Source organism: Somniosus microcephalus, chromosome 7 (genome assembly GCF_052327205.1).
Source record: "Somniosus microcephalus isolate GS21.2 chromosome 7, FLI_Smic_1.0, whole genome shotgun sequence".
Classification (NCBI taxonomy): Eukaryota; Metazoa; Chordata; class Chondrichthyes; order Squaliformes; family Somniosidae; genus Somniosus; species Somniosus microcephalus.
In genome coordinates this window covers 258,072,167-258,144,255 of record NC_140993.1, presented here as the reverse complement: position 1 = coordinate 258,144,255, position 72,089 = coordinate 258,072,167, and the positions used below count along the sequence as shown (strand labels likewise).

General features: G+C 45.5%; 1 protein-coding gene across 1 annotated transcript; it reads left to right on the top strand.

Moving 5' to 3' along the window:
* The first annotated feature begins 22,510 nt into the window (after positions 1–22,510).
* Positions 22,511–46,272, top strand: galr1a (galanin receptor 1a). The gene is made up of 3 exons (XM_085992139.1): positions 22,511–23,209; positions 27,107–27,172; positions 45,948–46,272. Exons 1-3 carry the CDS (start codon positions 22,556–22,558, stop codon positions 46,263–46,265), a joined length of 1,038 nt encoding a protein of 345 aa, XP_085848265.1. The 5' UTR covers positions 22,511–22,555; the 3' UTR covers positions 46,266–46,272.
* The last annotated feature ends 25,817 nt before the right edge of the window (positions 46,273–72,089 follow it).

The window sequence follows — 72,089 nt, the reverse complement described above, 5'->3', positions numbered from 1 at the left end:
AATTTGCTGTTTGTGGAACCTTGCTGTGTGCAAATTGGCTGCTGCTTTATCTATATATAAATAACAATAGTGACCGGACTTCGAAAGCAATTCATCACCTCTGGAGCATTTTATGATAATCACTATTTCATCTGCTAGCACCTTAAATTCTTGGATCTGAACTTCCATCTTTATGGAACATACCCGATCGTTGAGGCGAATTCCAGAGTTTCCCGATAAGCGAGTCCATATCGCCGCTTGTCTCAGGCCGGTCCCGGTCCGCCGCCGCTCTCTGTCCCGCCCATCATGAGGACGTGATAAGGTATTATATGAATGTACATTGTTTTATTCTTTTTCCATTGGGTGGGTGGGAGGAAGGGAAAGAAAATCAGAAGGCAACAGACTTTGGATTGTCCACATTGATCTGCTAGCAGCCAGCTCAGGATTGGTATTGTTCGGTTACCTGCTGGCAATCGTCCTGCAAATCCATTGGCAGGATAGGCGCACCAACGTCAGGGTTCTCGCTCAGGCCAACATCCTCTGCATCGAAGCTTTGACCACGCTCGATCAGCTCCGATGGACGGGTCACATCGTCCGCATGCCCGGTACGAGACTCCCAAAACAAGCGCTCTACTCGGAGCTCCGACACGGCAAGAGAGACCCAGGTGGGCAGAGGAAATGCTTCAAGGACACCCTCAAAATCTCCTTGAAAAAGTGCAACATCCCCATCGACACCTGGGAATCCCTGGCCCAAGACCGCACAAAGTGGAGGAGAAGCATCCAGGAAGGCGCCGAACACCTTGAGTCTCTTTGCCGGGAGCAAGCGGAAGCTAAGCGCAAGCAGTGCAAGGAGCGCACGTCAACCCAAGCACCTCACCCACCCACCCCCTTCAACCACCGTCTGCCCCATCTGTGACAGAGACTGTAGGTCCTGCATCGAACTCATCAGTCACCTGAGAACTAATTTTTAATGTGGAAGCAAGTCATCCTCGGTTCCGAGGGACTGCCTAAGAAGAAGCTGGCAATCCACCCTGCCAGGCACTGTATTACAAATCTCAATCTCAATCCTCTGTAGTACCTGATGAAAAAAAATCCGTATTAATAAGAACAGGTAAATGGAGCTCCTTGATTGATTTGTAACTACAAAAATGGGCCAAAGCCCTGGTACAAAATAATATCTCACTCAGTCAAATCCCTGCCTAACTAATGAACCTCTTAAACAGCTTATACAATAAGCCAAAGGTTCTGACCAAGGGTCTACGCCTGAAATGTTAGCTTGTCTGTTCTCTCTACAGATGCTGACTGACTGTTTGCTGCGAGAGGAATCAGATTGTATTATACGAGCAATGGTCCATTGTTCTATATTTCAGTGTTCAGGATAACTCATTATCCTGGGCAGACTGACATTACAGTGCCGAGTGACGAAAGCAGCAGAAGTTTAAAAAGATCAATCTTTATCTTATGTAATGCTTGACGTAAGAAAACTACGAGGCACTTGGCCTGAGTATTAAACAAGGCTTTAATCAATTGTTTTTCAACATGGAGGTCTAGTTGTGTCCTTCACTAGTTCCTGTTAAAGAATGTCCTGAGCAAGCTGGGCCCATGCCCGAGTATTTAAACTCTCCCTGGACAGCGCCACCAGCAGGCCGCTCAGTATTATTCCATAAGTCATTTCTACATGAATGGCAAGATTCATGTCCATGCTGAAAATACCGACTCGCTGGCATTGAATTACTAGCAATAAAACTATGTAAGAGAAGGAATAGACTGGATGTTGGGCAGTACTTCTTTTCCCAGATAGCAGTGAGCCTCTGGATTAAATTGCCGGCTGGTGTGGTGGATGCTGATTGCCTTCAAGAGGGAGCTGGACTGGGGCAGAGGTGGCACCATATAGAAGGTAAGTGTCTTTATAGCGAATATGTGGTCTGTGCGATCTGCTGGACTGGTTCCCATCGCCTGAGGAGGGTCGACGAGGAATCTCCCAGAGTATTTTTCCCTTTTGGCTCTGGGCTTTTTCTCTTTTTTTTAACTCTCCCAGGAGATTCCATGGCTGCGGAGTGGGGGTGGGGGGGGGGGGGGGGCTGGTGGGGGATGGAGAGGTGGGTGGAAAGAAGTATTTAATCACGATGGTCCGGCCGCATGAGGCGTGGGGCAGGCTTGATGGACCGACTGGTCTTTGCCTGCCCGGCAATTTTGTGATGTTCGTATAAATCTTGGAATTCGGCTTGCGTGATTTATGATGTAATCGGAATATCTTGATTGGATTATTGCCATGTATCTGCCAGATTCATATATGGAGCTGTCGGAAAACCCACAGCCCTGTCAAGCTCCTAGCTATGTTACCCAATAATAATTGTAAATGGGTTTTTAACACATGCTTGCTTGTTCTGGAAAAAAAGCGAAACATCAGTCACTCACTGATACTACCATCAATCAAGTCATGTTTTATTTATATTTAATTTAAGAGTTCCGGTGACACATGCAGAAAATGTTTGTGATCCTTTGTGCATGGCTAAATCAATACCAGTTTTGGAAAAAATAAAGACAGGGAACGTGATTGATACAAGATGCAGGATGGAAGCTATCATTTTCAAATGTTTATTTTAAACAATAACAAAAAATCAGAAGAATATCTGGCCAGATCCAACCTTTATGAAGGCCCAAAGGCCTATGAAGGTAAAACAAACACAAAGTATGCTGCGTTTCATTTTGTTTTGTATGTGTACATGTTGTGCGTGGAAACCCAGACGTAAAACGGTACCAGTTATACAGGAAACTCTTTATTATCCGGCACCAACGGGACCGGCGGGGTGCCGGTTTATCAAAAAGTCCGGATTACAGAGAGGTATACTTTAAAAGGTACGAGAGCTCCGTACACAGCAACAAATCCAGGCTTCCCTGTTGCTTAGCAACATGTGCAGGAACTCCGGCCACAGACCAAGCATCCCTGTTGCTTAGCAACAAGTGCACGAACCCCAGTTACACAGCCACAGATCCAGGAACTGCCACTAATATGAAGTAAAACTTACCTGAACCTACTCCTGAATTTTGCCGGTTAACAGAGATTTCCGGTTATTTAGGTGCCGGTTAATCAACCGTGCCAGCTTAGCTCCGTTGGTAGAACTCTTACCCGAGTTGGAAGGTTGTGAATTCAAGCCCCATTCCGGACTGGAGTACACGATCTCGGCTGATGGGCGTGCTGCATTGTCACAGTTGCTGGCTTTCTGATGACATGTTACAAAATATTTACAGGACGGTGGCATAGTGGTTAGCACTGTTGCCTCACAGCGCCAGGGACCCGGGTTCGAATCCGGCCTCGGGTGACTGTCTGTGTGGAGTTTGCACATTCTCCCCGTGTTTGCGTGGGTTTCCTCCGGGTGCTCCGGTTTCCTCCCACAGTCCAAAAATGTGCGGGTTAGGTTGATTGGCTATGATAAATTGACCCTTAGTGTTAGGGGGATTAAATACGTGGGGTTACGGGGATAGGGTGGGATATGTGTCGGTGCAGGCTCGATGGGCCGAAATGGCCTCTATCTGCAGTGTGGGGTTTCTGTGACATTCAGCCCAATTGGTCTATGCCGTGTTTATGCTCCACACAAGCCTCCTTCCACCCTTCTTCATCTAACCCCATCGATTGTTAAGCTAAGTTCTTACCTGCTAGCTCAGGTGCACACAAAAGATCTGACGATATTATTTGAGGAAGAGCAGCAAGTGCTCCCAGTGTGTTGGCCAACATTCTCTCCCTCAACCAACCGTAAAAATTCATTGACTTCAACGGAAAAGAAATCGCGCTCGATGTAAAATGTGCAGCCGATTCAATATCGCCTGTTTCGCACTTTCACCGAAAACCAACGTCACCCCTTCTATCTCTCCACCACCACCACTACTGTTCTGACATCAAGCCCTGGATGAGCCAAAGCTTCATACAGCTCATTGTCAGCAGACCCGAAGCCCTTGTGTTCAGCTCTCTTCAGCATCGACATGCTTCTGCTGTCGACTCCGTCAACCTCCCAGGCTGCTTACTCTGATTGAGCCTGATGGTGTGTCACCTCTTTGACTCTGAATAGAGTTTTCTGTTTCACATCCCAACTAAGACCACCTTCTGTAATACTAGACTCGGCCTCAAACCTCTTTCACTGCTGAAACTCTCAGCCACGTTGTTGTCACCTCTAGGATCAATTTCTCAAATACTCTCCTCACTGGCGTCCCTAACTCGATCCTTCGCAAACCAGGATTCTGCAGCCTGAACACTCTCCTTTATAAACTCTTGCACACCCATCAAACCCTGTCCTTGGTCTGCCCCACTCACTCCCTGGGCCCGATTTTCTGGATCATGTGGGAAATGGTCGGGTTCCCCGAATGAGGGGTTCCAACCCGAAAAAAAATGAGTCAGCCAGCTGCACGCAATTTTCCCTCAAGTGGCCAATTAAGTTCCAGCGTGTGGGCAGCCTTGCTAATTGTCCATTTCCAGTCAGAAAGTCCCACAGTATGATGTCATCATTCGTGGTGCTTTCAAGGTCCACAGCAAGCATTGCTTCCTCTGTTGGCTTCCAAACTAACCATACAGGATGGCAGAGGAGCCTGCAGCAGCTGTGGCCAGTGCCAGACCCCGAGCTGCCTCCAAATTCGATGAAGCTTCACTGCAGGCATTATTGGGTGGGGTTAGGGCCCACAGGAAGGTCCTCATCCCTAGGTCAGGCAGGAAGAGGCCTCCCACTGAGACCAAGGCTGCATGGATGCAGGTGTCAGCAGATGTCAACTCGCTGGGAGTCACCAGAAGAACCTGGATACAGTGTCGGAAACGATTCCATGACCTTCACCGTACAGGAAAAGCAAGAATGAAGTTTCCAACACCCTCAGCCTGATCCCCATTGCCTTTCCCCACCAGCACTCAGCTTTAGCACTCTCTTCCTCCACATCCCACTTCACAGTCACATCCATGCACCCGTACCCATTTCATCTCTCTCTATGCTCACATTCACATGACTATTCCACCGTGCAGCCCTCACACTCCCTCTCACTCTGATGCTTTGAACACAGCTGACAACACACAGGGAGGGCCCTTGGTCTTGCAGCCTCACACCATCTTTGTCTCCCTCTAAGTATCTATGCTATGCAATCTCTACACTCACTCCTTCCTTCTCACGCAAACTCCACTTGTCTCCCTCATTGCAGGAAAAGAGAACTCACAACAGGAGAGAGCGAGCCAGGACTGGAGGAGGCCCACCCTCAGTAGCCCACCTGACCCCCTGGGAGGAAGGAGTGCTGGAAATTGGTTGGGGCTGATGTGGCTGTGGAAGTTGGAGAAGGAGAGACGGGGGCAGTCCCGCAAGCTGGTGACAGAATAGTTTGCCATCTCTCTCATTGACATAGCATGAGTCGCTGTTATGATTCTGAAGCTACATCATTTGGACTTATGAACATCTGCCAACTCCAATGTGCATGTAACCTTGGCATCACATCTCTAACTCCTTCCTCTACTCCCCCACATTACCATCCAGAACCCCCAACCCCACTGTGGAGGAGGAAGAGGCTGTGCAGCCACACTCCTCAGAGGAAGCTCCAACCTCTGAGGGCGCAGCGTCAGCACCAGCGCAGACACTCGCACCTCGGGGGGACCTTCGGGACATAGAGTAGTGTTGTCACCTGGTGTTTCACAGCTCACAAGTGAGCCTCAGCAGATTTTGGAGACAGGGACAGCAGTGGAGAGTCCTCGTCGGAGGGCGCAGGACTCTGCCAGTTCAGCTCAGCTGCGCTGCATGTCAACCCTCTGCCTCTGGGTCCATCCGCAAGAGAAGAGGTGATGGATCTCCATGCACAGATGCAGGAGTCTCTGGCAGGTTTTGTCTCCAGGGTCACTGCGAGTGTGGAGCGAATGGAGGAGTCCATAGCGACCATGAGCAGAGCCTTTGTGGAGTCATTGGCGCATGAACGCATCACCATGGAAAGGTTGGCAACCTCCATGGAGGAGATAAGTCGCGAGGGTATGGAAAACATGGTGAGTGCTCATAAGAGAATGACATCTCTTGAGGAGCGATGGCCATCTATTGAACAGAGAAACCAGACCTTCATGGAAGTCCTTCTGAGTAGGACTGCCAGTGCAGAAATGGGTCCCCATGGCCCCCTAAAGCGCAGCAGGGTGCTCTCAAGCCACTTCCAAGCGCTGGCCCCTTCTGGCCTGTGCAGCTTTAGGTGAGTGAGCAGCAGCCCGGTGCTCCTGTTGCTGATCTTGCTGTTCCTGGTTCTGCTGCTGCCGCCTCTGCTGCTGGAGATCCTCTAATGGCAAGAAGGGAAGGAAAAAAAGGTGTCCCATGCTTCTGGTAGATGCCTCCACTGAGGAAGTGCTGAGTGACGGTGGCGAGAGGGGCTTCCCAGGAGATCACATTGGAGAAGTGTGGGAGGCTCCAACCTTCCACAGCTGTGCCTAAGCCTTGAACAAGCAGCCCCAAGCCTGCAACAACATGGTCCTTCAACATACAAATGCTCTCCGATTAAATCTCAGCTTTCCCAAATGACCTGCAGCTGAGAGCAAGCAAGCCGGGATGCTTCATGCCAGGTTTCATCAGCGGGGTTCCCCGCAGGCGTGTTTATCATGGGGAACCCTTGAAAATAGCAAGGGCCCCTTAAAATGGCATTAAACATGCCAATAATTGCTGATTAGGGTCCCGACGGCCAGTCCCGCCAGCGGCGGGAGGGATTGATTCGGGTTGGGGAGAAACGGCGGTCCGAAAGTCGGACGGGGCGGGGATCAGGCGGTGGGGGGGGAGGTCGCGACCCCCTATTTATGCAATTTTTGGCCCCCGCCCACCTGAAAACCCGCCCGATGGCTGGGAGAAAATCGGGGCCAGGTGTGTCCGAGTGAAACAACTTGGGGATCATTTTTGTCATTGTGCATGTGGCCTCACAATTTTCCATTCATTCATTTTAATGGGAGTGCTGAAGATGAAATGTCACCCTGTCCAAAATGATCACCTTCACTTCTAATGCCTTGCCCAACCCTATTTTGGGGACACTTGTCCAGCCATACATCCCAACCTGTACATTCTGCTTAACCACCAGGCCCTGATCGTTCTGTCATTTTTTTTGTAGTGGTTTGGTACAACTGAGTGGCAGTTAAAGAGTTAACATTTCAGTGGGTGTGGAGTTGTACACAGGCCAGACCAGGTAAGGACAGCAAATTTCATTCTTTCAAGGACATAGAAACATAGAAGATAGGAGCAGGAGTAGGCCATTCGGCCCCTCGAGCCTGCTCCGCCATTCAATCAGATCATGGCTGATCATCCAAATTCAATACCCTGTCCCTGCCTTCTCCCCATATCCCTTGATCCCTTTAGCCTTAAGAAATATATCCAACTCTTTCTTGAATATATTTAATGAACTGGCCTCCACCGCCCTCTGTGGCAGAGAATTCCACAGGTTCACCACTCTCTGGGTGAAGAAATTCCTCCTCATTTCAGTCCTAAATGGCTTACCCCTTATTCTTAGACTATGACCCCTGGTTCTGGACTCCCCGGCCATCAGAAACATCCTTCCTGCATCTAGTCTGTCCAGGCCTGACAGAATTTTATAGGTTTCGATGAGATCCCCTCTCAATCTTCTAAACTCCAGTGGGTATAAGCCCAATCGACACAATCTCTCCTCATATGTCATTCCTGCCATCCCAGGTATCAGCCTGGTGAATCTTCGCTGCACTCCCTCCATGGCAAGAACGTCCTTCCTCAGGTAAGGCGACCAAAACTGCACACAATACTCAAGGTGCGGTCTCACCAAGGCCCTGTACAACTGTAGCAAGATATCCTTGTTCCTGTACTCAAACCCTCTTGCTACGAAGGCCAACATACCATTTGCCTTTTTAACCGCCTGATGCACCTGCATGCTTACCTTCAGCGACTGGCGCACAAAAACACCCAGGTCTCTTTGCACTTCCCCTTCTCCCAATCTATTGCCATTCAAATAATAATCTGCCTTCCTGTTTTTGCCACCAAAGTGGATAACCTCACATTTATCCACATTATAGTGCATTTGCCATGTTTCTGCCCAATCACCCAACCTGTCCAAATCGTACTGGAGTTTCACGACATCCTCCTCACAGCATACCCTCCCACCCAGCTTTGTGTCATCTGCAAATTTGGAGATATTAAATCCAATTCCCTTGACCAGATCATTATATATTGTGAACAGCTGGGGTCCTAGGACCGATCCTTGTGGTACCCCACTAGTCACTGCCTACCACTCGGAAAATGACCCGTTTATTCCAACTCTTTGCTTTCTGTCCGCCAACCAGTTCTCTATCCAAGTCAATGCCTTGCCCCCAATCCCATGTGCCTTAATTTTGCACACTAATCTCTAATGCGAGACCTTATCGAAAGCCTTCTGAAAGTCCAAATACACCACATCCACTGGTTCTCCCTTATCTATTTTACCAGTTACATCCTCAAAAAATTCCAGTAGATTAGTCAAGCATGATTTACCTTTTGTAAATCCATGTTGGCTTCGTCCGATCCTGTCACTGCTTTCCAAGTGCTCTGCTATTACATCTTTTATAATGGACTCTAGCATTTTCCCCACAACCGATGTCAGGCTTACCGGTCTATAATTCCCCGCTTTTTCTCTACCACCTTTTTTGAATAGTGGGGTAACATTAGCTACCCTCCAATCCATGGGTACTGTTCCAGAGTCTATCGAGTTCTGGAAGATGACCAGCAATGCATCTACTATTTCTAGGGCCACTTCCTTCAGTACCCTGGGATGTAGATTATCAGGCCCTGGGGATTTATCGGCCTTCAGTCCCATCAATTTCCCTAACACCATTTCCCTACAAATACTGATTTCTTTCAGTTCCACCCTTTCATCAGACCCTATGTTCCCCGGCATCTCTGGGAGGTTATTTGTGTCCTCCTTTGTGAAGACAGAACCAAAATATGTATTTAGTTGGTCTGCCATTTCTTTGTTCCCCATTATAAATTCCCCTGATTCTGACTGCAAGGGACCTACACTTGACTTCATCAATCTTTTTCTCTTCACATATCTATAAAAGCTTTTACAGTCAGTTTTTATGTTCCCTGGAAGCTTATTCTCATATTCTATTTTCCCTTTCATAATTAATCCCTTTGTTGAATCCTAAACTGCTCCCAATCCTCAGGATTATTGCTTTTTCTGGCCAATTTATATGTCCTCTCCTTGGATCTTATGCTATCCCTAATTTCCCTTGTTAGCCACGGTAGAGTCACCTTTTTTGTTTTATTTTTATGCCAAACTGGGATGAACAAATTCTGTAGCTCATCCATTCGGTCTTTGGATGTTTGCCATTGCCTATCCACCATCAACCCTTTGAGTGCCATTCCCCAATCAATCCTACCCAACTCGCGCCTCAAACCATCGTAGTTTCCTTTATTTAAATTGAGGACCCTAGTCTCTGAGTCAACTACTTCATTCTCCATCTTAATGAAGAATTCGATCATATTATGATCGCTCCGACCCAAGGGGCCTCGTACAACAAGATTGCTAATTAATCCTTTCTCATTACATAATACCCAGTCTAAGATGGCCTGATCTCTGGTTGGTTCCTCGACATATTGGTCCAGGAAACCAGACATTAGTGAACCAGATGGGCTTTTACAACAATCCAGTCATTTCATGGTCACCATTACTAATACTAGCTTTTTCATTCCTGATTTATTCTAATTGAAATTAAATTCCCTAGCTGCTGTGGTCAGGATTTGAAGTCATGTTTCGCCAGATTGTTTACTCTCAGCCTCTGGATCACCAATCTAGTAACGTAACCATTATGCTACCATACCTCCATTACATCCCTTCCTTCTTGAACTGTTGAACTACAATTACTTTGCCTATCTACCTTTCTTCCTTCCTTCCTTCCTTCAAAAGGCCTAGCTCTTGTGATATTCAATTTAGCAGAGGGAGCCTAAAGTAGGCATTAGGTAAGCAGGACTTGCAGCCAGTTATTTGGGACTGTCAGCTGACTTGTGCACAAAACCCAGGCCGACACTCCCAGTGCAGTACTGAGGGAGTGCTGCACTGTCGGAGGTGCCGACTTTCGGATGAGACGCTAAACCCAGGTCCCCATCTGCTCTCACAGGTGGACATGAACGATCTCATGGCACTATTCGAAGAAGAGCGGCTGAGTTCTGACTGTACTCCTGGCTCATAGGAACATAGGAACAGGAGTAGGCCGCTTAACCTCTCGAGCCTGTTCCGCCATTCAATGAGATCATGGATGATCTGTGACCTAACTCCAAATATAATGTATAAGGAGCTGGCAGCACAAATTTCCCGTGGTCCCTGCGACCACATGAGCAGCACGCACCCCACCACTGGACACCTATTCATGGGCGCGATCCAATTTCTAGGCCTGAAAGTTTCCAGTCAGGCCAGTGAAAAAGCAGATTGTTCAGTCCAAAATTGGGTGGTTGACGAGCTTGCTTTAGAATTTATTTTGTGTTAGTAACTTAATAAGAAACTGTCGTCATTTTGTTCATGCCACAGAGGGATTTCTCTTGATGGATAGGTTACTTTTGGCAATTCAGTTATCTGAATAACTCTCCTTGTTTAGAAGGAACTTCAGAACAAATGAATGACACAACATTAATGTTGCATTTAATATTTAAACAGATTATCATAACAACTCACATTTATATAGAGCCTTCAACACAGCCAAATGTCCCAAGGCACTTCACAGAGACAAGAACGGAATCTGAACAGTGGCCGCGAGTGCTACCAACTGATCCACGGCTGACAGCAGTAAGAGGTTTGGTGGAGATGACCAAGGGTAAGGTTGAAGCAGTAGGTTTTGATGGGGGTGTTTTGAGGGTGGTGGACAGCTAGAGCCAAGTGTCATCAGCACAAATGGAGAAGTTGAGTCCATGCCTCAAAATCTAGGCTGACACTCCAGTACTGAGGGAGTGCTGCACTGTCGGAGGTGCCATCTTTCGGATGAGAAGTAGAACTGAGGCCCTTCTGCTCTCTCAGGTGGATGTAAAAGTCCCCATGGCACTATTTCGAAGAAGAGCAGGGGCGTTCTCCCCGGTGTCCTGGCCAATATTTATCCCTTAACCAACATCACTTAGAAACAGATTGTCTGGTCATTATCACATTGCTGTTTGTGGGAGCTTGCTGTGCGCAAATTGGCTGCCGCATTTCCTACATTATAACAGTGACGACACTTCAAAAGTACTTCATTGGCTGTAAAGCACTTGGGACGTCATCAGGTCGTGAAAGGCGCTAAACAAATGCAAGTCTTTCTTTCAGTGATTCATCGAGTGAAGACCCCTCCTCTAGCCTACCCTGTAAAGTACACGTCGTGCCAGACTGTCGGATGCTGTTTGCTATGGTCAGATCGCGTGGAGCTGCATCTTCGAGAAGGCTGCTCTCCACTTCCTCAACTGCCCCCCCGTGGCCTTTACATTCACTGCGTCTCAAGTGAAAGAGAGGGACATGGGTTAGCTTTTAGTGTGATGGGAGAGCAGAGGGTGATCAATGGCTGCAGCATGTGTAGAGTGAGATAGAAGAAGGGAAAGATAAGGTAAGGTGTGAAGAAACCCCGCAGAATGTCTCCTCCAGCAGGGCCAGTCACATAGAAACATAGAAGACAGGAGCAGGAGTAGGCCATTTGGCCCCTCAAGCCCGCTCCGCCATTCAATGCGATCATGGCTGATCATCCAAATTCAGTACCCTGTCCCTGCTTTCTCCCCATATCCCTTGATCCCCTTAGCCTTAAGAAATATATCTAACTCCTTCGTGAATATATTTAATGAATTGGCCTCAACTGCCTTGTGTGGTAGAGAATTCCACAGGTTCACCACTCTCTGGGTGAAGAAATTCCTCCTCATCTCAGTCCTAAATGGCTTACCCCTTATCCTTAGACTGTGACCCCTGGTTCTGGATTCCCCCACCATCGGGAACAGCCTTCCTGCATCTAGTCTGTCTAGTCCTGTTAGAATTTTATAAGTTTCAATGAGATCCCCTCTCATTCTTCTAAACTCTAGCGAATATAAACCTAATTGACCCAATCTCATACGTCATTCCTGCCATCCCAGGTATCAGTCTGGTGAATCTTCGCTGCACTCCTTCCATGGCAAGAACATCCTTCCTCAGATGAGGCGACCAAAACTGCACACAATACTCAAGGTGTGGTCTCACCAAGGCCCTGTACAACTGTAGCAAGGCATCCTTGCTCCTGTACTCGAATCCTCTCGCTATGAAGGCCAACATACCATTTGCCTTCTTAACCGCCTGCTGCACCTGCATGCTTACCTTCAGCGGCTGGTGCACAAGGACATCCAGGTCTCGTTGCACTTCCTCTTTTCCAATCTATTGCCGTTCAGATAATAATCTGCCTTCCTGTTTTTGCCACCGAAGTGGATAACCTCGCACTTATCCACATTATACTGCATCTGCCATGCATCTGCCCAATCGCCCAACCTGTCCAAATCCTACTGGAGTTTCTCTGCATCCTCCTCACAGCACACGCGCCCACCCAGCTTTGTGTCGTCTGCAAACTTGGAGATATTACATCTAGTTCCCTCGTCTAGATCATCATTAATATATATTGTGAATAACTGGGGTCCAAGGACCGATCCCTGCGGTACCCCACCAGTCACTGCCTTCCACTCGGAAAAAGACCCGTTTATTCCAACTCTTTGCTTCCTGTCTGCCAACCAGTTCTCTATCCAAGTCAATACCTTGCCCCCAATCCCATGTCCCTTAACTTTACATGCTAGTCTCTTATGCGGGACCTTATCGAAAGCCTTCTGAAAGTCCAAATACACCACATCCACTGGTTCTCCCTTATCTATTCTACCAGTTACAACCTCAAAAAATTCCAGTAGATTAGCCAAGCATGATTTACCTTTTGTAAATCCATGTTGACTTTATTGGATCCTGTCACTGTTTTCCAAGTGCTCTGCTATTACATCTTTTATAATGGGCTCTAGCATTTTCCCCACCACTGATGTCAGGCTTACCAGTCTATAATTCCCCGTTTTTTCTCTACCACCTTTTTTAAATAGTGGGGTTACATTAGCTACCCTCCAATCCATGGGAACTGTTCCAGAGTCTATAGAATTTTGGAAGATGACCAGCAATGCATCTACTATTTCTAGGGCCACTTCCTTAAGTACCCTAGGATGTAGATTATCAGGCCCTGGGGATTTATCGGCCTTAAATCCCGTCAATTTCCCTAACACCATTTCCCTACAAATACTGATTTCATTCAGTTCCTCCCTCTCATTAGACCCTATGTTCCCCGACATCTCTGGGAGTTTATTTGTGTCCTCCTGGGTGTTCACTCAGTCCCAGTCCCGGGGTATTACTGTACATTATATACCCGGGGGTATTCCTTGTGCTCCCCACCCCCGCTCACCATGTCCAGCATCTGCTCCTCCAATTGGCGGCAGGATGTCTAAATGGCCTCGCCCTCTTCCAGTTGCTGCCTGCCCTCTCGCGTTGTATGCCATCTTCTCCTGCAAGAAAGATTGGCAGTGTGTTAGCGGTAGCCTTGTGAGCTGCTTTGAAAATGTGTCTGTCAGGGTCGAATCATGCAGATGTTATGTGCAAGATGTTAGCTGTGGGGAAGTAAGAGTTCCAATAGTGCTGAGAGTAGGAAGCGCATGAACAGGAGCTGAAGGAGATGGAGTGAAGCATGGTACAGCGATGGGAAGCGGGAGTCGGGAGGGTTGTGGGTAGTGGGGCGGCTACAGCTGTGAGCAGAGAGTAATTAAGCCAAGAGTGAGACCTTGACAATTTTGCTGAGGTCATTAAACGTCTTTCGATATTACAGCCAGCTTATGGAAGCTAATCTTTGGAATTGACCTCCTGAGCCTCCTCTTCTTAATGTCTACATATATGTTACCTGGAGGGCTTCCTGCCCCTCCCAGGGGGAACAGGTTCTCCCTCCCTCTGATGACCTCCTAGACAAGGGCCTCCGTGGATGAATCTGGCATGTGCCCCACCCCCGCATGGCTATGATAAATTGACCCTTAGTGTTAGGGGGATTAAATACGTGGGGTTACGGGGATAGGGTGGGATATGTGTTGGTGTAGGGGTTACGGGGATCGGGTGGGATATGTGTTGGTGTAGGGGTTACGGGGATCGGGTGGGATATGTGTCGGTGCAGGCTCGATGGGCCGAAATGGCCTCTATCTGCACTGTGGGGTTCCTGTGATTTCTGTGAAAAGTGTCCGGAGAGACCAGTGAAAAAGCAGATTGTTCAGTCCATACCTGGGTGGTTGACAAGCTTGCTTTAGAATTTATTTTATGTTAGTGACTTAATAAGAAACTGTCGTCATTTTGTTCATGCCACTGAGGAATTTATTTTGATGGACAGGTTACTTTTGGAATTTCAGTTATCTGAATAATTCTCCTTGTTTAGAAGGAACTTTAGAACAAATGAATGACACAACATTAATGTTGCATTTAATATTTAAACAGATTATCATAACAACTCACATTTATATAGAGCCTTCAACACAGCCAAATATCCCAAGGAACTTCACAGAGACAAGAACGGAATCTGAACAGTGGCCGCGAGTGCTACCAACTGATCCACGGCTGACAGCAGTAAGAGAAGGTTTGGTGGAGATGACCAAGGGCAAGGTTGAAGCAGTAGGTTTTGATGGGGGTGTTTTGAGGATGGTGGACAGCTAGAGCCAAGTGTCATCAGCACAAATGGAGAAGTTGAGTCCATGCCTCAGGATCTAGGCTGACACTCCAGTGCAGTGCAGAGGGAGTGCTGCATTGTCGGAGGTGCCATCTTTCGGATGGTGTGGAGATGCCGGAGTTGGACTGGGGTGGACAAATGTAAGAAGTCACACAACACCAGGTTATAGTCCAACAGCTTTATTTGAAATCACAAGTTAAACCAAGGCCCCATTTGCCCTCTCAGGTGGATGTAAAAGAACCCTCGGCACTATTTTGAAGAAGACCAAGGAATGTTTAGTTTTGGGAATGGAACACTTTCCATTTTAGGCACCTATTTTCAATATCAAGCTATCACCCCAGGTCAGATATAGCACAGTTAGCTGCACATTAACGCCTCCCTCTCCTCTACCCCAACAGTGTGTCTCAGTTCCAACCCCAAAGTCTAATGATTTCCTCTACTGTACCAGTATGCCATTTTTTTTTCCATTTCTTACACCAACCATCCAGTTTGTGTCAGTTCTGTGCTGTAAGCTTACACCCACTAGTAAGTGATTGAGACCCAACCAAATTCATTCCACATATGAGAACAGATAGAGAGGACCTTCGTTCCATTAGTCTGGCCTGGATTTGAGCCCAGGTACCAGAAATGAAATGCTAGTATCTAACCTACTGTGCCATCTAGTTCTTCAATGATGGCAATTTGAAGGGCAGGGGAATTGTTCCCTTTTGCAGAAAGAACAATTTCATTTTGGCAATCTTAAATCAATTCTATTTATCAAGGCAAGTTCTGTTTTGACCTATTCCCACGTTGTAATGTCTATGTAATTCTATGCAGGATTTTTATCTTAACAGATTTCCCGTGGCTTTTACAGTTAGAATGAAAACGAGCTTGTAGCATATTTTCATCCTCTTGACCTGGTTAGGTCATTTATGAATGGATTTATGCTTAATGGTTCCAGTGCTGTGGATTCAGTTCCATCTATATTACATGGTGGATTCCACAACTGTTGGGAAAATGGGAACATAACAACAGTTTACATTTATATGGCGCCTTTAACATAGTAAAACATCCCAAGGCATTTCACAGGAGCGTTATCAAACCAATTTTGACACCGAGTCACATAAAGAGATATTACGACAGGTGACCAAAATCAGTGATCACAATATCATAAGGTTTAGACTAGCTATGGAAAAGGACAGGGAGCAATCTAGAGTAAAAATACTTAATTGGAGGAAGGCCAATTTCAGTGGGTTGAGAATGGATCTGGCCCGGGTAAATTGGAATCAAAGATTGGCAGGCAAAACTGTAATCGAACAATGGGTTGCCTTTAAAAAGGAGATGGTTCGGGTACAGCCGAGATACATTCCCACGAGGGGGAAAGGTGGGGCAACTAAAGCCAGAGCTCCCTGGATGACGATAGAGAGTAAGATGAAGCAGATGTCAGGTTGAGAATACAAGTGAGAACCAGGCTGAATATAGAAAGTTCAGAGGGGAAGTGAAAAAGGAAGTAAGAGGGGCAAAGAGAGAGTATGAGAATAGATTGACAGCTAATATAAAAGGTAATCCAAAAGTCTTCTATAGGCATATGAATAGTAAATGGGTAGTAAGAGGAGGCATGGGGCCGATTAGGAACCAAAATGGAGACCTACAGATGGAGGCAGAGGGCATGTCTGAGGCACTAAATGAGAACTTTTCATCTGTCTTTACCAAGGAAGAAGATGCTGCCAAAGTCATAGTGAAAGAGGAAGCAGTTGAGATACTGGATGGGATGAAAATTGATAAGGAGGAGGTACTAGAAATGCTGGCTGTACTTAAAGTAGATAAGTCACCAGGACCGGATGGGATGCATCTTAGGATGCTGAGAGAAATAAAGGTGGAAATTGCAGAGGTACTGGCCATAATCTTCCAATCCTCCTTGGATATGGGGCTGGTGCCAGAGGACTGGAGAATTGCAAATGTTACACCCTTGTTCAAAAAAGGGTGTAAGGATAAACCCAGCAACTTCAGGCCAGTCAGTTTAACCTCGGTAGTGGGGAAGCTTTTAGAAATAATAATCCAGGACAAAATTAACAGTCACTTGGACAAGTATTGATTAATTAAGAAAAGCCAGCACGGATTTGTTAAAGGCAAATCGTGTTTAACTAACTTGATTGAGTTTTTTGATGCGGTAACAGAGAGGGTTGATGAGGGCAATGCGGTTGATGTGGTGTACATGGACTTCCAAAAGGCGTTTGATAAAGTGCCACATAATAGGCTTGCCAGCAAAGTTGAAGTCCATGGAATAAAATGGACAGTGGTAGCATGGATACAAAATTGGCTAAATGACAGGAAACAGAAAGTAGTGGTGAACGGTTGTTTTTCAGACTGGAGGAAGGTATATAGTGATGTTCCCAGTGGTCGGTATTAGGACCACTGCTTTTCTTGATATACATTAATGACTTAGACTTAGGTGTACAGGGCACAATTTCAAAATTTGCAGATGACACAAAACTTGGAAATATAGTGAACAGTGAGGAGGATAGTGATAGACTTCAAGAAGACATAGACAGGCTGGTAGAATGGGCGGACACGTGGCAGATGAAATTTATCGCAGAAAAGTGCGAAGTGATACATTTTGGTAGGAAGAACGAGGCGAGGCAATATAAACTAAAGGGTACAATTCTAAAGGGGGTGCATAAACAGAGAGACCTGGGGGTATATGCGCACAAATCATTGAAGGTGGCAGGGCAGGTTGAGAAAGCAATTAAAAAAGCATACGGGATCCTGGGCTTCATAAATAGAGGCATAGAGTCCAAAAGCAAGGAAGTTATGGTGAACCTTTATAAAACACTGGTTCAGCCTCAATTTGAGTATTGTGTCCAATTCTGGGCACCGCACTTTAGGAAGGATGTGAAGGCCTTAGAGAGGGGGCAGAAAAGATTTACAAGAATGGTTCCAGGGATGAGGGACTTCAGTTTTGTGGAGAAGCTGGGGTTGTTCTCCTTAGAGCAGAGAAGGTTAAGGGGAAATTTGATAGAGGTGTTCAAAATCATGAGGGTTTTAGACAGTGTAGAGAGAAACTGTTCCTATTGGTGGAAGGGTCGAGAACCAGAGGACACAGACTTAAGGTGATTGGCAGAAGAACCAAAGGCGACATGAGGAAAAGCTTTTTTACGCAGCGAGTGTTTAGGATCGGGAATTCACTGCCTGAAAGGGTGGTGGAGGCAGATTCAATTGTGGCTTTCAAAAGGGAATTGGATAAGTACCTGAAAGAAAAAAAAATTGCAGGATTACGGGGAAAGGGCGGGGGAGTGGGACTAGCTCAAGTGCTCTTGCAGAGAGCCGGCATGGGTTTGACGGACCGAATGGCCTCCTTCTGTGCTGTAACCATTCCATGATTCTATGAGTCTATGACTATGCCTTCTGCATCAATGCTTATATTGCTGCCAGTGTGTCACTACCTCTGGAGGCATTAGCATAAAAAAACTTTGTGGTTGGGTCTCAGAACCTCCAATGCTATTTTACCTTACAGTACTGGAGGCAAAGCTGCAGCTCATACCACCAGAAGTGGTGCGAGGTACATACAGCATTAGTATTCTGTAGAGTCAGTAGATGCAACATTATTATGCCATAGAGTCATTTCAAAGCACATAGTGCTAGCTAACCATTACTGAGCAAACTCTGCTATCAAATCACTCTGCAAAAAAGCTACCCATGGTCTTTAACCTCCTTCTTGTCATAACATTAAAAAGTAATAGAATAAGCCATCAGGCATTTTCTTTTGGCAAATGTAGAAATTAATTTATAATGATGATCATATTTATGTAAAAAATTGACAATTTATTAACACACAGAAGAGTAACAAATTTAACTGAGTTTTAAATGACCATGGATTAAAATTTAATGCAAAAATATTAATCTTGAAGGATGTTTTGACATTAAAAGTTGTTTTTGTGCTAAGGAACGTGGATTTCACGTGCTGAACCGGTCCTTCATTGGTTTCTACTCATGATTAGGGAACATTCTCGGGGCAGCCTGAGAGATGGAAACGTAAAGGTTTTTTTAATATATTAAAGAATGTTTTGTTTTGTAATGCGCGGTAGCAGAGAGACAAAGTAAATGGAATCTGTAGCAATAAGTCTCACTAGGGACTGGTGCTAGCCCAGTTTGCTTTCCCTTTTAAGGCTACAGTTTAAATGTTATTCAAACCATTTTCAGTTATGTTCCCCTATCAGATCCCAACCACAATAATACTAAGGATCGTTCAGCTGTACCTCAATGCTGCTTTTTGGTTGTTGTTCATTAGCAACTACCGTTGTACAATTGGTACAGTTTTGCAATCTTTCAGTTCATTTCTTGAAAGGTATGAACACCTGTATTTCCATGTTATTTTGTTTCCCCATCTCTTGTCCTTGGGTCATGCACCTTTACCAGTCTTGAAGGTCAATGAACAATCTGATTTTATTGATGCACACCCATTAGGCGCACGACCTATAGTCACTATCCTCCTGGGGATGGGGGAAATAAACAGGGTCGCAGGGGTCAAGTATGCATGCCTGGCAATGGGAGTCTAGAATACACCATCAAATCCGATACTTGAGTCAGCTAGGTCCACAGTCAATATTCCAAGGTAGTGTTAATAATTGACCATCCAACATGTCTTATTGATAGGAACTAGAGAAGTAGACCGCCGATTGGGGGCTAGAATTCTTCTCACTGTATCCAGGTTGCTCTGCGAGCTAATGCTGTAATGGGTAGGATAGTTCTAACTAAATAGGGCTGTGGGAAGTTGACTTGTGCTCTGTTTCAGCCAGTTAAACTAAAGGTATTGCACATACACGTTGGGAGTTTACAAGCCTTGGCCGACATTCCCTGACAGCTCTACAGGGAGAGTGTGTGCCCTCTGTGACATCGCCCATCTCCGCCCTTGCCTCAGCTCATCCGCTGCTGAAACCCTCATCCATGCCTTTGTTACCTCTAGACTAGATTATTCCAACGCACTCCTGGCTGGCCTCCCATATTCCACCCTACGTAAACTTGAGCTCATCCAAAACTCGGCTGCCCGTGTCCTAACTCGCACCAAGTCCCGTTCACCCATCACCCCTGTGCTCGCTGACCTACATTGGCTCCCGGTAAAGCAACGCCTCGATTTCAAAATTCTCATCCTTGTTTTCAAATCCCTCCATGGCCTCGCCCCTTCCTATCTCTGTAATCTCCTTCAGCCCCACAACCCCCCCGAGATATCTGCACTCCTCTAATTCTGCCCTCTTGAGCATCCCTGATTATAATCGCTCAATCATTGGTGGCAGTGCCTTCTGTTGCCTAGGCCACAAGCTGTGGAATTCCCTGCCTAAACCTCTCCGCCTCGCTACCTCTCTTTCCTCCTTTAAGACGCTCCTTAAAATCTACCTCTTTGACCAATATTTTGGTCACCTGCCCTAATTTCTCCTTATGTGGCTCGGTGTCAAATTTTTCTGTCTTACAATAGTCCTGTGAAGCACCTTGGGACGTTTTACTACATTAAAGGTGCTATATAAATACAAGTTGTTGTTATATCAGGCAAACAGAAACTCTACTTGTGGATTCTGCAGTTATTTGAGACCTTTAAGCATTTGCGATGTGTCAAACATCAGGCTGACCAAAAACAAAGAAAAGTGCACAAAGCAACTCGTCAATAACTTTCCTGATACTTTGTTTTTGCACAGGAAGAGACCAGGGGCTTGGGATGGGGAGGGGGAGGGGCAGATACAGGTGAAGTTCCTTTAGTTACTTCAACTCAATCCCAGAAGAGCATTCTCTGGTCCATCAGTGTAAATTTTTCCACTTCCCATGCAGTTTATATCATTTAGTTGTGCGTTTTCTTACAATAGAAAAAGTTTACCCATAACCTTTCTTCATGAAAGACGTGCTTCATGGAACTTAGAGGTCTTTTGACTCCTGAAATAAGGTGTCAGCTGTGGCGCAGTGGGTCACACTCTTGCCTCTGAGTCAGAAGGTTGTGGGCTCGATGAACCCACCCCAGAGGCTCCAGCACACAATCTAAGCTGCCACTCCAGTGCATTACTGAAGGAGTGCGGCACTGAGGGAGGTGCCCGCTTTTTTGGATGAGACGTTAAACCGAGGACCCATCTGCCCCCCCCCGCAGGCGGATGTAAAAGATCCCCTGGCCAATATTTATCACTCAACCAACCTCACCAAAACAGATTATCTGGTCATTTGGCTGCTGTGATTCCAAACTTTGTTTCAGTGACTACACTTCAAAAGGACTTAAGTGGCTGCAAAACCTTTGGGATGTCCCGAGGTCATAAAAGGCGCTGAATAAATGCAAGTTCTTTCTTTGAAAATACCTGGATATGACATTTTCCCCTCATAGTTTCTCACACAGAACTCCTCATTAGCTATGGTGTAAACATCTTTGTCAGTTCCCTAAATAATATTTACAATGGAACCGTACTAATAAAAATCACCTCGTGATGAATTCGATTTGAAAAATGTAAAAAAAAAACATCTATTGGACCCCCCCATTCACTTAGGAACACCTGTCAAGCTTTAAACGATGATCCAAATAAGAAATGAATCCCCTCCCTATTATAACTTTAGCGTTCAATTATCTTTCACCACAAGGACAGACTTGACTCCCAATTGGCCGCTGCTGGGAGGAGCGGTTTTTGACTGGCGCGGGGGCTGAGAGCCGGAGAGAAATGCTTGGGAGCAACGAGGAGAAACTGAGGGAGGCGCTGATAAGCGCTCAGTGAGGGAGGCGCTGATCAGCGCTCAGTGAGGGAGGCGCTGATCAGCGCTCAGTGAGGGAGGCGCTGATCAGCGCTCAGTGAGGGAGGCGCTGATCAGCGCTCAGTGAGGGAGGCGCTGATCAGCGCTCAGTGAGGGAGGCGCTGATCAGCGCTCAGTGAGGGAGGCGCTGATAAGCGCTCAGTGAGGGAGGAGATGATAAGCGCTCAGTGAGGGAGGAGCTGATCAGCGCTCAGTGAGGGAGGCGCTGATAAGCGCTCAGTGAGGGAGGAGATGATCAGCGCTCAGTGAGGGAGGAGCTGATCAGCGCTCAGTGAGGGAGGTGCTGATCTGCGCTCAGTGAGGGAGGCGCTGATAAGCGCTCAGTGAGGGAGGAGATGATCAGCGCTCAGTGAGGGAGGAGATGATAAGCGCTCAGTGAGGGAGGCGCTGATCAGCGCTCAGTGAGGGAGATGATAAGCGCTCAGTGAGGGAGGCGCTGATCAGCGCTCAATGAGGGAGGCGCTGATCAGCGCTCAGTGAGGGAGGAGATGATAAGCGCTCAGTGAGGGAGGAGCTGATCAGCGCTCAGTGAGGGAGGCACTGATCAGCGCTCAGTGAGGGAGGCGCTGATCAGCGCTCAGTGAGGGAGGAGATGATAAGCGCTCAGTGAGAGAGGCGCTGATCAGCGCTCAGTGAGGGAGGAGATGATAAGCGCTCAGTGACGGACCAGCGGTTGCTCTGCCGCACGGACACAGCGTTCAAAGGGAAAGTGCAAAGCAAAACCGCTTGGCTCTGCTGCTACCAAACACAAACCCAAGACAGGAACCGCGCAAGACTGGAGAGAGGGAAAACATATATAAATCATCATTGGATGTAAAGAAGGGACAGGAACGAATCACAACAGAGTCCATGCAAATATACACACAAGGCATTGAATATCATTCCGCAGTTAGCGAGTGAGTTTGATGTGAAGAGGCAAAACAGCAAGTCAAGAGACGGGGGGAACTAAGTTTGCTTGGAAATGGGATGTGATGCACAGTTAAAGGGGTTAGAGAACAAGATTTCAAGAGAAGTTCACTTACCAACTAAGCCATTAAATTGCAGTAACTTAGAGCAGCCTTAAGCGAGAAAACAACTTTGCAAATCCGGAATTTTCATGCAGTAATATTAATGTGTTTACTTGTTGCAGTTTAATCACGATTGATCAGTATGGACCAGAACCAAAGCGGCATGGAGACCAATGACACCGCGGGAGGAACCATGGCAGCAGAGGACCGACATCCGATCAGTACCGAGAGTGTCATCATCCTCTTCATCTTCAGCCTGATCTTCTGCCTCGGGGTCTTGGGCAACTCCCTTGTCATCACGGTGCTGGCCCGAAGCAAGCCAGGCAAACCCCGCAGCACCACCAACATCTTCATCCTCAACCTGAGCATCGCCGATCTCTCCTACCTGCTCTTCTGCATCCCCTTCCAGGCCACCTACTACGTCCTGCCCAGGTGGATCTTCGGCGGCTTCATCTGCAAGTTCGTGCACTACTTCTTCACCGTGTCGGTGCTGGTCAGCATCTTCACCCTCTCCGCCATGGCCGTGGATCGTTACATCGCCATCGTCCACTCCAGGAGGTCCTCGTGCATTCGCGTCTCCAAGAACGCGGTGATCGGCGTGATCTTCATCTGGCTCTTCTCCTTGGCCGTGGCGTCGCCGGTAGCTTACTACCACATGCTGGTCCACAAGAAGGACCAGGGTCCCTTCTGCTGGGAGAACTGGAGCGTCCTCAGTCACCGGCAGATCTACAAAGTGGCCACTTTTGTGATTGGGTATCTGCTGCCTTTGCTTCTGATCTGCTACTGTTACGCGAAGGTAAGGCATGTGGTTTGTGTTTGGTGCTGGTTTGTTAACACAAAAAGTATTTATCTCCTTCCAATCGCACTAATGTAGGACTTAAAGTGGTAGCGATACTGTTGGAGATACCATGATAATTATTTCGGTTTCTTTTCCTGTTAAAACTATAATTAAACTGATGTGATCCTACTGGAGACATATTCGTAATTCAAGGATCACTGCATCCTTTCACTTTGTCCTCATTCTCAGTTACCGTGGCAAAATAATACAGAAGTCCTACTTATCCCAGTGATATTATTTAACGGCTAACAGATAACCTTACAGGACTCCAGCCAGTCTCTCCACCGAGTGAAGGACACGAAAAGATTGCTGCTGGTCTCCAAAGACGTGCCGCGCGTTGAAGGCACCTTCCACTCTTCGACCGTGTTTAGCCAGACGCTGGCGTGTGACCGTGACTGATGGACAATCCATCTGTGGATCACTTCCTCGACAATCTTTGTGTTTTCATTTTGTCAATTAAAAAAAAAAAAACCCGCACATGGCGTCAATTACAATGTGGAGGGGGGAAACTAAAAGAGTAAGTGAAAATCAATGTGTTAAGTTCAACATCAGTTTACGGGGGTGTTCCCGTTGCACTTACTTTAACCCCAGCTCGATCCTGCATTTGAGGAGATGTTAAGATCGGGTTTCCCTTAGAAAAGGAAAATGAGAATTCGCGTCCACATATTTACCAAGTTGTTTCCTGCCTCTTTCCCCCCCAAACCCCCCGGGTATGACTTGTGTTTAGATCCCTTATGATTACCATTCACTGAATCCGTTGTATTTGGACAAAGCAAGCTTTCGCGGTTTGATGTGTGTGCTCGAGCATGAAGGAGGCGATGGCTGGATTGCTGGCCAGTGTTTAGGAAAGTAACGTTTTAACTGGTACGATACCAGTGAACAACACACACGATTAATTGGGTAATTTGTCTGGTTCGACACTGTGAGAAGGCTTTATTACGGCAATCACTTCTGCTTTACCTTAGACTGGCGTGTGGATCAGTCAGATCTTAAACTCAACCCCTTCAGCTAAGAGCAGCACAAATTAGATGTTACTAAAAGGTAGTTTCATTGAAAAAAAGTTCATGGATTGACAGTTCCTGGGGAAAAAAAATCAAAAATTAAATTATCGTTTTGAAAATTGTAACGAATTGAATGCCTTGGTGCAATGAATGGGCACACTGACTCCAGTCCACAAAGGTGAAAGAATGCGTTGTCTTTCTTTCTGTCTCTCTTCCCCTCGCTCTCTCTCTGTGCAAAGGGTCCTAACTGAAATAATTTCATGAATCTGATCAATCTCAATCCGGGTCCAGAGAACAACTGCCCATATTGCAACAAATTGGCACTTCATTCACAGACTGCAGTGAGAATGCTTGGTGTGGGAAATGGAAAAAAGGTGCAGCGGGAATCCTCTTCTGATTTTGAAGATATACATGCACATACATGGTCGAGGAACTGCAGAGAGAGCTTTACCTGGTCAGGCCAGGAGTACTTGATGTTGACACTGGGTACTAGAAGTTTCCCAACATTGACTTTCAATCACCTTCACCAGCAGAAAAAAAATCAAAATATTAAATTTGAATGTTTCAAGATAAATTGCTCATGGAGGGTGTAAATTCCTCTGGTCACTATGTGCAGGAACGCTATAAATTTGTTCATGAACATTTCCTGTGCTCATTATTTCTAGTGAAATCATAAAAAGTGCTTTTAGAATATGCTTATGATTTCATTAGAACTACTGAAGAGAGGAGATCTTCATGAGCACATGATAATGTTGCTATAGAGAGCTACCGGAGGAACTCTTACCCTCCTCTGTTTAAGTTGACTGCAGTACTGAGGTGATTTGTTGATAGAAAAAAAATAGGAGCAGGAGTAGGTCATTCGGCCCTTCGAGCCTGCTCCGCCATTCAATATGATCATGGCTCATCCGCTATCTCAATACCATATTCCCGCTCTCTCCCCATACCCCTTGACACCTTTTGTGTCTAGAAATCTATCTACCGCCTTCTTAAATATATTCAGTGACTTGGCCTCCGCAGCCTCCTGTGGTAGAGAATTCCACAGGTTCACCACCCTCTGAGTGAAGAAATTTCTCCTCATCTCAGTCCTAAATGTCCTACCCCATATCCTGAGACTGTGACCCCTCGTTCTAGACCCTCCCAGCCATGATCTACTTCAAGTAAAAAGATTTCCGGTTAGCAAACCTTGAGAAAGACTATAGAGTTGAACATTTCACTGGGAATCCCATGTTTTGTATTTTACAATCTCCCCTGTTTGAGAAATATAAATTGTAGCGCCCGGGAGCTTTTATTTTGGGTGTAAAGTCATTACATGAAGCTCAGCCGGTTAAAGCAATGAATAGCTGAGCCATACAGACTAAGAACCTTCCAGGTATGACCCCTTGTCTATGCTGAGCTCACGAAACAGTTTCTTCCTATCTACTCTATCAAAAACCCCTGAAAGTAATTGTGGACATATTTTGTTTCAGATCCATATTGTGTTGCTTATCTCGGATTCACCATCACTGCAACCAGTAAGATCTTGACTTAGTTTCACATTTTAAAATGATTGGCAACCACCAGCTTTCCACACATCCAAATAAAGGGACAGAAGATTTTCATTTAAATGCCAATTACTGCATTAGTACACGCTCCCTACCTCGGAAATGTACAGCCATGGTTAAACCACGCTTGTACCAATCATTTATAATTAGACTTCCCAGGTCCATCAGCACACTATGTGCTAAAATGATTTCAGATTTCTAGCTAACGCCATTTCATTGAATTGCTTTGAAAAGCACACAAATCTATATTTTCTTTATCGGAACTCACCACCTTCTGCTCAGAATCATAAACCTCTGTGTGATCTAGGAGATTGCATACAACTGCGAACAGTATCTACAATATTGATCTTGCTACACAGTAGGATTTACATGGAAGATCTTCATTTTTCTTTAATGCATCTTTTAATTATTTTTTCTATGTCGTGATGTAACAAAATGCACATGAACACAAAGTTTCGCCCCCCACAAAAAGCAGAATATTTATTAGCAATATTCTAGTTATACATTACATGACAATCTTTGGGCACTTGTAAACCCACCGATCCCTGTGGCTATTTTATCTGAAAATGGTGATCATCACAGTTTTATTGCTAACATCTTGATTGGTTTTCTGGTTATATACTTGCATAAGATAGATGCAAACACGGATCGGATATTTTATTCACCAATCAGTTGTGTTGATGGTTGATGTTCTATGTGCAGCATTCAGAATGGTGGCTTTGTTCGGTTTTGGAAATGTACCAGGTGCAATTTTTTTGAAGCCCATTTTCTACAAATTGTTGCTCTTAATTCCTGTTCCACTTGTCGTACAGTTTAAACGTTAAAAATAATCACCAGGATTTTCAATGCAAATTTGCAAATTCAGCTAAACAAAAGCAAAATACTGCAGGTGCTGGAAACCTGAAATGAAAGCAGTTTCTAAGCCAGGGGAAGGGCTGGGGAGGAAAGGACAAAGAGGGAGGTCTGTGATAGGGTGGAGGGCAGGGATGATTGAATGACAAAAGGGATGATGGTGCGAGGCGAAAGGTTGGTGGGAATGAGACAAGAACTTTCCTTGGCTTTGTACTTGCTTAAAAACTGTTAAATCTCTAACATCTTCCAGTTCTGATGCAAGGTTATCGACCTGAAATGTTAGCTCTGTTCCTCTCTCCACTGACGCTGCTTGACCTGCTGAGTGTTTCTAGCATTTCCCATTTTTACTGCAAATTCAGTTGTCTTTTTGTGTCTTTTTTGGAAAAAATAAGCAATAAGGAAATGCTTGTGGCGTTTCTAGATTCTTCGTCGATTTATGATAATGCTTGTATTATTTTCAGGTGCTGAACCACTTGCACAAAAAATTACGCAACATGTCGAAGAAGTCAGAAACATCTAAGAAGAAGGTAAGCTGTTACCTTGATGACCTCCTCCAGCCCGACAACCCTCCGAGATCTCTGCGCTCCTCCAATTCTGGCCTCTTGCGCATCTGTGATGTTCATCGCTCCACCATTGACGGCTGTGCCATCAGCTGCCGATGCCCTAAGCTCTGGAATTGCCTCCCTAAGCCTCTCTGTCTCTCTACCTCTCTCTCCTCCTTTAAGACTCTCCTAAAACCTACCTGTTTGACCAAGCTTTTTCTCATCTGTCCTAATATCTCTTTATGTGGCTAAGTGTCAAATGTTTCTAATAACACTCCTGTGCAGCGCCTTGGGACATTCTAAAGGCGCTCTATAAATGCAAGTTGTTGTTGATAGAGGATGGTATTCAGCATATGATGCAAACTTATTGCATTTCAAACTATTTTACCAGTAGAGATAAATCTGTGATCTAGTGCAAAATAACAAACCAATTCTTTGGGCAAAGATTTATATACATGACTAATGGTTGGTTAAAATCTTTGCAATAATGCAACAATATCTTCAGATACTGTTTTTGCTTGATATATTTTTGATGAATTTAATTAGGGTTTAATTAAATGCTTCTACTTGCTTCTACTTGCTTCTACTTCTGATCAAGGGAATTCAAGGAAATTACTGACAAAGAGACTACAGGTTCAATTTGAGTGGAGGACTGACGTATGTACACTTTCAAAAGAGAACTGTTGAGAAGATTAATTGTCATGGTCTTTAAGCTAAAGTAGCAGCATGGATAAGGGGATAGCTGATGGGCTGAAAGCAAAGAGTAACATGTTTCTCAGATTGGCGGGACGTAGCTAGTGAGATGCCCTAGCTGTGTGTGTTGGTGTCTCTCAGTTGCCACATATTAAATAATCTGCACAGGGGCATGATGCAAATTATATCAAAATTAGCTGATGATACTAAGGGGGCATGGCAAGCTATAAGGAAACATGCATGAGGCTACAAGAGTTAGAGACAGGTCGGGGTAGTGCACAGATATGGGGGCAAAAGCAGTTCAATGTAAATAAATGTGAAATGAGAATAAGAAAAGAGAAAGGAAATATACCCTAAACCGTACAACTCTCCATGGGGTCGAGAGGCAAAGAGCTTTAGATACACAGATCTTTAAAAGTGGGATTGCTGGTGGAAATAAAGCCACAAAAAGGGTTTTATATATGAGGCATTTTATACAGAAACAAAGATATAATGGTAAATTTGTAGAAGACATTGGTTAGACCACAGTCGACGTATGTGTGCAGTATTGGGCACTCTATCATAGAAAGGATATTGGAATCATGGAAAAGATACAGTATAGGATGGTATTGCGATCAACTTTATGGGACGATTAAAAATTAGGACTGTATTCACTGGAGCAGAAAAGGTTAATGAGGTTTCGAATAGATGTGTTCAAAATAATGAAAGAATTTAAGAGAATTTTTAGTAAAGGATTATTTTCACTGGTTGGTGAATCAGTAACCAGGGAACATGAGCTCAGGATTAGTAATAAAATAAACAAGGAGATTAGATGGATATTTTCATGCAAATGATAATTAGGCCATAGAACATTTTACACAAGTGGATGTTGAAGATGAGGCAGTCATAATGTTTAAGAGGGAATTACATAAACACTTGAAAAAAGAACCTTCAATCACATAGTGCCCTGTCATATCCTCAGGGCATCCACTTCATAATTAATAGATTACATTTAAAACACGTCACAATTATGTAGGCAATTGTAACGCGCAGTTTGCATACGAGGCCCCACAGATAGCAAGTGGATGAACAAACAACACATTTATATTTTGGTGGTATAACAACAGAAAACGCTGGAAACACTCAGCAGGCCAGGCAACATCCATGGAGAGAGAAACAGAGTTAATGTTTCAGGTCTGTGACCCTTCGTCAGAACCTCTCTGTCCTCGGCCTCTTACACTGTTCCAGTGAAGCTCAACGTAAGCTCGAGGAACAGCACCTCATCTTTCGATTAGGCACTTTACAGCCTTCTGGACTCAACATTGAGTTCAACAATTTCAGACCATAAACCCTGCCCCCATTTTTTCAGGCGGCAGCTGTTGATGATTCTGCCATCCCCATTTGCAACATTTAATCTCTCCTGCCTTCAATCCTAGCACAGACCCTCCCTTTAGTTCCTTCCTGCCCCCCCTTTCCCTGCCTCTGCACCTGCTTAAAACCTGTTACATCTCCAACTTTTACCAGTTCTGACGAAGGGTCACAGACCTGAAACGTTAACTCTGTTTCTCTCTCCACGGATGCTGCCTGGCCTGCTGAGTGTTTCCAGCATTTTCTGTTGTTACAGGAAACTCTCGATTTACCGGCACCTAAATAACCGGAAATCTCGGTTAACTGGCAAAATTCAGGAGTAAGTTCAGGTAAGTTTTACTTCATATTGTACTTGCCTTCCTCGATCTGTTGCTGTGCAAGGGTGTGGCTGCAGCTGTTGCTAAGCTACAGAGACGCTTGGAACTTGTGGCCATTGTTCTGCACCTGTTGCTAAGCAACAGGGTTTGTTGCTTTATACGGAGTTCTCAGCTCTCTGTATCTTTTACTATAGCTCTCGGTTATCCGGAATTTTTGATGAACCGGCACCACGTCGGTCCCGTCGGTGCCGGATAAAAAAGAGTTTCCTGTATTTCAGATTTCCAGCATCCGCAATATTTTGCTATTGTATATTTTGGTGGTGTTGACTGGGAAATCAGGAGAACACATTGCTATTTTCAAATAATGTTATGGAAAGTTTTAACATCCACCTGAACAGGCAGATAGGTTTAATATCTATCTGAAAGTCAGCACCTCCAACAATACAGTACTTCCTTAGTACTGTACTCGAATGTTAGCCTAGATTATGGACATATTTTCCCAACACTTACACCCGAGCAATGCTGGACACAAAGCACACCTGGCATCAAGCATTGCCATGGACTCGGGGGAATGTGACATTTAAAATTCACGGGAGTGTAAGCAGACACCAAATTCAAAGTCGGGCTTTTATTTTGAAAAATCTTCAGCCTGTCCATTTGCACCGGGTAAGTATTTCCCCATGTTGAGCATGGAATGGGAAACTGCAGCCTCTCTATATGGGTTAGATTCCCTTGTGGCTTCCCTTATTTCCCTCTAATCTTCAAGATTCTCCTAACTGTAAGAAAAGGAGCCAGACTGATCCAAATTGTTCCACTGTGGTCACAAGACCTGTAGTTATTAGATCTTCTTTCCCATTTGGAGATATCCTTTGCCACCACACAGGGGAGAGACACGCTCAACAAGTGAATTCTGGCCCTCCGAAACAGTTGATCTTCAGATAATGGCTTGGTTTCTGAAATAATGATGGTGTGCGACACATATTCAGACTTTCAAATACAGCCTTGTTGCATTATCTTTTTTAATAAATGATAACAATTGCCTTCAAATCCTTTCCCAACTTATACTGGGCCCTGAATTCTCTGCCAAAATAATGGTGGGTTTAATGGCGCTTGCCGTTATTAACGTGTAAATCGTCCTGCAAGTTGTGGCGAGGAAGAGATGCAGCGCGAATTGTGAATTGCCACAAGTTGCTGGGCGATTTGCGCCGCTCTGCCGGGATCTCGCCATCAGGTTGCAGGAAATTGCTGGATTTGCGCCGTACATACAAATTAAACTTTGTGGTATTTCACGACGTGAGGACCCTTTTACTGGCGAGATTTATGTTCCTGCAATGTCACACAACCTCTCCGGTCCAAAAGGGTAACAGTTGAAACAGCGGAGTCCCATTCCTGCCAGTAGTAAATTGTTCCTAGAGGCTTTTTAAAATTTTAAATGTTCAAAAATTTTAATTTTTTTTCTTATTTTTCCTTCCCGTCCCTTTTCTCTCTCTCTCTCGCAATCAAATCTTTCCTTCCCTCTCTTTATTTTTCTTTCTGTACCCGATTTGACTCTAATCCAACCTATTCCCTCCTCAGCCATTCGTTCTGTTTCGTTCTCTCTCAAATTTAACAGGAGATAGACTGTTGGTCCAGGCATTCGCCAAGGTCCTCAGATGCTCCGTCGACCCCATTATCAGCTCGCACTCCCAGCAATTTGCGACATCAAATTATTTGGAGCTGAATAAGTCAGAAAAAAATCCAATTCACGGCGCTCCAGGAAATACTGGGCCGTACTGTTTCAGAGTTATATATTTTTGGAGGGCAAGTGTCTGTGAAAAAACAAGGCTCTGAATTCAGTTTAATTTGCGCTTGAGCTTAAATACTGCCGGGGGGAAGTACTTTTGATATGCTGAAGAAATGTTATTGATGGATACACAGACTTCTCCATAGCAGTCGACACAATACAGATCAAAAGAGGTACTAAATAGTAATGTTTCCTTGGTTACAAATTACGTTGGTAAGGTATTAATGGGCCAGCTCATAACACTGGATGTAAAGGCTTTGCTATTTTAAAATGAAAAGGAAATACTCTTGGTAAATACCATGAACGCTTTCACTGAAAAATCAGCTTCACTTTCACCTTTATAATCCATGTATTTTAATTAGTAAAAATATTGAAGACAAGACAATACCTCACAAGTGCTGAACAATTTGTGGAGTGCTTCACATTCCTGACAAGAATTTTGCTTTGTCCCTGGTACATGCGACAACGGAAGATTCCACTCATTTTCTGTTTATCTGTAAAATTACGCTTCAGGAAAAAAATATGCATGCTCGCTATTTTTCTTCCTTCTTTTTATCATGGTTTCACAATGAACTCCAGAAAAACATCAAGGGCTAGAAATTCATTATAGCCTAGGAATGGGCAGTATCTTTAGAAAAGTTTGAGAATTAGCGACAGGCGCTAATGCTTTAGACTGCACGCAAAATTCATTCTCACTGCTCAAAGAAATGATTGGGGCGCTAAATCAAGTCTTAAAGGTCCAGCTCAGTGGCATTATACTCAACGGGTGGACCAATATCGGGTGCAGTCTAAGATCAACTCATCATTGCCACAGGCTTTTCCCAGTGCTTAAAGGGGAGGTTCATTGATGCTGCAGCACCTCATTCTCAGCATTGCTGGCTGTGCAGCTGCCTCAGCAAGGAGAAGCACAACAAGGAGAAGGAGCCAGAGGACTGAAGCAGGTATGCTCATGGCAGATCCACCTCAGTCGGGTGGTCAGGGTGATTGAATGCTTCAACAAATGCTACATACCACCATCTGTACCACAGGCGTCACACACTGCCCAAAGCACCAGACCCCCAGCGCTCACCCACCAACAATCTCTACCTACCAACACTCACACCCACATCTCACACCTTGCACACAATCACAGCTATTCAACCATGGCAGGCACAAGGGTCATCAGTTATTAGAATGAATGCAACATGTGTGATATGTTTATGCACACATTTATTAATGGAGTTTGCAATATTTTGTGGTCTCTTTCATTTTACCTTTGCACCCAGGAGGATGCTGTGATATGGCATGACACAGGGATGGTTTGATAGGCATGTGGTGCGCAAAAGGGATCTGGGGTTTAAATCACCCTGGTGAGAAGCTGGAGGTCTGATTGGAGGATGTGGCAGAGTTCTGTGACCACCACCTTGGTGATGCAGAGCTGTCTAATACATTGCTCCTTGCTTAATTGGAGGTAGGAGAAGTGCTGTTGGAATACCCTCGGCGGGTAAGACCTCCTGGTGAGAGCCCTGATGTCCCTCCTCATCTGTCTGCGCACATGTTCCTGTATTTCTAGCTGCCGTAGATCCTGGAGGGTGAGGTGGCATGCCAGTACAGCCCCCATTAATGTTGCCAGGTGTAACAGTTTGAATCTTTGAACAATAAATGTAGCCACTGTGCACTTGCCAGAAGACTGCTGATAAAAAAGAAGCTTGAAATTACTCATGCAAACTGCTCCACTGGCTGAAACTGACAAGAAACCACTGAAACTAACCTGCCCTGACAGCTACGAGTGATTAATGTTGATGCCTTTAAATAACATCGCTGGAGCCAGCTTCCAGCAGCTGTGCGCCTGCTCTCCCTGTCTCTCTCTGAGCGAGGCACAAAGGTAAGAGGCGACAATGAATTTTGCTGATTGGGCGTTCAGTGAGCGTTGCATGCTCACGATCTGCCTGGTGTTGAATTCCCTGGCGGTACCTCGTACCGGCGGCGCAATAGGGGGGGGGGCTGGATTTGCCGTGCAATGATTGATTCACCTCGCCCTGGCGCTACTGCATCAGCGCCCTGTTACCGCCCTCTGCCGGTGCTAACGGGAGGCGCTAACCTACCGAATCTTTCCCTCCAAAAGTTTTATTTCACACACGTTAGTGCCGTTTGCTATGAAAAAATGTATGTTGCATATTTTGGTCACATGCTGCACATTGAACCTTCAGGAGGTTGAGAAGTATGATCAGAACCAGACCAATACTGAAGAGGGGGCTGCAAGATAGTCGATGCCGCTAGTTCATGTAGGGATCGACCCCATAGGAGGAAAAGAAAGAAAGACTTGCATTTATATAACACCTTTCACGACCATTGGACGTCCTAAAGCGCTTTACAGCCAATTAAGTACTTTTGAAGTGTGGTCACTGTTGTAATGTAGGAAAATGCAGCAGCCAATTTGCGCACAGCAAGCTCCCACAAACAGCAATGTGATAATGACCAGATAACCTGTTTTTTAGTGTTGTTGTTAGGGTAGCTATAGAGAAACCTTTTCTGCTAGTGGGGGAGTCTGGGACAAGAGGACAGAACCTTAAAATCAGAGCCAGGCCATTCAGGAGAGAAGTTAGCAAAGACTTCTTCATGCAGAGGGTGGTAGAAGTGTGTTACACTCTCCCACAAAATGTAGTTTTGCTGACAAGGGCATAAAAGGATATGGAGCCAAGGCAGGTGGATGGAGTTAAGATGCAGATCAGCCAGGATCTCATTGAATGGCGGAACAGGCTTGAGGGGCTGAATGGCCTCCTCCTGTTCCTATGTTCTGATTTTCGAGTGACCTCCATTCAGGCAGCCATCGTTACCACTAGAAACAAGCAGGGACCTAATTAGAATATGCTAATAGGGGGTCAACTGACATCATCTGTCAGTCCGTAAGGGTGACCCTGAGCTTCCGGTCACCTGTCATTTTAATTCACCGCTCCATTCCCACTCGGACCTCACCGTCCTTGGCCTCTTGTATTGTTCCATGGAAGCTCAACGTAAACTCGAGGAACAGCACCTCATCTTCCGATTAGGCACTCTGCAGCCTTCCGGACTCAATATCGAGTTCAACAATTTCAGATCATAACCTCGGTCCCTATTTCATTTTTTCTTGTAATTTTTCCACTCCTTCCCCCCCCCTTTCCTTTTGTTTCTCTCTCACACCTGGCAGCTATCTCTTGCCCTGCCAGTACACTTTACACCTAATCTCAGCCTATTACCATCTCGTCTAGCTTCTAATACCTTTTATTGTCTCTTTTTTACTTCTTTTGTTTCTTTTATTCTTTTGTCCGATCGCAGCCCTGCCTCTGATCTATCTTTTCTTTCCAGTTTTGAAGAAGGGTTCGACCCGAAACGTCAACTCAAATTTCTGTCCACGGATGTTGCCTGACCTGCTGAGTTTTTCCAGCATTTTCTGTTGTTATTACTACAGTCCTGTTAATTAGTGGCCACCAACACTTCCTCAACCCGCCCACAAATCATGGGCGGTGCAGGTCAGGAGGAGGCTTGCAGCGCTATTTAAAGGGATACTCATTTAAACCATTACAATGGTTAAACAGACATTTTGCCGGTAGTTTATTATTATTTTTTGGCTACTTCAAGTGCGTCTAGAGTCTGTACAACCATCTGAAATCTAAAGGGACTTTTGGCAATGCACTTTTTCCCCCCATCTCCAATATATTTTATAAGCGACAAACAAAGTTATTTGAAGAAAATTAAAAATACACCTATGGTTTTCCTCCTGGCTTACTGGCAACAATGCCTAGGGTATTTCTCTTCAATTCCTGGTGACTCCAAGTCAATCCTGGAGAGTTGGCAACCCTATCTGTTTGGGGTCAGCAGTGGAAATCCCTGGTGGATGGAATTGCTGGGCTCCCATGTCCCAGCTATTCTGGGCCTCTCATCTCCATGAATGACCACTGTTGTGCAGCTTCTGGTGAGATCCACGTGTATCTCCAGCATGCTGATGTTGCATCGCAGCAGAAAAATGTGGTTAGAATGTGGAACTTGCTACCACATGGAGTAGTTGAGGTGAAAAGTGTGGTATCTTGGGACACTGCATATATATGTACAATACAACATGGCTTCTGGTAAGAACTGTACTGCATATGGCTTTATTATTATATGCATCAGTAGTCCACCAGGTGGCTCTATTACACTTCTCCCTCCTTATTGAAGGCGTTAATCATGCAAATAATCATTGTACATGGCTTGCATGGTATACACAACTCTTGGTATACATTTCCCAAATGGAACCTATTTTATGTTTCCAAATTCTACTCTAGAATTCTGTAACACAAACAAAAGATATGAACTTATTTTCCATATTTACAGATTAAACTTAACCACTGGTTTTCTGTTTCGAAGAGGAGACCTTCTTTCTTGAACAGAACTTTCAGATCTTGTTGTAGGACTTTGACTCATTCTAGGCTGAGTCTGTGGAGAATTTTTCTCCAAGGGCTGATCTTGATATACATTTGGACTCTACACTTTCAGACTGTTTGGACTGGATTTTGATTGAGGAGGCGTGTAGGAGGCGGGACTACAACTTTTGGGGTTGTAGCCCCGCCTCCATCGAGTTGTGGCCAACCCACGTGATTTTCACTTGATTGACCTTGTTGAGCCCGCCCAGTGGGCTCAGCAGGCCAATTAAGGGCCACCCGGCAACAGGTGATGTCACAGATTGACATTTCATCTGTCAAAAGCTTTTGACAGATGGAATATCAGCGTTTGACAGCTCTTTGAAGCTGTCAAACACTGACAATCTGTACTCCAAGTTAATTCCTTCCTCTCAGGCTGATTTAGAGATCTCTCCAGAACAGAAAGCTGAATGCTGCAACTTTTGACAGCTCGCAGCCATTCTGCTTTCTGTGCCGGTGAGATGAGGGACTCCCGAGACCTGAGGGAAGGAAGGCTGTAAAGGTAAGAAAAGGTAAGTAAAACTTCTTTAAACACTTTACACACACCAAACGCACTTACCTCTTCTACCTCTTCACTCATGCACCCATCACTCACCTGAACACCGGACATCTCGAACCCTCCAAGCCCTTCAGCCCGACGGCCCACCTCGCTAACTTGGCGTGGTTTGGAGCCGTCGGGAATCCCACACTTCAGGGATGAAAATAGGGATTAGGCTAAAAACTGCCTGTTAACTACCTGTTAACAGGCAGTTAATTGGCACTAATCCCTTTCCCGTCGGGTACCCGCCTCCTTTGAAACTGGCATGGAGGCGGGTTGGGGGCGGGATGGGTTCGTGCCCCCCGATTTTGAGATTTTAACCCCCCACACTCCTCCAATCCCGCCTCCACGGCCCGATGAAAATCCTGCCCTTTGTCTTCCTGACTCAGGCTCAGACTTAAATTCTGACTTTGTCTTGGACTTGTTTCTAGTACGTCTGATGTAGGATTTGCTACTGGTACTCTATTTGTAACAAGATTATCTGACTCATCAGAATAAATTGAATCATCCCAGCTTTCAGCTCCTTCCACATCTGTAGGTAAGATATGATTAATGTGAACAAACCTAACCTTTCCATGATCAAACATCTTGACCAAATATGTGCGAGGGCCACATATCTTCACTACTCTTCCTGGTAACCACTTTAACCATTTATGGTGATGGTTCTTCACTCTAATCTTCTGGTTCAACTTCACACTTCTCTCTCTAACTCATGACTCCTTCTGCCTTGATTGTTTCTCTTCTACGGACTGTGCCAAGTTTGGCTTTAACAACGAGAACCTGGTTCATGGCTGTCGTTTGAGAAACAACTCTGCTGGTTTTCTACCAGTAGTTGTATGAGGAGTATTCCGATAGGTAATCAGAAAATTTGCCAGTTTGTGGTCCAATGACAACTGACGTTCCTTTGGATTTGGATCCAACATTTGCTTGATGAGGGCACGTTTGACAAGTTGTATTGTGTGCTCTGCTGCACCATTTGAAGCAGGGTGGTACGGTGGAACTTTGATATGTTTCACACCGTTTCTGCTCATGAACTGTGTGAACTCTTCTGAACAAAATTGTGGCCCATTTTCAGCCACAATTTCTTCTGGGAGGCCGTATGAAGAAAACAATCTTCGCAAATTGTCTAGTGTTTTGCTTGTTGTTATTATCTGCATCGGAAACACCTCTACCCACTTCGAGTGGCTATCTATCACTATGAACAATTGCTGTCCTTCTAGCTCAGCATTATCTACATGTAACCTTTGCCACACTCTGGGAGACCATTTCCGTGGCTGTAATGGTACTGATGGTGGTTTCTTGCTCACCGATTGACATATTGTACACTGACTGACTATGTACTCTAACTCTTTATCTAAACCTGGCCACCAAAGGTAACTGCGTGCAAAGCTCTTGGTCAAGCACATTCCCAAGTGCTGGTCATGAAGATCTCCTAACAATTTAGACCTGAACCTATTTGGGATAACCACTCTTGCTCCCCACAGGATACAATCTTTATCCACTGACAACTCATTCCTATGAACAAAGTATGGATGGATATCTTCCTCCGATACCTGGTTTAGCTATCCATTTGCTCTGTAATCATACACCTTTGACATAATTGGGTCATGTTTGGTTGCCCTACCAATCTCTTCAGCTGTGAGTGGCAGCTCATCAATGTATGAGAAATAGAACACTTCTTCTTTATTGGGTGTAACTTGTGATGGGGATGGCAACCTGGACATAGCATCAGCATTACTGTGATCAGCCGATCGTCTGTACTCAATGTCATGCGTATACGCTGACTAAATCAAAGCCCATCTCTGCATTCGGGCTGCAGCTAAGGTTGGAACTGGGGACTTTGGATGGTGGATTGCTGTCAGGGGCCTATGGTCAGCAACTATGGTAAATATACGACCAGACAAGTATTTGTGAAACTTCTTGACCCAAAAAATCAATGACAAAGTTTCCCTTTCGATCTGCGCATAATTATGCTCACTGGCACTGAGAGTGCATGAAGCAAAAGCAATTGGCCTCTCCTCCCCACCATCTAGTACATGAGAGATCACTGCCCCAATTCCATACGGAGAGGCGTCGCACGCTAGCTTGATCTCCTTAGATACATCATAGTGAACTAACATGGTACTCTCTACTAACTGGCTTTTACACTCTTTGAATGTTGTGTCACATTCTTTTGACTACTTCCAAGGGATCTGTTTTCTCAACAGCTCATTCAGTGGATGTAACAATGTAGCCAAGTTTGGGAGGAACTTTCCATAATAATTCAAAAGTTCCAAAAATGATCGAAGTTCAGAGACATTCTTGGGAGTGGGGGCATTTCTGATTGCATCCAACTTTCCCTTGGTTGGATGTAAACCATCTTTGCCTACTCTGTGCCCTAAGTACTCCACTGAGTTTTGAAACATCTCACACTTGTGAGCTGTCACTTGTACTCAGTGCTTCTCTAGCCGTTTGAGCATTTCATTCAACACCACATCATGGATTTGCCTGTTTGGTGCTGAAATGTGTATGTCATCGATATAACACACTACCCCTTCAATCCCTTGCACAATTTGGTTCCTCACCCCCTGGAATATGTCGGGGGCAGAAGACACTCAAAGTGATAGCCTATTGAACTGATATAGACCAAGGTGAGTATTTATAGTCAAGCATGACTTGGACTCTTCATCCAACTCAAGTTGTAGGTAGGTGTTTGTTAGATCTAACTTCAAAAAGATCTGGCCACCTGTCAGCATTGTGAACAAATTTTCCACATTTGGCAATGTATTGGGTAGATTACACTCTCGAACCTGGTTTACGGTTACCTTATAATCACCACACAACCTTACCATACCACCTGACTTAGACACAACAACAATGGGTGTAGCCCAATTACTCAGATCTACCTTAGAGATAATGACCTCAATTTCTAGTCTTTCGAGTTCTTGCTCAACTTTCTCTTTGAGTGCGTATAGTACGGGATGTGGCTTGCAGTAAACTGGTGTTGCATCCTTCTGCACTCTGACACTCGCCTTGAAGTCTTGGATCGGACTGCCCATTTCACTGAACACCTTCGGATACTGCTTGATGACATCATCTTTCGATGGAAATTTCGCTTCCACACGAAAAATCTCATTCCAATCCAGCGTCAGTGATCCTAACCAATTTCTACCTATCAAGGCAGGCTTGTCTCCTGCCACTACTATGTGAGGCAAACTCTGACATTGATCCTTGCATTTCACTGGTATGGTGACACTTCCTACTACAGGGACTTGCTCTCCTGAGTAGCCTCGCAGCTCTACCTTCGATTTCTCTAGTCGATAATCACGCAACTTTCGCGATATAGCGATTGCGGTACTACGCTCACAGATGCATCAGTATCGATTTCCATGGATATCCTGGTTCCTGCGACATCTACTTGAATGAAGATACCTCGCGAATCGCTGTTAGATACCTTCGTGCTCCTGATGACATGAATCTCCAGAAACTCCTCGTCCTGCTGCTTCTCTTCAACGGTATGTAGTGTCTGGCGATTTCTACTTCTAGCATTGCCAGTCGGTTTACTCTTCTGTCGGCATGTCTTTGCAAGATGCCCAGTTTTCTTACAGTAGAAACTCTCTGCCTTCACATTTAGGCAGCTTTGAGCGATGAGTTGTCCCAGGCACCGATAGCATGACTTCAATGCCCTGCTACCTTGGCCAGTTGCTGAGGCCTTGGGGCCCAACTGCCTTTTACTTTTAGCCTGCGACTGGAAATGGTGCGGAACTCTCGGGGGTGTCGGTCGGCCATATCCATTGATATAACTGTCTGACAAGCTAATCCAAAAGTCAAGTTAGGGGGTTGTCAACAATTTACTTCTGATACGTTCATTTTTCAACCCACAAACAAAGCGGTCACGCAAAGCTCGGTCTTGAAAGTTTCTGAAATGACAGTGAATGGGTAGCTTTTTTAAAGCTACAATGTACTCACTGATACCCTTGTCATTTAATTGATCGCGTGTTCCAAAACGATAACTTTCAGCAATTTCCAGGGGCTCAGGACTGTAGTGCTGTTCTAACTTGGTTAGGTTCTCCTTCAGTGGCGTGTCCTTCAGCCTGGTGGGAAAGAGCACACCTCGGGGCCTGCTTCAGTCAAAAGAAATAACCCGTTTCATTTCTAAAACCGCCCGGTTACGGTTTACATCATCGTGGACTTCGACAATACTATTCGCGGTGAAAAACATTTCTAGCCGCTCCACATATGCTACGAAAGTCTCTCGGTCATGATGGAACACACTCAAGTGCCCTATTATTCCCATAAGCGCGGCCATCTGGACTCTGGCAACGTCGATATTCAGCTGCGTGTGCTCGAAATTTACCTCGGATTTTTAAGTTTTTCTGCAAAACGAAGAACATCTAACTGTCCCTCCGTCGGTTGGCAGGATTGTCCTCCAACAAAAATTTCAGCTAGGGAATCCGCAATCCCATCCTCGTCGCCAATTCTGTGATATCTTGGGACACAGCATATATATACAACAGCACAACATGGCTTCTGGTAAGAACTGTACTGCTCATGGCTTTAAGAACATAAGAACATTAGAAGTAGGAGCAGGAGTAGGCCATACGGCCCCTCGGGCCTGCTCCGCCATTCAGTAGGATGATGGCTAATCCGAACTTAGACTCACGTCCACTTCCCTGTCCTCTCCCCGTAACCCCTTATTCCCTTATCAGCTAGGAAACTGTCTATCTCCGTTTTAAATTTATTTAATGTCGCAGCTTCCACAGCTCTCTCAGGTAGCAAATTCCATAGATTTACTACCCTCTGAGTGAAGAAGTTTCTCCTCATCTCAGTTTTGAAAGGGCAGCCCCTTATTCTAAGATTATGCCCCCTCGTTCTAGTCTCACCCATCAGTGGAAACATCCTCACCGCATCCACCCGATCAAGCCCCCTCACAATCTTATATGTTTCGATAAGATCGCCTCTCATTCTTCTGAATTCCAATGAGTAGAGGCCCAACCTACTCAACCTTTCCTCATAAGTCAACCCCCTCATCTCTGGAATCAACCGAGTGAACCTTCTCTGAACTGCCTCGAGAGCAAGTATATCTTTTCTTAAATATGGAAACCAAAACTGTACGCAGTATTCCAGGTGTGGCCTCAACAGTACCCTGTATAACTGAAGCAAGACTTCCCTGCTTTTATACTTCATCCCCCTTGCAATAAAAGCCAAGATTCCATTGGCTTCCCTGATCACCTGCTGTACCTGCATACTAACCTTCTGTATTTCATGCACCAGGACCCCCAGATCCCTTTGTACTGTAGCACTTTGCAGTTTCTCTCCATTTAGATAATAACTTGCTCTTTGATTTTTTCTGCCAAAGTGCATAACCTCACACTTTCCAACATTATATTCCATCTGCCAAATTTTTGCCCACTCACTTAGCCTGTCTATGTCCTTTTGCAGGTTTTTTATGTCCTCCTCACTCACTGCTTTCCCTCCCATCTTTGTATCGTCGGCAAACTTGGATACGTTGCACTCGGTCCCTTCCTCTGAATCGTTAATATAGATTGTAAAGAGTTGGGGGTCCCAGCACTGACCCCTGCGGAACATCACTAGTCACTGATTACCAACCTGAGAATGAACCATTTATCCCAACTCTCTGTTTTCTGTTAGATAGCCAGTCTTCCACCCATGCCAGTATATTGCCCCCAATCCCGTGATTTTTTTATCTTGTGCAGTAATCTTCTGTGTGGCACCTTGTCAAATGCCTTTTGGAAGTCCAAATACACCACATCCACTGGTTCCCCTTTATCCACCCTGTTTGTTACATCCTCAAAGAATTCGAGCAAATTTGTCAAACATGACTTCCCCTTCGTAAAACCATGCTGACTCTGTCCGATTAAATTATGCTTATCCAAATGTCCTGTTACTGCTTCCTTAATAATGGACTCCAACATTTTACCAACCACAGATGTTAGGCTAACTGGTCTATAGTTTCCAGCCTTTTGTCTGTCTCCCTTTTTAAATAAGGGCGTTACATTAGCAGTTTTCCAATCTGCTGGGACCTTTCCTGAATCCAGGGAGTTTTGGAAAATTACCACCAATGCATCCGCAATCCCTACCGCTACTTCTCTCAAGACCCTAGGATGTAAGCCATCAGGTCCAGGGGATTTATCCACCTTTAGTCCCATTATCTTACTGAGTACCACCTCCTTAGTGATTTTAATCGTGTTTAGCTCCTCCCCCCCTATAGCCCCCTGTTTGTCCAGTGTTGGGATATTTTTAGTGTCCTCTACTGTAAAGACTGATACAAAATATTTGTTCAGCGTTTTTGCCATTTCCATGTTCCCCACCACTAATTTCCCGGTCTCGTCCTCTAAGGGACCAACATTCACTTTAGCCACCCTTTTTCTTTTTATATAACTATAGAAACCCTTGCTATCTGTTTTTATATTTTTTGCTAGTTTACTTTCATAATCTATCTTCCCTTTCTTAATTAATCTTTTAGTTATTCTTTGCTGGCTTTTAAATGCTTCCCAATCTTCTATCCTCCCACTAGATTTGGCTACTTTATATGCCCTTGTTTTCAGTCGGATACTATCCTTTATTACCTTACTTAGCCACGGATGGCTGTCTTTTCTTTTATGCCCCTTTTTCCTCACTGGAATATATTTTTCTTGAAAGTTGTGAAATATCTCCTTGAATGTACACCACTGCTCATGTACCGTCTTACACTTTAATCTATTTTCACAGTCCACTTTATTCAACTCTGCTCTCATACCTTCATAGTCTCCTTTATTTAAGCTTAGTACGCTGGTTTGAGATCCAACTCTCTCACCCTCCAACTGAATTTGGAATTCAACCATGTTATGGTCACTCATTCCAAGGGGATCCTTTACTAGGACATTTTTTATTAATCCTGTCTCATTACACAGAACCAGATCTAAGATTGCCTACCCCCTGATTGGTTCAGTTATATACTGCTCAAGGAACCAGTCCCTAATGCACACTATGAACTCTTCCTCAAGGCTGCCCTGTCCAATTTGATTTGTCCAGTCCATATGAAAGTTAAAATCCCCCATGATTATAGCTGTTCCCTTATTACAAGCCCCAACTATTTCCTGATTTATACTCCGACCAACAGAGTTGCAACTATCAGAAGGCCTATAGACTACGCCCACTAGTGACTTTTTCCTCTTATTATTCCTTATCTCCACCCAAACTGTTTCACTATCCTGATCCTTTGACCCAATATCATTTCTCACTATTGCAGTGATTCCATCCTTTATTAACATAGCCACCCCACCTCCCTTTCCTTCCTGTCTGTCCTTCCTAATTGTCAAATACCCCTGGATGTTTAGTTCCCAGTCATGGTCACCTTGCAGCCATGTTTCTGTAATGGCCACCAGATCATACTCATGTGTAGTTATTTGTACCGTCAACTCATCAAATTTGTTACGAATGCTGTGTGCATTCAGATAAAGAACTTTTAAATATGTTTTGTGACAATTTATTCCTGCTTTTACCCCCTTTACTGCTCTACCTTTATCTTTATACATTCTGTCCCTTCCTGACACGCTCTGGTTTTTAATTCCCCCACTGCTACCTTGCTCTATTGCCTTTTCTGCTGACATTTTTATTTTTCGCTCTCTTGAAACCTCCCCCCACTAATTAGTTTAAAGCACTCTCTACAGCCCTAGTTATTCGATTCGCCAGGATTCTAGTCCCAGCACTGGCCAAGTGAAGTCCGTCCCAACGGAACAGCTGTCTCCCGTCCCAGTACTGGTGCCAGTGTCCCAAGAAGCAAAACCCATTTCTCCCACACCAGTCTTTGAGCCACGCATTTAACTCTCTGATTTTATTTACCCTAGCCAAATTTGCTCATGGCTCAGGTAGTAATCCAGAGATTATTACCCTTGTGGTTCTGCTTTTTAATTTGGCCCCTAGCTGCTCACACTCCCTCAGCAGAACCTCTTTCCTTGTCCCATCTATGTCGTTGGTACCAACATGGACCACGACAACTGGATCCTCCCCCTCCCACTCCAAGTTTCTCTCCAGCCCAGAGGAGATGTCCTTAACCCTGGCACCGGGCAGGCAACACAGCCTTCAGGACTCTCGCTCTCAGCTGCAAAGAACCCTATCTATTCCCCTAATGATACTATCCCCTACCACTACAACATTTCTTTTTACTCCCCCCACTTGAATGGCCCCTCATTCCATGGTGCTGTGGCCAGGTTGCTCATCCTCCCTGAAGTCCCTGTTCCTGTCCTCACAGGGAGTAAGAGCCTCGAACCTGTTGGACAAGTGCAAGGGCTGTGGCTCCTCCAACGCTACCTCCTGGATCCCCGTACCTGCATCACTTTATTATTATATGCATCAGTAGCTTAGATGCATTTAAGGGGAAGCTAGATAAGCACATGAGGGAGAAAGGAATATGTGTTGAAGGTGGGGTTAGATGAGAAGGGATGGAAGGAGTCTCGTGTGGAGCATAAATGCCGGCACAGACCAGTTGGGCCGAATGGCCTGTTTTTGTGCTGTAATTCTACATTTCTCTCGGTCCTGGCAGGAGTGGGGGCATTCTGATAACCAGTACAGTTAATTTGAAACAGCCTTATTTAGAAGGGTTAAAAATCATTCTTAATATAGGGTCTTGACCATTTAAGCTGTGACAAAAATTGTTTGCTGCGGTGCTGAATGCAAGATACAATATAAGTGAGATAAAAATACTTTGATCTTGGGAATATTGTAGAATAAAGCCCTGCTGTGGCCTTTCTCTTTGAGTATTTGTCTAAAAAGGTCCCTCATGTTTGTGAACTGATTTATAAATAATAAAAAAAACGACTAATCTTGTGATGAAACATGCCATTTCTGAGAGTCATATGCTGAAATGTGGCATTTTGCCATTGATCCTCAGCTTCCAGTAGCCTCTCCTCTACTTCTGCTAAATGCTATCGGTGACTCACATGGGAAAGAGCCATTGTATGGCACAATTTGCAAGTTTTTCCCTCTACAAATACGATTTTCAATATTTATTTAATGAAATAAAGATTAGATAAAATTTCCCTACATTACAACGGTGACTACACTTCAGAAGTACTTCATTGGCCGTGAAGCGCTTTGGGATGTCCTGGGGTTGTGAAAGGCGCTATGGTTCGTTCTTTCTTTCAACGGGGGCGAAATGTTTTGGATGAATACTTGAGAAGAAGGCAGTGTAGAGCCTAGCTTTAGAACATTAGTATAACCGGCGGAAGAGAGGAGGAAGAGAGAGAACAACAACTTGCATTTATATAGCGCCTTTAACATAGTAAATTGTCCCAAGGCGCTTCAGGGGAGCGTAATCAGACAAAGATTGACACTGAGCCAAAGACGGAGACATTGGGACAGGTAACCAAAAGCTTGGTCAAAGAGGTAGGATTTAACGAGCCACGTAAAGGAGGAGAGAGAGGCGGAGAGGTTCAGGTAGGGAATCCCAGAGCTTATGTTCAAATTTTTATCTGATAACGGTCTTGTGAAGCACCTTGTGATGTTTTACTAGATTAAAGGTGCTAGATAATGCAGGTGGTTGTTGTTGTTGTGGACTGCTGAATGCACGGCTGCCAATGGCGGGATGAAGGGAAGCAGGGGATGCACAAGAGAAAGAATGATGGGAAACACTGATTGATGACCAGTAGCAAAGAAACGTTCCTTGTTTTCTTTTTGTCCTCCCTAGACTGCCCAGACGGTGTTGGTGGTGATCGTAGTCTTCTGCATTTCCTGGCTGCCGAATCATGTGATCAACATGTGGACTGAGTTTGGTAACTTCCCGCTCACCGACGCCTCCTTTGTATTCCGGATTGCCGCGCACTGCCTGGCTTACAGTAACTCATCCGTCAATCCCATCATTTACGCTTTCCTGTCGGAAAATTTCAGGAAGTCCTATCAGCAAGTCTTCAAATGTAAAATCTGCAGCACCCCCCCCTTAAACGATGGCAAGGAATACCGAACGCGAACAGACATTGTGCCGTCCACTAGCTGCACCAACGTGTGAGCGGGAAAACTAGGTGAGGTGCAGCGCGTGAGATGGTAATATTGTAATATTCACCACAAGCACATTTTATGTTATCGCGGACAGGCTATTAACTTACTGGAGCCAAAGGCAGAAGATTTTGGTGGGCGGCAGTGTTAGGTATTTAGGAGCAAGCATAATGGGCTGAAGCTGCGACAGTGTACAGGAAGTGGACATTAGGGGACAGCATGGGACCACGATTCAGACCAGCTACCGCCCTGGGCTGTCAAAGGCTACCTCCAGGAAGAGAGGCGTGTACTTGTTTATTGGGGCTGTCAGCAGAATACTGAGGTTCACTAAACAATCTGCTGTGAGGAGGACATGGGTCAGCTTTTGGCGTTGCATAGAATTTCCAAGGCAAAGGAAAGGACACAGTGTAGTATTTAGCACAGAAACCACAACATTTTCAATATTTATTCTCGTGTATATCCTTAGACTGAAATGTTAACTTGCGATTGCCTGAATAGCTGTGCTGTGTGTGAAGAGAAAAGTTTTCAGTATTGCCGGCCAGTTGATTTCAAGCTCCTGCATCTTAGTAAGTGATGCGTGTTGATGTCTCAAAACGGAGGCTGACCACAGCCGAATCAGGAGTAAATATTCCAATTGTTTTTCCTTCACCCTTTTTATTTGTTTTCGTTTCTTATTTTTTCCCCCTTTTTTTCTTCCCTCCTTTCTGACCCGTGCACTTCTCCAATGGCTTTCTGGGCAAATCCAAGACATACAGATCAGAAAGATCCCAGATTCAGTCCCGGCCTCTGCAACGATTTCGCCGACCCCATGCCTCTGCGCATATAGAAACATAGAAACATAGAAGATAGGAGCAGGAGTAGGCCATTCGGCCCCTCGAGCCTGCTCCGCCATTCAATGAGATCATGGCTGATCATCCAAATTCAGTACCCTGTCCCTGCCTCTCCCCATATCCTTTGATCCCTTTAGCCTTAAGAAATATATCTAACTCCTTCTTGAATATATTTAATGAATTGGCCTCCATTGCCTTCTGTGGTAGAGAATTCCACAGGTTCACCACTCTCTGGGTAAAGAAATTCCTCCTCATCTCAGTCCTAAATGGCCTACCCCTTTATCTTTAGACTGTGACCCCTGGTTCTGGACTCCCCGGCCATCGGGAACATCCTTCCTGCATCCAGTCTGTCCATATCACTCTTAAGCTTGACGATGAGAGATGCAGGAGAACGGCCTACAGGGGCAGGCTCAGGCAACGTTTCCTCATTTCTACTCAGTGACGGGACAACTGAACTCAGAATTTGGCACAAGTTGTGGGCATGAATGTGAATCCTGGAAAAAAAATGCAACGGATCGCCACTGTGCAGCATAATGAAACAAAAGAATGATTATGATCATGGAATCATACAGCGCAGAAGGAGGCCATTCGGCCCATCATGCCTGTGCCAGCCCTTTGAAAGAGCTCTCCAATTAGTCCCACTGCCCTGCTCTTTCCCCATAGCCCTGCAAATTTTTCCAATTCAAGTATATATCCAATATTTTTCCTTCTCAAGCACATATCCAATAGTATTTCAGGATGGAAAGTAAACCATTATCACTCCAGTTAAAGAAGTTATTTTTTTTTAATATAATTTTTTCCTCTTTGCAAATTTGCTCTCTCCTCTGCCCCTCAGCTGAATACTTCGAACCTATGCTGGAGTAATATTCCGCTGTCACTGTTTGTCCTCGATATCGCATTCAATTGGTCATTCTTCAATGTATAAGCTTGAGCACTGATTGTTTGCTGAGCTATTTGATGAGGGGGGTGGGGAATATCAGCTGGGCCTAAAACCCGGTCCTCCTCATTCGTTGTCCATGTGGGCACTTCCAGCAGGGGGCGCCACCATCAGGAGTGAGACCGTGGTCAGAATCTCCCTCTGTAACCCAAGGATACTGAGACCAATTTTAATGCTTGTGCACTGCCCCAGCTCAGAGTAGCTAACTCCGGCGCGGATCAGAGATCGAACGTGGCACCTTCTTGCTATGTGTTGCTACTCACTGGAAAATCTCACTGAACTACCACGGGAGGTAGAAGTGACACTTAAATTGTTCAGTTCTACCTGAAGGCTAAAGCTTAGGGTATTGCAAAGCGTATAGTTATATTGTGATCGGAGGTGGGGTGGAATACATTCGGGATGCCACCAACCCTCCCAGGATTGTCCTGGAGTCTCCAGGAATTCCTATTCTGGACACTGCTGAGTAACCTGGGAGGAAAATCACAGGGACGTTAAAAATAACGTGTTTTTTTTTCATTTGCTTCTAACACTTGTTATAAAAATATTGGAGATGGGAAAAATAGTCTGTTTGACCAGGCGGGGAGGTTGAGGGTGGGAGGTCACGTGATGAAACCTCCAAGAACACGTCCAACCAGAGTTGACAACCTAATGCATGCATCTAAGCCACAGAGACTGCTAGAAAAACATCCTGCGGATAGCTGCTTTCACCAGGTTAAGGTAAGTGGCTTCATGTGGGAATAAATAAGTTGGTAGTCTTTACAAAAGCATTTAATTTATAAGCATTATTAATCGTAGCCTCGGCGAGGGCGTGGAGGAATGTAGACTAGAATGGTACCAGGGATGAGGGACTTCAATGGAGACTAGAGAATCTGGGATTGTTCTTCTTAGAGCAGTGAAGGTTAAGGGGAGTGTTAATGGAGGTGTTTAAAATTATGAGGGGTTTTGATAGAGTAGATAGGAAGAAACTGTTTCTACTGGCAGGCGAGTTGGTAACCTGAGGACACAGATTTAAGGTAATTGGCAAAAAATCCTGGTGGAGATGAGGACAACTTTTTTTTTAATGCAGCGAATTGTTCTGATCGGGAATGCGCTGCCTGAAAGGGTGATGGAAGCAGATTCAACAGTAACTTTCAAAAGGAAATTGGATAAATGCTTAAAAAGGAGAAATTTGCAGGGCTATGGGGGAAAAGAGTAGGTGAGTGGGACTAATTGAATAGCTCCTTCAAAGAGCCAGCACAGGCACGATGGGCTGAATGGCCTCCTTCTGTGCTGTGTGATTCTATGATTAGCGTTTGCAAAGGTTGTTTGGGTAACAGAAATGCCTGTTGAAAGCTTGTGGCTAGCACAATGAAGACAGGAAACTGAGTCTGTGACCAAGCGCGAAATCTGGAGATGGTAGAGGCAGAATGAGGGGGGGGGGGGGCGGCGGGGGCAGTGGTAGGGGGGGGAAGCAGAGGACTGGTTGTGTTTGTCATTCCAGGGCACTCTCCACCTAGGACAGCACATTGCAGTGTCACTGGAGGAAGGCAGCAAAAGAGGGTTCAGGAGCGCGGCTGACCATTACTACCATTGGCAGTGCCCACTGTATGGTGCATGCTAGCTGCAGGTGTCTTTGACAACTGACGGCACAGCTTTGCATCTGGCTGACCTTTATTTTTAATTCATTCTCGGGATGTGGGCGTCACTGGCAAGGCCGGCATTTATTGCTCATCCCTAGTTGCCCTTGAGAAGGTGGTGGTGAGCCTTCTTCTTGAACCGCTGCAGTCCGTGTGGTGAAGGTGCTCCCACAGTGCTGTGGTGCTCACCCATTCCCCACATGGTTGGGGGAGCGCCACAGTTTTCCAACAGGCAGGTGCCAGAGATGGGCCTGAAGTGGCTCTTCCACTCGCCTGACCCATAAAAATGAGGTGACCTCCTGCTGACCCGGCGAACTAGCCACCGGGATCACGACCTGTGGAATTTCAACACCAAGGTGTGCTCCTGTGGGGCAGAGGAACTTGCCCCTGGTTGTTTTCTGTGCTCCCTCTAACCCATTGCAGCTTCCTATCTCTGTAACCTCCTCCAGCCCTACAACCCTCCGAGAACTCTGCGCTCCTCCAATTCTGACCTCTTGCGCATCCCCGAAATCCATCGCTCCACCGTTGACGGCCGTGCCTTCAGCTGCCTGGGCCCCAAGCTCGGAAATCCCCTCCCTAAACCTCTCCGCCTCTCACTCTCACTCTCCTCCTTAAGATGTTTCTTTAAGTTGTTGTTGTTGTTCTATCCAGCTCATCTTCTCGTGGCTTGGCAAGCCCTTGCAAAACACAATGCTGTGAGGGCAGTCAAATTAAATATCAATGGTATGGTATGTGTAGCAAAATGGTAATCATTTGTACAAAGAACACCTTTATGATTTCACTGCACAAAGCCCACAGAGGAAATAGCTTCCACAATTCATTGTTCGGGTTGGATCATAGGGTCACTGGGTAGGATTGCAGCTTCTCTCCATTAGAATTAGCTGGCTTCCTCCTTGTTTTGCTTCCAGTGGGAAAGAAAGTAAGACTTGCATTTATATAGCACCTTTCATGACCTCAGGACGTTCCAAAGCGCTTTACAGCCATTGAAGTACTTTTGAAGTGCAGTCGCTGTTGTAATGTAGGAAATGCAGCAGCTAATTTGTGCACAGCAAGCTCCCACAAACCGCAATTAAATAAATGACCTGATCATCTATTTCAGGTTTTAGTTGAGGGATGAATGTTGGCCGGGAGAACTGCGGCTCTTCATAGAATAGTGTCATGAGATCTTTTACGTCCATCCAAGCGGGCAGACGGGGCCTCAGTTTAACTTAAGAAAGACGGCACCTCCGACATTGCAGCGCTCCCTCAGTACTGCATTGGAGTGTCAGCCTAGATTTTGTGCTTAAGTCTCTGGAGTGGGACTTGAACCCACGACCAACGTTCCCTCTAATCAGGGTGGCGCGCAGCTCTCTGCTGCTCCCGCGCAACCCGGGATTGGCTTTTCCAATGTTAAGTTTCGTGCATGCGCGAAACTGTGAATCGGCCGTGCACCCCCCCCCCAAAAAAATTAGGGAGAACATTGCCCACGAGTGCTGCCCACTGAGCCATGGCTGACATGGTAAATTATAGAATCATTAGTAACCATAAAATTAACTTTATTCTGAAAAATATAGAAAAAAGACCACACGAGTTTAGTGGCTCTTTTGATAGGATATCTCCTTCTGCTGTAGATCTGCTGTTATCTAGAAACCGTCTTGATTCCCTGTGCGGGTCTGAGTTGCGAAGCTGCCATTTCTCACCAGTTTAGTCAGAGATAAACCCAATAAATTACAGGCATAGTAACAATCGAAAAACAGTCTATAACAATGGTTCTCAAATTTTTTTGGTTGAAGGACCCCTTTTCAAATGGATTAGTATCTAAATTATAATATATAATACTCATAATATTAAAGTGCAGCATATAAAAAGTGTTTTAACAATGCTTTTAAGTAAACAGGTATTTACTTACAGATATCAGCAAGCCTGCTTCTGACAGCAGAGTCTGTCTATCCTTGGTGTGATGTCTTTTCCCAGGAGAGGGAGGAAAAGTGTCCACAGCTTAAACTCTACCACCATATTTCCTGAAAATGTTGGGGTATAGCAATGCTAAGGACACTCAGATCAAACTGTGTTTAGAAGGTGGTATGATTTTGGCCAGACACTAGTTTGTGTCATTGCATTGTGTCTGTGACCTGTTGTAAAGAGGGTTCTTCTAGTGGGTTAGCTGAATCGGTCTGTTTTCCTTCCTTGTAAAATAGCACAGCATTTTACCCAGGGAAGAGACTTGCGAACTGATTAAACTTTTAGCCATACCCCTCAGATTTAAGGGACGGTCTCTAAACTGCAACCTGAAGCTATGCATTCAATTTTTATTTTGGCTTGGACAACTAGGAAAGCAATTTTGTTGTTAAGCATCAATTTGGGAATTGATTCGAAATGGGTTTATAACCGTCAGACATCTCCCCCCCTTAGGTGAGACAGCCAGCACACACTGCGCTGCACATGTGGCGGCCACACTCTGCTCCCGGCTCGCACCAAGCCCGTCTTCGGCCGCACTTCCACATTATTTCTCGCGAACCCCTGGAAAGTCTCTACAGACGCCCAGTTCAAGAACCACAGGTCTATACTACATCAGTTATTCAGGTTGTCAGATCACACAGTTCAAAACAGGGATTTTGGGAGGTGGGAATCAGGTGCAGTGGGGATGTGCTAAGCTTCCGCCTCTTTCTGGCTGCAATGACAAATTACATTGGGATACTTGTGGATGCTTCCCCAACCTTACCTCCACCCCACCCCACTCCCCCACTGTGATGTCACTGGCAAAATTACCGGGATCTGTAATCTTGTTACTTGTAAAATAAATTTATTTCGGAGCAACTGTCCTTAAAATATACACATTCAGAGTACGGAAAAATACATTTTGACATGTTTAGTACTAATGTTAATCACAAGTGAAACCGAATTGGCAGTTGTTGAGTTTAAGGAGCAGTTTTTAACCATTGTATTGTCAGTCACTTGTCACTGACAACAGGAAATATTTGACGTTCAATCATAAACATTGCAATTCAATTTGATTGATTTACAGAAACACATTGTTACATTACCCCTCCCTCTGGCCTCTTACCCTCTCTAGATCTTTTCATTGCTAACTGCCGACGCGACATCGGCCGTCTCCATTTCTCTGCTCCCCTCTCTCACTCCAACCTACCTCCCTTTGAACTTGCAACTCTCCGTTCTCTCCGATCCAACCCTAACATTATCATTAAACCTGCTGATAAGGGTGGTGTTGTTGTTGTTTGGCAAACCGAATGCCAGCTCTCCAACTCCACCTCCTACCTCTGCCTGGATCATGACCCCACCAGCAAACATCAAGACATTGTTTCCAAGACTGTCACTGACCTCATCTCCTCTGGAGATCTTCCCTCCATGGCCGCCAACCTCATAGTCCCCCAACCCCACACAGCCCGCTTCTACCTCCTTCCCAAGATCCACAAACAGGACTGCCCTGGTAGACCCATCGTTTCAGCCTATTCTTGCCCCATGGAACTTATCTCTTCCTATCTCGACTCTATTTTTTCTCCCCTTGTCCAGTCTCTTCCCACCTACATTTGCAACTCTTCCGACGCCCTCCGTCACTTCAACAGTTTCCAGTTTTCTGGCCACAACCGCCTCCTTTTCACCATGGACGTCCAATCCCTCTACACCTCCATCCCCCACCAGGATGGCCTGAGTGCGCTCCGCTTCTTCCTTGAACAGAGGCCCAACCAATCCCCATCCACCACCACCCTCCTCCGCTTGGCTGAACTTGTTCTCACGTTGAACAACTTCTCCTCTGAACCCACTCACTTCCTCCAAATCAGAGGTGTTGCTATGGGAACCCGCATGGGCCCTAGCTATGCCTGCCTTTTCATGGGATATTTGGAACATTCTTTGTCCAGTCCTACTCAGGTCCCCTCCCTCACCTTTTTTACCCGGTACATCGATGACTGTATCGGTGCCGTTTCCTGCACTCGCCCTGAACTAGATAAGCTCATTCACTTTACTTCCAATTTCCACCCTTCCCTCACCTTCACGTGGTCCATCTCCGACTCTTCTCTTCCCTTCCTTGACTTCTCCGTCTCCATCTCTGGGGATAGGTTATTGACCAACATTCACTACAAGCCCACTGACTCCCACAGCTACCTGGACTGCGCTTCCTCCCACCCCGCTTCCTGTAAGGACTCTATTCCATTCTCCCAGTTTCTCCGTCTCCGCCGCGTCTGTTCTGACGATGCATCCTTCCATACCAGTGCTTCCGACATGTCTTCCTTTTTCCTCAACCGAGGATTCCCCTCTACTGTGGTTGACACGGCCCTTGACCGTGTCCGTTCCATTTCCCGCACTTCTGCTCTCACCCCTTCCCCTCCCTCCCAGAACCATGATAGGGTTCCCCTTGTCCTCACCTTTCACCCCACCAGCCTCCACATTCAACGGATCACCCTCCGCCATTTCCACCACCTCCCAACGTGATCCCACCACCAAGCGCATCTTCCCCTCACCTCCCCTTTCAGCATTCCGAAGGGACTGCTCCCTCCGCGACACCCTGGTCCACTCCTCAATCACCCCGAACAGCCCTTCCCCTTCGCCTGGCACCTTCCCGTGCAACATAGAAACATAGAAACATAGAAGATAGGAGCAGGAGTAGGCCATTCGGCCCCTCGAGTCTGCTCCGCCATTCAATGCAATCATGGCTGATCATCCAAATTCAGTACCCGGTCCCTGCTTTCTCCCCATATCCCTTGATCTCTTTAGCCTTAAGAAATATATCCAACTCTTTCTTGAATATATTTAATGAATTGGCCCCTACTGCCTTCTGTGGTAGAGAATTCCACAGGTTCACCACTCTCTGGGTGAAGAAATTCCTCCTCATCTCTGTCCTAAATAGCCTACCCCTTATCCTTAGACTGTGTCCCCTGGTTCTGGACTCCCCGACCATCGGGAACATCCTTCCTGCATCTAGTCTGTCTAGTCCTGTTAGAATTTTATAAGTTTCAATGAGATCCCCTCTCATTCTTCTAAACTCCAGCGAGTACAAGCTCAATCGACCCAATCTCTCCTCATACATCATTCCTGCCATCCCAGGTATCTGGTGAATCTTCGCTGCACTCCTTCCATGGCAAAAACATCCTTCCTCAGATAAGGCGACCAAAACTGCACACAATACTCAAGGTGTGGTCTCACCAAGGCCCTGTACAACTGCAGCAAGACATCCTTGTTCCTGTACTCAAACCCTCTCGCTACGAAGGCCAACATACCATTTGCCTTCTTAACCGCCTGCTGCACCTGCATGCTTACCTTCAGCCACTGGTGCACAAGGACGCCCAGGTCTCGTTGCACTTCCCCTTCTCCCAATCTATTGCCATTCAGATAATAATCTGCCTTCTTGTTTTTGACACCAAAGTGGATAACCTCGCATTTATCCACGTTATATTGCATCTGCCATGCTACTGCCCAATCACCCAACATGTCCAAATCATCCTGGAGTTTCTCGGCATCCTCCTCACAGCACACACGCCCACCCAGCTTTAGAACATAAGAACATAAGAAATAGGAGCAGGAGTCGGCCAATCGGCCCCTCGAGCCTGCTCCGCCATTCAATAAGATCATGGCTGATCTGATCCTAACCGACAATCCACTATCACAGAACCATCTCCTGAATCTAACAGAATTAGACACACGAAATAGGAGCAGGATCAGGCTACACGGCCCCTGGGCCCGCTCCGCTACCCACAGGGCCATGACCGATCCGAACCTAGACTCATGTCCAATTTCCTGCCCGCTCCCCGTAACCCTTAATTCCCTTTACTTCTAGTGTCGTCTGCAAACTTGGAGATGTTACATCTAGTTCCCTCGTCCAGATCATTAATATATATTGTGAATAGCTGGGGTCCAAGGACCGATCCCTGCGGTACCCCACTAGTCACTGCCTGCCACTCGGAAAAAGAGCTGTTTATTCCAACTCTTTGCTTTCTGTCTGCCAACGAGCTCTCTATCCAAGTTAGTACCTTGCCCCCAATCCCATGTGCCTTAACTTTACACGCTATTCTCTTATGTGGGACCTTATCGAAAGCCTTTTGAAAGTCCAAATACACCACATCCACTGGTTCTCCCTTATCTATTTTACCAGTTACATCCTCAAAAAATGCCAGTAGATTAGTCAAGCACGATTTACCTTTTGTAAATCCATGTTGACTTTGTCCGATCCCGTCACTGTTTTCCAATTGCTCTGCTATTACATCTTTTATAATGGACTCTAGCATTTTCCCCACTACCGACGTCAGGCTTACCAGTCTGTAATTCCCCGTTTTCTCTCTACCACCTTTTTTGAACAGTGGGGTAACATTAGCTACCCTCCAATCCATGGGTACTGTTCCAGTCTCGAATTTTGGAAGATGACCAGCAATGCATCTACTATTTCTAGGGCCACTTCCTTAAGTACCCTAGGATGTAGATTATCAGGCCCTGGGGATTTATCGGCCTTCAATCCCGTCAATTTCTCTAACACCATTTCCCTACAAATACTGATTTCTATCAGTTCCTCCCTTTCATTAGACTCTATGTTCCCCGACATCTCTGGGAGGTTATTTGTGTCCTCCTTTGTTAAGACAGGAGATGCATGTGTTGCATCTCCTGTGCAAGCGCAGGAGATGCAACACATGCCCTTTTACTTCTTCCCTTCCCACTGTCCAGGGCCCCAAACACCCCTTCCAGGTGAAACAGCGATTTACTTGTAGTTCTTGCAATTTAATATACTGTATTCGCTGCTCACGATGCGATCTCCTCTACATTGGGGAGACCAAACGCAGATTGGGCGACCGCTTTGTGGAACACCTCCGTTCAATCCGTAAGGGTGACCCTGAGCTTCCGGTCGCCTGTCACTTTAATTCACCGCTTCACTCCCACTCAGACCTCACTGTACTCGGCCTCTTACACTCTTCCAATGTAGCTCAGCGTAAGCTCGAGGAACAGCACCTCAACTTTCAATTAGGCACTTTACAGCCATCTGGACTCAACATTGAGTTCAACAATTTCAAACTATAACCCCTGCCCCCATTTTTCATGCTGTATGATTTTGCCATTCCCATTTGCAACATTTTGGGGTCGATTTTCATTGACCCATGGAGTCGGGATTGGAGGCGTGCGGGGGGTTAAAGTCCCGAATTCGGGGGTCCCGAAACCATCCCGCCCCCAACCCGCCTCCATGTAAGCTTCTAAGGAGGCGGGTGCCCGCCCCGCACTCGGACCCGCCTACCCGAGGCGGGAAGGGATTAGTGCCAATTAACTGCCTGTTAACAGGTAGTTAACAGGCAGTTTTTAGCCTAATCCTTATTTTAAACCTTGAAGTGTGGGATTCCCGACGGCTCCAAACCACGCCAGGTTAGAGGAGTTGGGCCGTTGGGTTGAAGGACTTGGAGGGGTCGAGATGTCGGTGTTCAGGTGAGTGATGTGTGCATGAGTGCATAGGTAAGTGTGTCTGGTGTGTCTAAAGTGTGTAAAGAAGTTTAAATTACCTGTACTTACCTTTACAGCCTTCCTTCCTCTAGGTTTCGGGAGTCCATCATCTAACCGGCACAGAAAATGACAGCCTGCAGCTTTCTGTGCTGGTGAGATTTCTAACTGAGTCTGTGTAGAAGGACTCAGGTTAGAAGTAAGACTGTCAGTGTTTGACAGCTTCAAACAGCTGTGAAACACTGATATTTCATCTGTCAAAACGTCTTGACAGATGAAATTTCAGTCTGTGACGTCACCTGTTGCCAGGTGGGCCTTAATTGGCCTGCTGGGCCCGCTGGGCCCGCTGGGCGGGCTCAACAAAGTCAATCAAGTTAAAATCGCGTGGATTGGCCGCATCTCGATGGAGGCAGGACTACAACCCTGAAAGTTGTAGTCCCGCCTCCTTCCTGACTTCTGAATGAAAATCACCCCCTTTATCTTCCCTGCCTCCTACAAAAGTACAGTATGTTCCTTCAATTCCTTCCCCCCCTCCCCCCCGTCTCTGCACCTGCTTAATATCTGTTACATCGCCAGCTTTTTCCAGTTCTGATGAAGGGTCCCAGACCTGAAACATTAACTCTGTTTCTCTCTCCACGGATGCTGCCTGGCCTGCTGAGTATTTCCAGCGTTTTCTGTTGTTGTTACATTACACCAACTGCTTTTGGGTTAGAAGCTGCTAGGCATGGTCCCTAATGACTCCAACAATCTCTGTGCTCAGAAAGCATCCTCCTGAGTCTCAGAGACCCAGATCCCTGTCCTCACTGTTAGGATAATCTTTACCCTTTTATTAACAGCTTCGTAAAAGCTAGCGACAGCAATATGTCCGACCAGGAACTTGATTTATTATTCTTTCATAACTTTCATTTTAAGACTACATACAGAGGAGTATAGGCAGGAATCGTGAGCGATTGTCAATCAAAAGCCGTTCATGGTACCTCACTAAAGTTCCTAAGTGATTGAAGCTTTGCAGTCCTCTTTTATATTATTTAAAAAAATAATCATTCATTGTCCAATCCTAGTTGAGTTTAACTTTGTTGGGCGATTTATGACCCTTAGGTCCTCAAATAAGATTGCTGAACACACACAAACATAGGGGCGTATTCTGGTCAACACCTTGTTCCATTGTCTAAAGTTTCTTCCTTCTCCAATGTTATCGCAGTGTCAATGTGATCAAAAGATAAGATCTGCCTGTATGCCGCTTAAACCAATTCTGCCGACATTAGCTGTTCTCTCTCCGTTCTGTATTAAAACAATGTAAAAATGTATCTATATTCTTACACTCATCAGCTGTGGATGGCAGTGACCTTACCCTCCAGCAGAAGGCTTCTACCTGCTCCTGCTCACCTGTGCTCCGTACATCCCCCAATGTGCTGTCCTCAATCTCACTATCTCCAACCTATGGGGTGGATGGTTCTATGATGGTGTTTGCCCGAGTGAGCTGAAGTGCCGGTTATGCTAGTTGAGGTGCTTGGTGTCTTCCCCTGATGTTTCTTCTGCCATACAGGGAAGAGGCGAAGGAACTCTCTAAAGCCGGGTCGGGTACAACTGCCCTCAACGAGCAGCTGCCATTGGCCTGCAACTCTCTGTTATTTTGTGCTACAGTGCTTGTGGGACATCTTCGATGGAGAGTGAAAGTTTCATTGTCATATAAAGCCTTGTGCCAGAACATGCCCTCCAAAGTATCATTATCATTGATTATGGCCTCGTGCTTTCCCATCTCTGTCCTCCTCTGGCAACTCCCAGCTCTGAAGTTGCAACGCCCGCCTCCTCCAACGGTGTGAGATCATGGATGGAAGCTTGACCTCCCCCTCCCCCCACCCATCTAGTTGTGAATCACTTCCTACCTGTTGCGCACTGCCTTCTCCTACCAAATAAAATGCAAGGAATCTGCTGCCTATTCCCTTTTGTGAAGGTGGACTCTGTAAGGATTGTGAAGACAGTCATATGCAGCATGCAGGTGATGGTCAGGGAAGGCTTCCTCGGGATGGTCAGGGAAGGGTTTCTCAGGATGGTCAGGGAAGGGTTTCTCGGGATGGTCAGGGAAGGGGTTCTCTGGATGGTCAGGGAAGGCTTCCTCGGGATGGTCAGGGAAGGCTTTCACTGGATGGTCAGGGAAGGCTTTCTCGGGATGGTCAGGGAAGGGTTTCTCGGGATGGTCAGGGAAGGCTTCCTCGGGATGGTCAGGGAAGGCTTTCACTGGATGGTCAGGGAGGGGTTTCTCTGGATGGTCAGGGAAGGGTTTCTCTGGATGGTCAGGGAAGGCTTCCTCGGGATGGTCAGGGAAGGGTTTCTCAGGATGGTCAGGGAAGGGTTTCTCGGGATGTTCAGGGAAGGGGTTCTCTGGATGGTCAGGGAAGGCTTCCTCGGGATGGTCAGGGAAGGCTTTCACTGGATGGTCAGGGAAGGCTTTCTCGGGATGGTCAGGGAAGGGTTTCTCGGGATGGTCAGGGAAGGCTTCCTCGGGATGGTCAGGGAAGGCTTTCACTGGATGGTCAGGGAGGGGTTTCTCTGGATGGTCAGGGAAGGGTTTCCCTGGATGGTCAGGGAAGGCTTCCTCGGGATGGTCAGGGAAGGCTTCCTCGGGATGGTCAGGGAAGGGTTTCTCTGGATGGTCAGGGAAGGCTTTCTCTGGATGGTCAGGGAGGGCTTTCTCTGGATGGTCAGGGAAGGCTTTCTCTGGATGGTCAGGGAAGGGTTTCTCGGGATGGTCAGGGAAGGGTTTCTCGGGATGGTCAGGGAAGGGTTTCTCTGGATGGTCAGGGAGGGGTTTCTCGGGATGGTCAGGGAAGGGTTTCTCTGGATGGTCAGGGAAGGGTTTCTCGGGATGGTCAGGGAAGGGTTTCTCTGGATGGTCAGGGAGGGGTTTCTCGGGATGGTCAGGGAAGGCTTCCTCTGGCTGGTAGGAACAGCTGCTGGTCAAAGCAAGTTGGGGAAAGTCCTGAGGGAATGGGGAAAGAATGTAATGGAGTGCATGGGCAGGAAGCTACTGATACTTGGTACAGAACATAGCAGCTTACCTTGACGCACCTGGTGAGATTGTTACTTTTCAAGCTTGAATTATATTTTAATGTATATAATTACCTCTTTTCCTCAGAGGAGCATTATGCACATAAGAACAAATAAAACCTTCCAAGTCTATAGGGCTCATTTTACAAAGCAAATAAGTATTTTGACTGCTGGGAGTGCGCACTTATAAAATTATCCTTTATGATATAAATTAGCCTTTCAAAATCCAGAAATAGTCACATCAACTGAATGGGGCTGTATAGATTTGCTGCTCTCCTTAATTTCCTACAGGTTCTTCCTCCCAAGAGCTGGATTAATGTCCTTGCTGGTCACTTGAATAGTTAGATAGCAAAATACTGCAGATGCTGGAAATCCGAAATAACAACAGAAAATGCTGGAAAAACTCAGCAGGCCAGGCAACATCTGTGGAGAGAAAATAGAGTCAACGTTTTGGGTCAAACCCTTTGTCTTGACTTGGTTAACTATTACAGCTGTTGTAAGGTGCAAATTGTGCATTAATGCATGTGAGTCCTGATTGGCTAGGTTGCCGGCACTAAGAAGAACAAAATTGAGCAAACGCACCCAGCAGAAAATGGAAGTGTAATCATTGCCTGTGCCACCCAACGTATCACATTTGCACATCCCACGATCATGCCGCATGTAGCATCAGATGCAAGCTATTCTTGAGCTTTCAGGTTATCTTATCACAAGATCAGTGGAGGAGGTCTGGAGGTCTTTGCTTAACTCCCCCTGCATGGTCCTGATGTCTCGTGACAACACGCTAAACCTCCCTTTTTCCCTTTAAGTTGAGCTGGTACTTTTAAGCCATCAACATTCCCATGAGCCTTTGCTGTCCAGCTTGACCTATTTTCCAAAAACACGCTGGATAAAGGTACTGGATTCCTCTCTCACATTGCCGTTAAGGTTTTATAATATGGTGTAGGAATGTCTAGTTCCTATCAAGAGACTGAGGTCGACTCAGGCGATCAAACAAACGATGTTTAATGTAAAACTAATTGAGCTTAACAAACAGTTGCAAGAGAACTACGAATGCAGGTCTAGTCAGTTTGGAGGCTCCACGAGGACTGCTTGGGCGGTCCCGTGGCTGGCGTCATGACGTCATCACGTTTTTCCCGCCAGTGGGGGATCACGTGATGAATGGCGTGACGTCATCGCGTTTGCCTGCGCTCTTAAAGGGACCGCGCTCTGTACATGCAAACAGTATATACAAAGATACAGACTCAGGCTGTAGCTAACATATTGTTAAAGGGAATTATATACATTTGATTTGATCGGAGTCACTTAGTGGCTCCGCCACAATGGCCAGATTAACATTTCTAAAAGCAGAAAATATAACCCATTACCATCTCTGTATCTCTATATCTTGAATTTGGTTTTAAAAAAATCAAAGTAGTGTAAAAAGGTAGGATTGCCAGCCCTCCAGGATTATCCTGTAATCTCCAGGAATTAATGATTAATCTCTTGGACACTGCTGCGAGTAATCTGGGAGAAAAATCATAGGGGTGTTAACAAAAAAAGTGTGGCTTAATTTCATTTTCTTTGAACACTTTCGTTTATGAGTAATATTGGAGATGGAAAAAGGCCTGTTTGACTGAGAGTGAAGAATCATCTAATCGGGTGATAAATAGTTCACTTTCCGATTGGCGTGGGAAGGCGGGGAGATTGATGGACATGTCTGGTGATCAATGGCAGGGGCTTGGGTGGGGGGTGGGTGCGGGGTGGGTGGTCATGTTATGAAGCCGCCAGGAATACGTTGAGCCAAAGTTGGTAACCCTTTAAAGAGGGTCAGTGCTAGCTTAGAATCATAGAACCATAGAAACTTAGAGCACAGAAGGAGGCCATTCGGCCTGTCGTGCCTGTGCTGGCTCTTTGAAAGAGCCGTCGTGCTCAGTCCCACACCCTCGCTTTTTGTCCGTAACCCCGTGAGTTCCTCATCCTCCAGTACCCGTCCAACTCCCTTTTAAAATGATTCATGGAATCAGCTTCCACCACCTTTTCAGGTCGAGCGTTCCCGATCCCGACAACGCTCGGCTCTCTCGATCTTTTGCCAATGATTTTAAATCTATGACCTCTGGTTATAGACCCACTCGGGTGATGAAGAGTCTGTTTGCTTTTCAATCCCAATTGACATGGGCGGGCAGGGCTTCATCCCAGAATTCCAAATTGAATGCTGCGGAAGAAATAGTTGGATGGGAATGTCAAAACAACCGAAGGAAACTTATTTCGACAATTTCTCACAGACTAACACTGGCTGTGGGTATAGACAAGAATGCTGAACTCACCCTGGAAACTGAGGGGTGGGGAGACTTTGCCCTAATATCACCAAACTTACTTCTGTGAGGAGTCTTACAACAAATGAGGTATTTCTGACTGGATTTAAAGGAACAGGAGCCAAAACAAAACTAGTCATGGTAGATAGTAAGTTTTAAGAAGAAAATAACTGCAGTTCAGATTCCTGAACCAAAGCTTACTTTGAACCATGTTGTAAGTTTCAGCTGGGAGAGGCGTAGATCAAAGAGTGCTGTGTGATTGGTTACGTTTGCAAATGACTGACAGGTTCTTTTTAAATTTGAATGGTCAGATATTCAAACCCCAAGAAGTTGTGATAACTGTTTTTCTGCATATATAAAGTGAATCGGTTCACAGTAAGGCATCAATCTGAGAGAAGGAGCTGTTCAACTTGAAACAACGGAAAGAGAAATTTCCAAGAAACAGTTTTGAATCTTTTAGGTTCCTACAGTGGTAGGACATTCAGGAACAAAAAGAATTACCATGTCTACTTATCCAATTTGTTTTCTTTTACCTAGTTCTTTTGCAATCTTTTTATCACTTTGTCCACTCAAAGGAGCTAGATTATAGACTTTCTACTGTGACGGCAACTTGCATTTTTATAGAGCTCTTGACATCAAAAAACAAAGACATAAAGGAAAGTAGAAGCCAGGAAGGGAGAGATGAGGAGGGATGACTGGTTGAAGAAATGGATTTTTAGGAATGATTTTACAGGAGGGGAGAGAGAGGCAGAGAGGTTTAGGGAGGGAATTCTAGATAGTGCCACTGAGGTGGCTGAAGACTCTTGCAACAATCGTCGGACAACGATAAGAGTAATCCACAAAGAGGCCAGAATCAGAGGAACAGTGTGTTCGGGGAGGCGGAGGGATATTTGCATTTTGGTGGCAAGCAGCTGCCTCACTACAGCTTGCCAGTTCCGGGAGGGCAAGATTTCGACTGGTTCCCAGACTGATCTGGCTGACAGTTGGATCCTGGGAGGACGGTGATCCCATGGTGGGGGGTGTCCATATTTTTTTTGTTTTGTAGGCCCAGCACTCTTGGTCCCCCTGACACCAGTGTGATAAAAAAAAACAACAGAAATAGAAGAGTGCGTGCCACAATGCTCCATCCATTGTTAACCCTCGCAATTGCAAGGTCCTCACCCAACATAGCCGCCTGTGCCCAGCCAGGTCACTTCACTTCATGTGCCATTAAGACGCGGCTGAGTACATTGGACACAGCGAAGGCCACAGGCCCTGACCACACCCCGGCTGTCATGCTGAAGAGCTGCGCAGCAGAGTTAGGCAAAAGTGTGAGCTGTCCCATTTAAAGTCACCAGGCAACCCTTCCACGGGAGAACTCCCAATTCTGCTTGGCAGAGGCGGTCACCATGCCCAAATGCTAGGTCAAACAGCCAAAGAATGCGGGAACAGCTGAGCAAAACATTTAATAGCGCCGGGAAATCTTCCAGTGTAAGGCCAGCCCATGTCTCACTAAACCAAGTAGAGGGGAAAATTACACATAGGGTGTCCTTTCACCCTGTTCAATCACGAGTGAATGAGGAATCAATCTGCTGTTGATGTCAAAAGCACAATGTGGCTAATTCATAAAAGACTGCAAACTTACAAAGCCGTTTTGTAAAGTGTAGTTGGAAGAGACTTGGATATACTGGCATTGATACAGCGCACTGATGTGTATGTGTTTTGAAACGGTGAGTGGGTGATTTCTGCTAGAAGTCACATGCTGCACCTTAGGGAGATGCATCTCATCATGCACAGTGTAATGATCAGTAACCTGTCATTCTGGAATGGTACACTAGGTGGTGCTGTATATATATAAGAGTGGGCTACCCATGATGCACCAGGCTACCCACAAGGCAGCAGTCAAGATGGATGCCTCTATAGATACTGTACCTAGTCCACATGTGCTTAATAAAGTGTCTAGCAAAAGCTAGCTGTTCTTAATAAAAATGACTAGTTATTAATGAACATAACATGGTACCAGGAGTGGGGTCCACTCTTGCCCTCTTCTTCCTGGGTGGTTGTGGCATTTCACTAGTGCTACTTCCATCACCAGCTGTGGGGGCTTTCTGTTTATTCTTCTTTGTTTTTATTTCAACATTCTTCTGTTGCATGGTGGAAGGCTTCTTGGCTGGTGCAGTGCACCTCATCTTGCCCTCTGCCCATTGCTCTTGATTAACCTTTTGTAGTTCCTTCTGCTTTTGCAGGTTTGTGTCCACATACTTCAGCACTTGGCTCTCCGGAACCCATTCATCCCAATTCTTATTCCAGACACTATAATGTATGAAGTACTTCACTTGTTTGTCCTTTATAGCAACCTTTACGCACTTTGCCTCATAAAGCAATGGCCCATGGAAACACAAGACACGTTCACCTTCCTGAAATTTGGGTCTAGGGTCTGGTTTCGGAGCCATCAAGTCAGACCGTTTCTCCTGTGCTAAATCCGACTGCCTGTCCACCGCCTCTTGTAATGATCAGTAACCTGTCATTCTGGAATGGTACACTAGGTGGTGCTGTATATATATAAAAGAGTGGGCTACCCACGATGCACCAGGCTACCCACAAGGCAGCAGTCAAGATGGATGCCTCTACAGATACTGTACCTAGTCCACATGTGCTCAATAAAGTGTCTAGCAAAAGCTAGCTGTTCTTAATAAAAACGACTAGTTATTAATGAACATAACACACAGCAAAGAGGGTTTTCCCATTGGCACATTTTCACGGAGGCAGCAGCTGCAGGTCTTTCTGTGGTGGACTTCCCAGCGCAGGAAGAAACCTCAGTTTGAGCGCAGCAAAAAAATGTTTAAGACGAGGATGACCCAAGGAAATTCACCAGGGTTAATGGGGCGTATGTGACACAGCCAAGAAGCCTCGTCCTGCGACAGTTAGAGTGGTGCAGTGGACAAGAATCTTGGTCAGAATCTTTAATAGAGAGCCTGAAGTTGCTTTCAGTTGAGAGGCAGTCTCGTATTGCCGGGAATCTCCTTGGGGAGTTTCGCTAATCCGTCGTAACTTCGATCAGGAGAAGCCTGGGATTGAGACAGTAACAGGGTTTCTGCCAATCTTCTGCTGAAGTCATGGCAGCTGATTGGGAGAACTCCTCAAGAAATTCCCGTCATTTGTTTACAATTCAGAAGAATTTTTCAATATTCGTTTTAAGACTGCTGTATCCAGCAGTTTTTAAAATTTGGATTCCCACTCACTCCTGTTGTCAAGCTGACTTCAGTTGAAAGATGCTGATCAAGTTAAAGCTTTTTATTCACCATAATGCCCGGTGTCGGCCCTTCAATACTGCTTTGACCTTGTGTTTCTATAGTCTTTTTTACAGCCACAGTGAAGTCTGTCAGTGGTGGCTTTATCCGTTGGATCCATCCAGTTTCTATGGTAACCTATATACAACTGGTGCTCTATTGGGCTCTCTATTGTATTATATGCAGTTATGTTATGAAAATCAAATAATGGATTCTATCAGTCCTTTGTTTATTTCTATGTAATGTGCTGATCTTTTAAACCATTTTTTGTTCAACAGTGATCGCACAGGAGTAAGAATTCCTTAGGTCACTACAATGGGCCGTATTTTCCGATGCCTATGGGTGTGTACAAGGTGTGTACACACCCGTAGGGACATCGGAAATGCTGGTTTCAGGCATGCCAAGCCTGTCCTGGAGAAGGGCCTCTGCGGGGTGGAGTGTTTCGCTTTCTGGAGAACCTCCGCCCGCTGAAAACACTTAGAAATCTTACGCCTGGTAAAAGCAAACGTAAGGCCTGCTTTTACCAGCATAAGAGTTTAAAAAAGTTAAAAAAAAAATATTTTTCACTCATTTATAATTTAAAAATGGTAAGTTTATTTTTAGCCCCGTAAAAAACTTTAATTATTTTTTTCAAAAAATTAAATTTTTCTTTAAAATATTTAATTTAATGTAATTTTAACTCATTTTAAAAACGTGATGGTTTTTTAAAAATGTATATAATGTTTTAGTGTCTTTTTGGATCCATCTGTCAAAAGTATGAAGGGAGATTCTGTTCTTTCATTGGCTTGCCTGGCCCATGTGATTCCAGGGACGCTTGCGAACCGCATGCGCCCCCGGGATACGTGGGCCCTGTGCATTTTTCGACTGTGGGGAGACCCAACATCGGAAATGTCCGGACCTCAGGAGCCCTCCGGTAAGAGCGTAGATTTTTTTCCGATAAGAGGCATCTGCCCACAGGAAGCCTCTGGAAATTACGGGCCATTATAAATCCACCCATGAACGGGAAAGATTTGCAGGGCTATGGGGATGAGCTAAGTGGGACTAATTGGGTAGCTCTTTCAAGGAGCCGGCACTGGCACAATGGGCAAAATGGCCTCCTTCTGTGCTGTATCAATCTATGATAAGTTTCCTTTGGTTATTCCAGCGCAATTATAAATTTGTTCTTTCAGATCATGTTGACAATTTCCCGAGATATGTCGAACAGAAGAAATCTTCACAAAACTGGGACAACTGTCTGGGAGGAGTTACTGAGCCCCATACTGTGAAGGCAGTGAATTTATGTCAATGAAGATACAGTCACGTGCTACAACACCTGTGTCATTTCATTCCAAAATGCTGCTGCCCGTATCCTAACTCATGCCAAGTCCCGTTCATCCATCACCACCTGGGCTTGCTGACCTACATTGGCTCCCGGGCCGGCAATGCCTCGATTTTAAAATTCTCATCCTTGTTTTCAAATCCCTCGCCCCTTCCTATCTCTGTAACCACCTCCAGCCCTACAACCCTCCGAGACCTCTGTGCCCCTCTAAATTCTGGCCTCTTACACGCCCCCGATTTTCATCGCTCCCCCATTGGTGGCTGTGCCTTCAGCTGCCGAGGCCCTAAGCTCTGGAATTCCCTCCCTAAACCTCCCCGACTCTCTCTCTCCTCCTTTATGACTTTCCTTAAAACCTACCTCTTTGACCAAGCTATTTGTCACCTCTTATGTGGCTCGGTGTCAAATTTTGTTTGGTAACGCTCCTGTGAAATGCCTAAGAACGTTTTAGTACATTAAAGGCGCTATATAAATGCAAGTTGTTGTCGTGTGTGTCGAATTGATTCAACCTGGGTCATTATATTAAAACTATGGGGGATCTATTTCCCTGTATGCAGAGTTGATTTGGAGTATAGGGGCTGGATTTTCATTGGGCCGTGGAGGCGGGATTGGAGGCGTGTGGGGGTTTAAAATCCCGAAATCGGGGGTCCCAACCCCATCCCGCCCCAAACTGCCTCCATGCCAGTTTCAAAGGAGACGGGTACCCGACCCGCACTGGGACCCGCCTCCCCGAGGCGGGAAGGGGATTAGTGCCAATTTACTGCCTGTTAACAGGTAGTTAACAGGCAGTTTTTAGCCTAATCCCTATTTTCATTGTTGAAATGTGGGATTCCCGACAGCTCCAAACCACGGCAAGTTAGTGAGGCGGGCCGTCGGGACGAAGGGCTTGGAGGGGTCGAGATGTCCGGTGTTCAGGTGAGTGATGGGTGCATGAGTGCAGAGGTAAGTATGTTTGGTCTGTGTAAAGTGTTTAAAGAAGTTCTACTAACCTTTACTTACCTTTACAGCCTTCCTTCCTTCAGGTCTCGGGAGTCCCTCATCTCACCGGCACAGAAAGCAGAATGGCCGCCAGCTGTCAAAATTTGCAGCCTCTGCTTTCTGTTCCAGAGAGATCTCTAAATCATCCTGAGAGGAAGGAATTAACCTGGAGTACAGATTGTCAGTGTTTGACAGCTTCAAACAGCTGTGAAACGCTGATATTTCATCTGTCAAAAGGTCTTGACAGATGAAATTTCAGTCTGTGACATCAAATGTTGCCGGGTGGCCCTTAATTGGCCTGCTGAGCCCGCTGGGTGGGCTCAACAAAGTCAATCAAGTCAAAATCACGTGGGTTGGCTAGAACTCGATGGAGGCGGGACCAGAACCCCAAAAGTTGTAGTCCCGCCTCCTACCCGACTCCTCAATGAAAATCCAGCCCTAGACGTTTCTTTGCAGTACAGGCTGGAGAGCTGGGAGATGCACTGCAGCGCCACCACTGGTGGGAGGGCGTAACTACACGCAACACATTTACGTAGAGAGTTTTCATTAAGTATGTAAATGAAGAAAATTAAAAAGGGTGGGAACATTGACACACACGTGTGACAGTAGGAAGAAAGGATTTTCAGGCAGGAAGAGTGGCAGGCTGTCATTTTTAAAGTGTGTGTAACCAGCACAGACCAGTTGGGCCAAATGGCCTCCTTCTGTGCTATAAATTTTATGTAATGGAACGTCAGGTGATGAATCAGAACTGATAAAGAGGTCTTTAAGATTATGAAAGGGTTTGATAGGGTAAATATAGATAAGATATTTCCACTTGTGGAAGAGACCAACACCAGGGGCCATAACTATGAGATAGTCACTAATAAATCCAACAGGGAATTCAGGAGAATTTCTTTACCAGAGAGTTGGTGAGAATGTGGAACTCGCTACCACAAGGAGTGGTTGAGGTGAATATCATCGATGCATTTAAGGGGAAGCTAGATAAGTACATGAAGGAGATAGACATAGAAGGATATGTCGATAGGGTTAGATGAAGAGGGCTGGGAGGAGGATTGTGTGAAGCATAAACACTGGTGTGACATTTTATGTAATTCTATGAACATTTGGCATGCAAGATTTCTCGCAGAGAGTATGCATTTGTAAAATCTGCCCTTGTATCTCATCCACTACTCAATGGCAGGACACAGCATCACACACATAGTACTTTAGATGATGCGTTGTTGATCTCAGCCATTTTTTTGGGGGGCTATTTTGAGCAGAAGTCACACAATTTCCCACAAGGGTGGAAGGACGATGGAAGAGTCAGTCACTCTGGACTGCTCTTGTGTACCTCTCAATAGCCTGCTATAGAGTGCAAGTGGAAGAGATCAGGGGTAGGTTCTGAGTTCTTCTCCTCAGCTGCAGGGAATGCCTCTGGTATGTGTAGTCTTTTGAGGAAGGTCAGTGGAGAAAATAAGGAGGATCTACAAAAACACAAAAGCAAAACTATCTGCGCAGACATCGCTTCAGCTTCTTATGCCGTCAAGCTCAGTAACTCTGCCCAGCCACTCTCCCTGAAAATAATCAATTTAAACAAGAATTGTTAGCAATTTCAACAGATATAAATCAAAAGACATCAAAATTCTCTGTAAATATTTTATTTTGAGAATGTTGCAGGTGATGATTGACATAAGAAAACTACTAGGCACTTGGTCTAAGCGTTAAACAAAGTTTTAATCAACTGTTTTACAACATGGAGGTCTAGTTGTGTCCTTCACTAGTTCCTGTTAAGAATGTCCTGCGCAAGCTGGGCCTGTGCCCGAGTATTTATACTCTCCCTGGACAGTGCCACCCGTAGGCCGCTCAGTATTATTTCATAAGTCTTTCATGAATGACTGATTCACGTCAATGATATTTCGAATTGATTTCATTACCATTCATTACTCAGGCATTTGAGCACACTTCCTTTCTATCTTTAGAGTCTTTATGGTCTTGAAAGTCCTAAGCATTTATTTTTTACTAATTTACGTACTTTTACAGTGACTCAGCCAGGGCGCCCACGTGCATTAGTCAACGAACTCACAGTCTCGAAAATTAGAATGTTGCTTTGAGGGAAATGTATGAAAAAACTGTTTAAATAAATATTGTGTTAAATAAATAAAACGCGCAAGTTTTTTATGTTGTGCGTGCCTGCGTTGGTGAATTTATTCTACTTGTCATTCTATCTGTGCCAGTGTTTTCAGTGCTTCAGATGGTAATGTGACCTTTTATCATTCTGGGCTGAGAGATTGTTCAATTTTTTCCAGTGTACCTTTCATATGGAGGAAACCGCATTCCCTAAGTGTTTTGCTCAGATATGAAGTTCAAGTAAATTGTATATGTTAATAAAAACAAAATGCACTTTAAACTGAGGCTGGTGTCATGTATTTAATTATCTATCTGGTCCACTTTATCGTGAGCATCTCTCTCTTTATAATTAAAAGTTAATGCATTTAGCGTTGATATCTGGAGAGGTGTTCAAAATCATGAAGTTGTTTTGATAGAGTAAAAAGGAGAAACGGTTTCCACTGGCAGGAGGGTCGGTAACCAGAGGACACCGATTTAAGGTAACTGGCAAAAGAACCAGAGGGGAGATTTTTTTTACCGCAGCAAGTTGTTGTGATCTGGCATGCACTGCCTGAAAGTAGTAACTTTCAAAAGGGAATTGGATAAATACTTGAAGGGGAATCATTTGCAGGGCTTTGGGGAAAGAGCAGGGGGGAGTGGGATTAACTGGATAGCTCTTTCAAAGGACAGGCACAGGCACGATGGACCGAATGGCCTCCTCCTGTGCTGTATCATTCTATGATTTAATGTGTTAGAATCATAGAAATTTATGGTACAGAAGGAGGCCATTCGGCTATCCAGTCTAATGCCACTTTCCAGCTCTTGGCACGTCGCCTTGTTATGTTGCGCCTTTCAGAGATATTGCATGTGACAGTGTTGCCTCATAGGTGTTGTGCCACAAAGCCATAGGAAAAAATACACATGCTTGGCTCAACTAATCACTTATTTGTTAAGTTACCAAGCAAATATCAGATTGACTAAGTATGAATAAATCAAAAACTAGGAAAAAGTCAGCGTGCCCCTGAATTTCTGATATGAGTTCCGGACAGGTAACATGAAGTTGGGAAATCACCCCGTACAATTATAGAAACATGGGGGGGGAATTTTTCGGGGGGTCAGCGGGCGCATTTGGTGGCGGGCCGGGTGTGAATTATTTTTTTGACAGCGGCCAGGGATCCCGCTGTCAAGCTGCCTCCACGCTAATCTCCCAGATGTTGGGTCTGTCATCGCTGAACAGATCCGACGCCAAACGGCGGGGGAGGCAATTTAGATCATTAGAGAGATTGTTAAGAGGCAATTAAATAGTATTTTAAGCTTACCTTTCAATTTTACGTGTTCTCCCACGGCTTCCCCGCTGCTCGGGGATCACATCAGCTCAGCCTGTCGTGAGTGGATTCAGCATTGAATTATCTGATTACTTGATGGCTGCAAAAGTTGTATAAAAGCTCCCATCTCACAGCTGTTCACTTTCCAAGCTCAGAAACTGTTGCTTATTGCATTTGGAAGACAGATTGAGCTTTATGCAGCTTGCAAGTGTTTGGAGCCAACTCTCTAGCCAGTGCCACCTCATTGGAACAACCTCTCTCAGTATTGACAGATTTGCTTCTGTCATCTCAACCTCACCTGCCATCTATTACATCAGAATGGGTATGGTTTACACTCTCTCACCTTGGTCCTCAGAATCCCACCACGATCAGCCCCAAACACTAGCAGCACCAGGCACACCAGCAGCACCAACAACAACACCAACCTTCTCCGCAATTAACTGATGCTGCACAGGATAGAGGGCATCAACAGCCGACCACATTGCTGCCCGGGACGCCAGGGATGGCCTAACCATAGCCAGATTCACTTCACTTGGCGTTAAGAGACGGGGTGGAGGGGGCCAGTTGGTAGTGTAAATGTTAACATAATCAAACTGGTTGTCGATATGAACTTCTACAAGACATTTGATAAGGTTGCGTACAAGAGATTATCAGCAGAAATAAAAGTGCACAGAATTGGAGGCAACCTTATGACATGATTGGGAGGTAGGAGACAGAGAGTGGTATAAAGGAAACG

Excerpts from the sequence above, each read along its gene's own strand:
- galr1a (XM_085992139.1), top strand. The coding sequence starts at position 22,556 with ATGGACCAGAACCAAAGCGGCATGGAGACCAATGACACCGCGGGAGGA. Across the intron at positions 23,210-27,106 it reads TCTGCTACTGTTACGCGAAG|GTGCTGAACCACTTGCACAA; the intron begins GTAAGGCATGTG and ends TATTATTTTCAG. Across the intron at positions 27,173-45,947 it reads CAGAAACATCTAAGAAGAAG|ACTGCCCAGACGGTGTTGGT; the intron begins GTAAGCTGTTAC and ends TGTCCTCCCTAG.